The 72,089-nt window shown below is 45.1% G+C and overlaps 1 protein-coding gene across 1 annotated transcript; it reads right to left on the reverse strand.

The window, feature by feature from the left end:
* Positions 1–5,848: 5,848 nt before the first annotated feature.
* On the reverse strand, positions 5,849–50,746 carry LOC122553835 (BCL2/adenovirus E1B 19 kDa protein-interacting protein 3-like). Its single transcript, XM_043698271.2, has 6 exons — positions 50,489–50,746; positions 24,352–24,514; positions 15,156–15,240; positions 13,781–13,887; positions 11,375–11,524; positions 5,849–9,042 (listed from the first exon to the last, which is right to left on the reverse strand). Exons 1-6 carry the CDS (start codon positions 50,523–50,525, stop codon positions 8,994–8,996), a joined length of 591 nt encoding a protein of 196 aa, XP_043554206.1. The 5' UTR covers positions 50,526–50,746; the 3' UTR covers positions 5,849–8,993.
* Positions 50,747–72,089: the final 21,343 nt, after the last annotated feature.

A 72,089-nucleotide genomic window follows, 5' to 3' on the forward strand; every position in this document is an offset into this window, starting at 1 on the left:
TTGTCAACCTTCGGCAGGGAATGTTCTCTCTAGGACTCCCTGGCCAACTTTGCCTTCACTCCCAACATGAACCCACAGCCTCACGGCAGTTGTTATATTCATTCATAGGAATAAGGGCAACATTAGCTAAGCCAGCATTTATTACCATCCCTAAATACCCAGAGGGTAGTGAGAGTCAACCACATTGCTGTGGATCTGGAGTCACATGTAGGTCAGACCGGGTAAGGATGCCAGTGCTGCTGATATGGAGTTAAGACTAGGATAACATCAGCCACAGTCATGTTAAATGGTGGAGTGGGCACAATGCGATGAATCGCCTACTGTCACTCCCAATTCCCATGTAAAAGAAGCTGCTCACTGTGTCTTGGTTTTAAAAGTCCACCTGATAATGTTCTGGTTAGGCTGCTTACTTTCAGAACATAACCTGTGGTGTTCCAGAATCTTCACTCAACAACCATGAAGGAACAGTGATGAGTAGAGAGATAAATCAGGATAATGAGTGATGTGAAGACAAATCTTTGGACCGTGCAAGGAACATAGAACATACAACAATACAGCACAGAACAGACCCTTCGGCCCTCGATGTTGCACTGAACTGGAACTAATCTAAGCCCATCCCCCTACAATATCCCATCATCATCCATGTGCTTATCCAAGGATTGTTTAAATCTCCCTAATGTGGCTGAGTTAACTACATTGGCAGGCAGGGCAGTCCACGCCCTTACCACTCTCTGCGTAAAGAGCCTGCCTCTGATGTCTGTCTTAAATCTATCACCCCTCAATTTGCAGCTATGCCCCCTTGTACAGACCGACGTCATCATCCTAAGAAAAAGACTCTCGCTGTCCACCCTATCTAATCCTCTGATCATCTTGTATACCTCTATTAAATCCCATCTTAGCCTTCTTCTCTCCAATGAGAACAGACCCAATTCCCTCAGCCTTTCCTCATATGACTGTCCCTCCAGACCAGGCAACATCCTGGTTAATCTCCTCTGCACCTTTTCCAATGCTTTTCCACATTCTTCCTGTAATGGGACGACTAGAACTGTATACAATATTCCAAGTGAGACTGCACTAGCATTTTGTACAGTTGTAGCATGACATCACGGCTCCAGAACTCAATCCCTCCACCAATAAAACCTAACACACCGTATGCCTTCTTAACAGCAGTATCAACCTAGGTGGCAACTTTCAGGGATCTATGTACATGGACAACAACATCCCTCTGCACATCCACACTGCTAAGAATCTTTCCATTGACTTAGTATTCTGCCTTCCTGTTATTCTTCCCAAAGTGAATCACCAAACAGTTATCTGCATTGAACTTCATTTGCCACCTCTCAGCCCAATTGTGCAGTTTATCAAAGTCCCCCTGCAACTTATAACATTCTTCCAAACTGTCCGCCATTCCACCGACTTTAGCGTCATCTGCAAACTTACTAACCCATCCACCTACACCTGCATCCAAGTCATTTTTAAAACAGCTGTGGTCCCAAAACAGATCCTTGTGGCACAGCATCCAGGCTGAATATTGTCCATCAAACGCCACTTGCTGGCTTCATACAGAAAGCCAGTTTCTAATCTAAACTACTAACTCACCCTCAATCCCATGCCTCCACATTTTCTCCAAAAGCCTACCATGTGGAACCTTATCAAAGGCTTTACTGAAGTCCATCTACACCATTTCAACTGCCTTACACTCATCCACATGCTTGGTCACCTTCTCAAAAACCTCAATGAGTTTGTGAGACACAACCTACCCTTGACGAAACCATGTTGACCAATCAAATTATTGCTTGCCAGATGATTATAAATCCTATCCCTTATAATCCTTTCCAAAACTTTTCCTAAAACAGACATAAGGCTCACTGTTCTATAATTACCTGGGTCATCTCTCCTGCCCTTCTTGAACAAAGACAATCCTCCAGTCCTCTGCTACTAAACCTGTAGACAATGATGACTCAAATATCAAGGCCAAAGGCTCTGCCATCTCCTCCCTAGCTTCCCAGAGAATCCTTGGATAAATCCCATCTGGCCCAGGGGACTTATCTACTTTCACATCTTCTAGAATTGATAACACCTCCTCCATACTAGCCTCAATTTCAAGTCTCATAGCCAGTATCTCATTCCTTTCCTCTACAATATTCTCCTTTTCCTGAGTGAAATCAGATGAGAAATATTCGTTTATCACCTCTCCGATCTCCACAGGTTCCATACACAACTTCCCACTTCTCTTTGACTTGCCCTATTCCTACCCTAATCATCCTTTTATTCCTCACATACCTATGGAAAGCTTTAGGGTTCTCCTTTATTCTACCTGTTAAAGACTGCTCATGTCCCCTCCTTGCTCTTAACTCTCTCCTTAAATCCTTCCTAGCTAATCTGTATCCCTCCATTGCCTCATCAGAACCATCTCACTTCAACGTTACATAAGCCTCCCTCTTCTGCTTAACAAGAGGTACAATTTCTTTAGTACACTATGTTCCCTTATTTTACGACTTCCTCCTTGCCTGACAGGGACATACCTATCAAGCACACGCAATATCGGTTCCTTAAACCAGCTCCACATTTTGAGTGTCCCCATCCCCTGCATCTTGCTACCCCATTCTATGCCTCCTAGGTCTTGCCTAATTGCATTATGATTAGATTACTTACAGTGTGGAAACAGGCCCTTCGGCCCAACAAGTCCACATGGACCCACCGAAGCGTAACCCAGCCAGACCCATTCCCCTAACACTACGGGCAATTTTAGCATGGCCAATTCACCTAACCTGCACACTTTTGGACTGTGGGAGGAAACCGGAGCACCCGGAGGAAACCCACGCAGACACGGGGAGAATGTGCAAACTCCACACAGTCAGTCGCCTGAGGCGGGAATTAAACCTGGGTCTCTGGCGCTGTGAGGCAGCAGTGCTAACCACTGGGCCACCGTGCTGCCCACCATGCCCTTTCCCCATCTATAACTCTTGCCCTGTGGCATGTACCTATCCTTTTCCACCGCTAAACTAAATGCAACTGAATTGTAGTCACTCTCTCCAAAGTGCTCACCTACCACTAAATCGAACATCTGGCCTGGTTCATTACCAAGTACCAGATCCAGTGTGGCCTCCCCTCCTGTTGGCCCTTCGACATACTGTATCAGGAAATCCTCCTGCACACATTGGACAAAAACTGATCCACCTGATGTACTAGCATTTCCAGTCAATGTTGGGGAAGTTAAAGTCCCCCATAATGACCACTCTGTTCCTTTCAATCCTACCCAGAATCGATTTGCCAATCCTCTCCTGGATCTTTGCGGAGGCCTATAAAACACTCCCAGCAGTGTGACCTTTCATCTCCTGTTTCTAACCTCAGCCCATACCACCTCAGTAGGCGAGTCCTCGTCAAAAGTTCTTTCAGCCACCATTATACTGTCCTTGATGAACAAAGCCACACCTCCTCCTCTTTTACCACCTTCCCTGGTCTTAATGAAAGATCTAAATCCTGGAACCTGCAACATCCATTCCTTACCCTGCTCTATCCATGTCTCCAAAATGGCCACACCATCGAAGTTCCAGGTACCTATCCTTGCTGCAAGTCCACCTACCTTATTCTGGATACTCCTGGCGTTGAGGTAGACACACTTCATCCAGCTTGCTGTCTGCCAGGCACATTCCTGTGACCGTGAAATGCTGTCCATGTCCTCCCTACTCTCATCCTCCTGTGCACTGGAATTACACCTCAGGTTCCCATACCCCTGCTGAGCTAATTTAAACCCACCCAAATAGCACCAGCAAATTTCCCACCCAGGGTATTAGTACCCCTCTGGTTCAAGTGAAGACAGTCCCACCTTCCCTAAAATTCACCCCAATTATCCATATACCTGAAACCATCCCTCTTGCACCATCTTTTCAGCCACGTGTTCAGCTGATATCTCTCCCTCTTGCTCACCTCGCTATCACGTGGCACGGGTAACAAACCAGAGATAACAACTCTTTGTCCTAGCTCTCAGCTTCCACCCTAGCTCCCTGAAATCCTGCCTTACATTCCTATCCCACTTTCTACCTATGTCGTTGGTGCCTACATAGACAACGACTTGAGGCTGATCACCCTCTACCTTCAGGATACCAAGACACGATCCGAGACATCACGGACCCTGGCACCTGGGAGGCAACACACCAAACGTGAGTCTCGTTCGTTCCCAACAAACCTTCCGACCATATAACTTTTAAGTCCCCAATGACTGACACTCTCCTCCTTTCCTTCTGTGCAACAGGGACAGACTCTATGCCAGAGACCTGCACCCCAGTGCATGCCCACAGTAAGTTGTCCCCCCCAACAGTATCCAAAATGGTATACTTGTTTTTCAGGGGAATGACCACAGGGGACCCCTGCACTTTTTTTTCTGTCTTCTAACAGTCACCCAGCTTTCTTTGTGCCTAGGAGTAACTGCTTCCCTGCAACTCTTACTATCATAGACTCTGCCTTCCGAATGATCCAAAGTTCATCCGGCTCCCGCTCCAGTTCCCTTACGCAGTCTTGGAGGAGCCAGAGTTGGGTGCACTTCCTGCAGATGTACTTGGATGGGACAGTAATGGCGTCCCTCACCTCAAACATCATGCAGGAGGAACATTCCTCTCCCTACAATCCATTCCTGCTAGTCCCTTATCAGAAAGGAAATAAGAAGAGATCTTACCTGATGTGTCCCTGATGTTCAATGTTAAAGGAAGTGGATGGGTGGGAGGCTCTACAAGGGTAGGTTCTCGGGTTTAGAAAACATTCCCTTATATAGCTGAGGGGGAGAAAAAGTCTCTCCTTTCCCAGAAACCTCTGCTCTCTGATGTCAGATGTAAAGATTTAGAATTAGTGACTCACCTTTCCCAGCAGGTCCGTGGTCCAAGCTCCTGGTCTTCCTGCTGCTGCAGAAGCCCACAGAGACATAGGGAGAACACGCAAACACGACACAGACGGTCACTTGTGGGTCAAATTTTACCCAGGTCCTGTGAGGCAGCAGTGTTCACCACTGAGCCAACCCAATCTGAAGCAGTTTTTTTTTAGATTTTTTAGATTACATTACAGTGTGGAAACAGGCCCTTCGGCCCAACAGGTCCACACCGACCCGCCGAAGCGTAACCCACCCATACCCCTACATTTACCCTTTACCTAACACTACGGGCAATTTAGCATGGCCAATTGACCTGGCCTGCACATCTTTGGACTGTGGGGAGAAACCGGAGCACCCGGAGGAAACCCACGCAGACACGGGGAGAACGTGCAAACTCCACACAGTCAGTCGCCTGAGGCGGGAATTGAACCCGGGTCTCTGGCGCTGTGAGGCAGCAGTGCTAACCACTGTGCCACCGTGCCGCCAGTGATACATATTGACTGCTTATTCCCTTCCATGCCTTTCCAGAAGGTTGGGAAACAGTAGGAGCAGGCGGGAAAGTGGAGACGATGTGACAATCAGATCCCCAAAGAACTTACTGAATGGCCAACCATGCTTGGGGGAGGGGTGAACTGAATGGCTGTTCTCACTCCTTATTCCTATGGTTTCTCATCTGTTTGCATCCTTGGGCATGGTAAAAATTAAACTACCGGAGATTGCCTGCTGTTCAGTTACCCTTTGTGCTGAGTGAGAATGAGACTCCATGCCACTCGGTAATCCCCATTGTAATGAAATGATTTTGCCCGGTCTTGGACAGGAGTAAGAGTGGCAGGTTCAGGATGGACCTGAAGAAAAGGCAAAACTAAAGGAAGCATATTGCTGTGAGTTTGTTTGATGAAATGGGTGAGGGAGGGGGACTGTTCCAACGCAAGAAATGACAAACATGGGAAGCAATTTAATGACTAAGCAAAGTAATCAACAGAAGTCTTTCATTACTCAGGTTTAATTACTTTTTACACTGGGGGTTATAAGCTGAAGCATATTTACAGATCTTTTAATTGCAAGACTTAATTCCAGTCATTAACTATTAAAAAGGGATCTCTCTCATACACCATCACGGAGCGCCCTCATCCAGTGAGGTTTCTGGTAGGTAATCAGACTGGCAAATGATTGGAGTCTAGATAACGAAGATCCCACTATTTTGCTCAAATATCTTTGATCCTGAAGAGCTTTGGAATTTTTCCAAGTCCAGTCACTGATGCGCTTAAAGTGGATAAAGCTCTTTCTGATTTCATTCCTAAATTAGCAAGGTCCAGGTATTTGTTAAAGAGAGAGATGGTGAAAATCAGATGCAATGTCAAGTGCGGGCATTTCCACTGATCGCTGGTTGTGGGAGAGCTGCGCTATTTGGGAAACAGAGACTGGAGAAACTTGGATCTTTTAACTTCCAAAGGCAGAAGCTGAATGGCAAAGCCACGGAAAAAGGAGCAGGGCATATTGCAAAAGGCAGGAACTTGACAAAAGAGTCAAACTTAGTAAAACGTCAATTTAAGAGCAACATTAAAAAGCCTCAAATAAAAATAAAAAAAAATAAAAACTCCTGGCTACAGTACTGGAGGTAAAAGTCATGCTGGCATTTTAAAAAGGTATTCTTAGGAGAATTCGAAACTAAAATAACCCTCACCTCATCATCATCTAAATACTCACTGCGATGGACATTATCAGTTTCAGATGCCAGGTTCACTAGAATATTATATTTGCTTAACTGGCGCAAAAAAAAATTGGTTTGCACTCAATGTCCATTCAATGACTATAGTTATGGGGGTGTGGAGATTTACAGGCCTGAAAATTCAATGGCTGCTTGCTGCTAAGTTTGACTATCTTTGTCATGGAGTTAAGGAGTCAGCATTACCTGGAAGCCAGTAGGAACACACGAAACACTACCCAGCACCAGCCAGGTATAGTTGCAGTTGCTATAATCTCAAAGGACAATCCGGTTGCTCTCTCGCTGGGCATCTCAGTAAGCACGGGACTCAAATGCACACCATTGGCATTATTGTGCATTGCAAACTAACTGTCCAGTCAACTGTGCCAATCGACTCCTTATATCAGGCGTGCAGGAAGTACGACACAGCTATCATCCTACAAAACCCAGTGAAATCTGTTTGGGCCCTGGGTTGTGGTGACAGAGACAGGGGGCTAAGGTTGCTGATTAGACGCCCTTTTAGCTGCGTTCAGTCAGTGACAGCGCACCTGACTCAGAAGGTGGTGAGTTCAAGACCCACGCCAGAGACTTGAGTGGAAGATCTAGTGCCGTAATGATGGAGTGCCACACTGTCAGAGGTGCTATTTGAGCGGTGTTTGGTTTTGTGGTATCATTTCGAAGAGCAGGGAGTATAGCATCCTGGTCAATATTAATCCCTTAACCAAAATCACTACAAAGCACATCCTGGCTGCTATCTGATCACTGCTTGTGGGATCTTGCTGTGTGCAATCAGTTTCCCACATTAGTACAATGCTTCAAGCGTAGCTTTAAGGTGCCCTACGTTGTGAAAGAGCCTAAATTAGTATTTCTTTTCTATCAGCTGCAGTCTGTTTTCTAAGCTAGAAGCACTGTCACTAAAGCAGCAGACCCTTTGTTGTGAAGGGATAAGGGGAAAATGTAGTCCCCGAGTTCTTCCTTAAACAGGGGAAGGGTGGGCTGAGAGTTGAAAGCTCCACCTGCTCAAATTCATTTACTGAAAGTGCCTTCTGTGGGAGCCGGGAGTTACTTCAGTCCCAAACTGAAAACACAGTGTCTGATCTATCCAGCCACTTGTTACTGTGCCCACGAGGTCCTGCCTTGAGCAGAGTAAGGGAGGGAGGCAGCTGACCTTACTGAGTTCTAAATGGAATGACAGAACGTGACAGATTTCACAGCTGTATCAGAATTAGCACAGTCCTGCATCGGAGCTGCCCAGGAGCTGAGCAAGGTCAACCAAGAATTGACTTCATGGAGACATGCATCTTAAGGTTTAATTCACGTTCGGGTTCAGGTCATTCTGGGTTCACTCACCAATCAGTCAGCAGTGTGTGGATGTATATCATCCGACTTTTGTGCGCCGATCAACTCTCACCTTGGTGCTAAGAGAGTTGCACAGCATCAGCAAATGGTTCTGCAAACCGTTCCATTTTCAGTCAATCCCCCGTTCTACAACAGGGAGATGCAGCGAAAAATCTATCTTCTGCAACAATGGTCTGCAGGAGCACTGTTGATCCCCAACCCTCCACTATTCTCCTCAGCCTGTGTACCATGATCATTTTTCTAGGGTTCACGTCCAAGTGGCTCAACCTGAACTCGCTGATTTATATATCTTGCTTGTACTCACTTACAGGATGCTGACAAGATCAACACTGTTCATGGCTCTTCCCTAACTGCCCTTCTTGAACTGGTTTCCCGCCAATTTTTGGGTTTTTTTTTTAAAAAGAATGCATAATAATTAACTTGCTTTCCTTGCCATTACCATGACAGCATCACAGATTTCCCAACAAGTCTGGATTGATGAGCGCTGGTCAAAGTTTTCTTTTTGGCAACACCATGCAGACAAAATCACTGTCAAGATGCATCGGTGTTAATGTGGAGGGAGGCCAAGTGACATTTTTTTTAACCCTCAGATACAATGACTCAGGATCTGGGGAAACACGTTTTCCAGGACTTGAATACAGGAGGGATGTGCATACGCGTGGCCGTGCGTTGACCCGAGTGCACACACCTACACACTCACGCACATGGGCTACACACACACAGCCTGCGGCAGAGGTTCCGAGTGCAAGATGTGTGTTACTAAGAGAGATTCCACCTGCACCCGCGAGAGCCGAGGAACAGCAGCAGCCAACTACCCGTGCTGCTGGAGATAACGTGTATGCAATGAGGATAATTACAGGGTGGGGTGGGGGAGCAAAGCAAACATTCAAACGAGGAGTCAGGGTGGGTCGAGATGGGGTGTAAAGTAACTGCGAAAACACTTCGAATCACTGTAACTTTTATCGGGGCCTGCTGCAGATGTCCGTCGAACCGAGGGACGACTGAGGAGTTCGGTGTCAAACCTCTGCCATTTGTCAGGTACGGACCGATCTTCTCGGAGAGTACTTACAAGGTGCTCGCTGGTGATGCAGCCAATCGCTTGCCGATATATATTCTACAGTGGGAAATACAGAGCAAAATCAAACAGCATCAGGTGGGTTACCAGTGCCATCGAGCTGCACAAATTGGCTGCTGCGTTTCCTATGCGACAACAGAGGCCATGCATTGAAAGGGCTTTCTCCCCTAAGTAGGCACTTCAAGTATCCCCCGATTGGGGCAGACGTCACAGTCTGGGTCACTCAAACCCCCACCACCCCAAAACATTAAATGGCCTAGACGGCTTTCGCATGGGTGACATCACAGAGTATGGGAATGGAAAATTCCCCTGTTCGTACTGTTCCAGAACATGTTTCCAAATGCAATCAGTGGAAAACCATGGAGACTATACATATCAAACCAATAAATTCAATAGGGATTTCAGGAAAAAACCCTTTACCCACACCGTGGTATGACATGGAGGTGCCAGTGTTGGACTGGGATCGGCATGGTCAGAAGTCACATGACACCAGGTTATAGTCCAACAGGTTTATTGAAATCACAAGGTTTCGGAGCGCTGCCCTTCATCAGATGAAGTCATCTTTACCTGTCGAACGAGCAGCGCTCTGAAAGTTTGTGATTTCAAACAGACCTGTTGGACTATAACCTGGTTTCATGTGACTTCTGACCTTGCCCCAAAGAGGTAGGCATGTGAAAAGGCCACCCAAGAATAGGTGAAGTGAATAGCATAGATATATGGTAGAGGATATAATTTCAGAATAATTTCATGTTCAAGACAGAGGACGGTGGCTCAGTGGTTAGCACCAGATAAGCAGGTGCAATTCCCGCCTCAGGTGACTGTCTGTGTGGAGTTTGCACATTCTCCCCATGTCTGCGTGGGTTTCCTCCGGGTGCTCCAGGTTTCCTCCCACAATCCAAAGATCCAATTAGCTGAACTGGCCATGCTAAACTGCCCATAGTGTTCAGAGATGTGTAGGTTAGGTGCATTAATCAGGGGTAAATGTAGGGGAATGGGTCTGGGTGGGATACTCTTTGGAGGGTTGATGTGGACTTGTTGGGCCAAAGGGCCTGTTTCCACACTGTAGGGATGCTAAGGACAACATCTTCTCAATGGTTAGTGAACCTGTGGAATTTTTTTACCACAGACAGCTGCCAAGGCTGGGCCTTTAAGTATATTCAAGGTTGAGGGAGATTTTTAATCGGTATGAGAATCAAGGATTGTGAAGAAAAGGCAGGAAGGTGGACATGAGGATAATCAGATCCACCATGATCTCATTGAATGGCAGAGCAGACTTGATGGGCTGAATGGCCTACTTCTGTTCTTCTGACTGATGTTCTTATTTGAGGAAAGGTTAGACAAGCACAAGGAGGAGAAAATAATAGAAACATATGCTGAGAGGATGAGATAGAATAGCAGAAGGTTCACGTGGAGAATAAATTCCCGCATTGATCAGTGAGACTGAGTTACCTTTTTCTGTGTTATAGAATCATGGAACAGATAGTCAAAACTAACAATGGTGGCTTCAAATTCCTGACACTATGTAATGAAATGATCAAATGGTAGCATTCTGTAACAATAGGTATGTATGTATATGTGGATCAGTGGTGCTGGAAGAGCACAACAATTCAGGCAGCATCCGAGGACAGGCAAAATCGACGTTTCGGGCAAAAGCCCTTCATCCTTTTATTCCTGATGAAGGGTTTTTGCCCGAAACGTCGATTTTGCCTGTCCTCGGATGCTGCCTGAATTGCTGTGCTCTTCCAGCACCACTAATCCAGAATCTGGTTTCCAGCATCTGCAGTCATTGTTTTTACCATGTATGTATATGTGTTGAGTGTGTGGTGCCATTTAGGAAAAAGTGAGGACTTCAATTCCTGATGAAGGGCTTAAGCCCGAAACGTCAATTCTCCTACTTCTCAGATATTGCCTGACCTGCTGTGCTTTTCCAGCACTACACTCTCGACTGTGTGGCGCATTTGTATGTGTGTGCATATGCATACATGTGAGTATGTACAGGCGTGCTCGAACGTGTGTGCGCGTGTAGGTGTGAGGTAGTATCTTCGAACAAGGGTGACACTTACTCACGACAAGAACCTGTGTAATGAGTCTTTTAACAAGAAATTGCTGCTGTACTGCCACAGTTCTGACTGATGGGGGATTTCTCCTGCTCTTATTACCTGCCCAAGGACTTACTAATTGAGAATCAAATTATTCGGGTTGCATTTAAGATATCCCCACTCGTCCCTCCCTGCAAACCAAGTTCTGAGGTGGAGCTTGAACCCGGAGCTTCTCGTCAAGAGGTTGGGGTGTTACAAACTGCACCAAAAGACCAGGTTTTTAAGGATACACTATGTGCAACACGAATGCAAGACATTAATCATGGACATACCCGACTCCCAGCACTAGCAGGTGAGTGATCAGGAGAGATGGGATGAGGAACACTACAAACTCGGAACTGAAGATCCCTCCTTTCTTCATCACGCCAGTCTTCCGTACACTCAAGCTCGGACAATATTTTGGATGTTTGAACGCAAATTCCCTAAGAGCAACAAAAAAAAACAAGATGCATTTGTCATTTCCATCCAGTCAAAGCACAACTGCATTTACTCTGAGCCTCTACAATGTTATCTTTTGGATGAAGTGCTCATACCTGCATAAGGTAATTTCTGTCAGAGTAGCAGTGAGAGTTGCTTTAGGCTAATGAAAGGGACATGCATTATCTAGGTCTAACCATCCTCCTATGATTCTTACTTGGTCACAACCCAATGATTATCCACTGGGGTCACTGAGGATCTCCTTACATTCTGGGCTCACATTTGAACTGGCCCATTGGTTTCAGAAGAGCCTTGCTTCAGATTCATGTAATTGAATGGCCAACCTGTGATCCGAGATGAGAGTAACAGGAAAGTTGATGAGAGTTTGGTTCCAATGGCTGGACAATGGGGTCACCATCTCACAATAAGAGTTTTGAATTCCCTACCCGAGATTGGTTGATGGATTTCTGAATGACTTAATGACTTCAAGGGATATGGGAACAATTTAGGAAAATGGCTGTGAGGTTAAGAGATCAGCCATGATCTAGGTAAATGATGATGCAGGTCGAATGGGCCAAATAGTCTACTCCTGCTCTGGTTTCCTGATACATAATTCTATGGACACTCAGTCATTGAGCAGATTCAAGATAGAGAAGGGTAAATTTGTGGTCACTAGGAGATTTTTTAAGAAATGTCTTGATGGAATGTGGGATTTGCTGGAAAGGCCAACATTTATTACACATACCTAATTGCTCAGAGGGCAATTAAGCATCAACCACATTGCTGTGGGTCTGGAGTTACATGTAGGTCAGACCAGGCAAGAATGGCAGTTTCCTTTTCTGGAGGACGTTAGTGAACCAGACGAGATTCCACAACAATAAACAGAATCCCTACAGCATGGAAGTAGCCATTCAGCCCATTGAGTCCAGACTAACCTTCCGAAGAGCATCCCACTGAAACCACCTCATCCTTATAACTATGCATTATTCCCATGGACACTATGGGCAATTTAGCATGGCCAATCCACCTAACCTGCACATCTTTGGACTGTGTTAGGAAACCCATGCAGACACAGGGAGAGTGTAAACTCCATAAAGACAGTGTCCCAAAGGTTCTCTTTGATTGAACCAAGGTCCCTGGCATTGTAATGCAGCAGTGCTAAACACTGAGCCACCATGCCATCCCACAAATAATAGCTTTGTAGTTACTACTGGGTGACTGTCTGTGTGGAGTTTCTCCCCGTTGCACCTTCTCCCCGTGTCTGCGTGGGTTTCCTCCAGGTGCTCCGGTTTCCTCCCACTGTCCAAAGATGTGCAGGTTTGATGAATTGGCCGTGCTAAATTGCCCATAGCGTTAGGTGCATTAGTCAGAGGGAGATGGGACTGGGTGGGTTGCTCTTCGGAGGGTCAGTGTGGACTTGTTGGGCCGAAGGGCCTGTTTACACCCTGTTGGGAATCGAATCTAATAAAAAATTATTAAGACTGGCATCTAATTACAGAATGTATTAATTGAATTCAAATCTTACCATCTGCTACGGCAGGATTTGATCCTATGCCCCAGATTTTTAGCCTGAGTTTCTGGATTACTCCTCAGTTAAGGAATATGGGAGTAGTGGGACAAAGTGGAGTTAAATTAGAAGACCAACCATGATCTCACTGATTGGTGGAAATGACCCAAGAGGTGAAATGATCTTTTACAACTCCAATTTCATATTAAGACCCTTGAGACTGGAGTTACAAGAAGATTAGATCAAAGGGCCTGGCAGACTGACATGATTGAAGGACATTTGTGAACCAGTAGGGTTTTTAGGGCAGTTCACCAGCTTCTTCCTCATTTCTATTCGGATGCCAGCCAAGAGGTTCACAGATTCAATTAACTGAACTTCACATTTTACCCGGGTGAGATGTGGACTTCAGACCCTTCCAGTTGCGCCGCAACCGCAGGGATTACCACGTCTAAAAACACCACAGGAAGAGAAATACCTTAGACAGCCCCTTATAAACCCTCAGCCACTGCTAACTAGAAGGACAAGGGCAGCTGATACATGGGAACACCATGACCTGCAAGTTCCCCTCTAAGCCAGTGTCATTGGGTGAGATAATATTGTGGGTCTATCTACAGCACATAGACTGCAGTGGTTCAAGAAAGTAGCTCTCCAACAGCATCTAAAGGGCAAATAGGGCTGGGCAATAAATACGGGCCCTGGCAGTGATGCCCATATCCCACTAGTCAATAAGAACAGTGTACAGAATTCCACTCACTTTGGAGGTACATTTTCAGGTCGACTGGACCAGTACCAGATCCACTCCGCATTGCTCCTCAACAATTGCTCAATCTCTCCACTTCTCTCCTGGTTCTCATCATCAGACTGCGAAAAGATGCAACAATGGGATTAATCACTCTAGGAAGAGGTCAGTTGTAATCTACAGCATTCCCAGTGAAAGTACGATCACAGGAAGGAATACCCTGAGATTTGCCAGATGGTCGGATTTGCAGTTCACATGGAAAATGCAAAACAAAAAGAAAAGATATTCAAACAGCTGTGGAGATACTCTGCAATACTTGGATAAATAAACAACAGATTCCACCCATTCCCAGATGACTCTGGCAGCCATTTTTGGTTCACCAATCTGGGGCAGCAAAGGCGTGGTAAGAGGACACCAAGGTGAGAAAAACAAAGACATGAACAATGGAAGAATGAAGACAAACAGAGGGGAAAAAAATAATTGAAAAAGGACAAATTGAAGAAAAAACACTTCCCATTGAGCCACACCCCTACAGCTAGTACCTGCCATAATTTCGATTCTAAGTGAACAAATTCCTATTTTGGTCAGAATCACAGAGCTGTACAGTGCAGAAATAGAACCTTCAGTCCAACTCATGCGTGCTGACCAGATATCCTAAATTAATCTAGTTCCATTTGGCCCATATCCGTCTAAACCTTTCCTATTCATGTACCCAACTAGATGCCTTTTAAATGTTGCAATTGTACCAGTCTCCACCACTTCCTCTGGTATCTCGTACTATACACACAACACCCTCTGCGTGAAGAAGTTGTCACTTAGGTCCCTTTTATATCTTTCCCCGCTCACCTAGTTTCCAAGTCATCCCAAAGTGATAGCATTTATAATATCCCTGTTGCGTTTTAGACCTTCTTCCCCACATAGCTGGAGTTTCTTTTAGCTCATATGAACTACCAAAGGAAATGGTAGAGAAGGGTACAATGAAAAAGAAATTGAGATAGGTACATGGATAGGGAAGGTTTAGAGGGGCATGGGCCAAATGTAGGCACATGGGACTAGTTCAGTTTAGGAAACCTGGTCGGCATGGATGAATTGGGCTGAAGGGCCTGTTTCCGTGCTGTATGCCTCTATACAATCAGAGAATTTGTTGACAAAACTCTGACAGAGGGGAGGAACACCATCACTGGCATTAAGAATGGTTGTTTCCAGGTTGGGTATTCCTACTTCCCCATCCAGACCAGATCTGACATTTCTCGTTCTCTAGCCAATACAGACCTTCCCTAGGGAGCAATTAAGTTCATTCTCCAAAACAGCAGAAACATTATTACTTCAGAGTCACTCTAATTAGCCACAAAAGGTTCGAAATCCCTCTCCTTGTTGAGTCCTCACATACCTGAGTACTGTTGGTATCTCCCAAGCTTCCAGTCTCAAACTCGGCAGGAACATGAGATGTCTGGGGGCTCATCAGTAAAGGGGGGCTGTAAAACAGGTTAAACAAAACTCTGTAACATGGGATGGATTCAAGGCTTCCTTTTCTTTCTGTCAGGACACCACAATCCGTCAATATGGTCAATCCTTCTCTCCTCACTAGGTCCCTTCTTGCTGGTGAAATGGATACCCAGGTGTACGGGTTACAGTAATAGATAATCACAACCTTCCACTCATCTTTAACCACCCACCCACCCACCCACCCCACAGCCTGGCAGAAAGATATCTTTACTCAAAGACTACAATTAGGGTCTACATGTTAAATATGAAGGGTCTCTCATTTAAACTGGAGTTGAAGGGAATTTTTTCCTCTCTGAGGACCTTAAGTCTTTGGCGCTTTCTTCCCGAGAGAACGGTGGAGGGGAGGACATTGAAATATTTAAGAGGCAGATAGGTTCTTGACTGGCAAGGGAGTCACAGGTTCTCAGGGATAGGCAGGAATGTGTAGTTGAGGCAATGATCAGATCAACCATGAACTTGTTGAATGGTGGACTCAATGTGAAGGGTCAGATCACCGACTCCTGCTCCAAATCCATAATGTTCCTACATAAGTTATTAGAAAGGTAAAGTTCCCATAGTCTGACCAGACCATAGGCTTGCACTCTAATTAGAGAGAGAGGTGGTGGTTAAACATAAGGGTCACCACACCTTGGGCAGGGGGAGAAGGTGAAAAGCAGAGTCCTTCATGGTAACGTCAGACAGTGTGGGAATTGAACCTACAAACCAGCCATCCAGCTAAATGACCCCCCACCCTGTCCTGTTAGTTATTGTATCACAGGCGAGAAGGGTTATGAGGACGGATCTCATTTCCAGCCTACATTCCCCAGAGTATTGAAGATTAAAGGGCTGTTTTCATTGTGATGTATGCATATGCTTTAAGGTGTTGATAGGGTGTACAGGCAAAATCTCATTTTCCTGGTGGTGGCAGAGTTTGGAATGAAGTGATATAATTTCAGCAAGGCTATTCAGCAGCAGATATCAGGAAGCACTTCTTAGAACCAACAGGAATGCATGTTTAGACATTCTCCGTCCCTCCCATTCCTCAATAAAGCTGTGGACGTTGGGACAATAAAAGCTCTTAAACCGTGAGACTAATAAATTGTTCTGAGGAAGTGTAACTGAACCCAAAACGTTAACTTTGTCTCGTCTCCACAGATGCTGGCAGACCTGCTGAGTTTTCCCAACAAGTTCTGATTTACAGCGTCCATAGTTCTTTGCTTTTTTTTACTAATAGATTGTTTAAGGGCGTGAAGGGCTACAGAACACAATAGGTGAACTGATCAATGATGGAGATAAGAATAATTAGATTAGATTACAGTATGGAAACAGGCCCTTCGGCCCAACAAGTCCACACCGACCCGCCGAAGCGAAACCCACCCATACCCCTACATTTACCCCGTACCTAACACTACGGGCAATTTAGTATGGCCAATTCACCTAACCTGCACATCTTTGGACTGTGGGAGGAAACCGGAGCACCCGGAGGAAACCCACGCAGACACGGGGAGAACGTGCAAACTCCACACAGTCAGTCGCCTGAGTCGGGAACTGAACCCGGGTCTCTGGCGCTGCGAGGCAGCAGTGCTAACCACTGTGCCACCGTGCCGCCCACGGTGTTTCCAATCACAAACTAAAAGAGATGAGAGAGGGCTTAAATGGAAAGTGATGTGAAAGTGAAATAAGGGTGATCTGAGAAAAAGTTTTTTCACTCAGCAGGAAAGAGTATGGAATTCACTGCCTGGGAATGTGATGGAGGTAGGTTCAGTTGAGGCATTGGATGGTTACTTGGATAGAAATGGTGTTCAGGGATGTGGGGTAATGTGGGAGATTGGCACTTGATAATAGATTGGTGCAGATACGATGGGCTGAATGGCCTCCCTCTGTGCTGTAACAATTCTATGAAACCACAATTGAATTGAAGAATGAGGGTTGAGTAGCTGACTCCTACTCCCATATTCCAGTGACTGCACAGTTGGAGGACATTAATGACCTGTTAGTCGCGAGTAATGTGCTGAAGAAAGCAGGCAAAGTTAAAGATCTCTTTTTGTAACAATCAGACATTCACAGATACTCACTTATTTCAATTAGAGCTTAATTAAACTTGAAAATCCATCTCAGAATATGCCATTCAACTACCAATGTCTTTCAAAGTTGACGCGTGACAAGATAGAGTTCTTTAAGAATTTGAAAATGTTTGATCGGACAGGTGCTAATGAGATATTTCCACTTGCTGCAAGACCAGAACTAACGGCCGTAAGTATAAAGTAGTTACTTTAAGTAAATCCAATTTGGAATTTCAGAGCAACTGCATTACCAAGAGAGTGGTGAGCAACTGGAACTCCTAGTGCATGAAGTGAATAGGCATTTAAGAGAAAATTAGATCAAGATATAAAGAAGGAGGAATGAAGGATATGCTGATTGGGTGAGATGAAGAACAAGATCATGTGAAGCATAAGCAGTAACTTGAGCCAAATTGATTGAATAGCCTGGTTTGTGCTGTCAGTTCTTGCAACCCACACTGGCTAAGGTGGCCATGAAAGTCCGATCTTCTCCACCTCTCCCCTTGCCGAAGGCATAGTGACTCTTCAGTTAACTCACCACCAGTTGACTCTCTCTCTCTCTCTCTCTCTCTCTCTCTCTAATGAGAGAGCTGTCCTTTGGTCTGGTGGAACTACGGCATCTTTACCTCATTTGTGTTACTTTTAGAGAGGGCCGTAACATCATTGGAGTGTCTGCACGGGTCTATTCCACAAGACAATTAATCCCACTTCTCCTCACTCTTTGCCTATAGCTCTTCAAGACTAGGGTGGCATGGTGGCTCAGTGATTAGCACTACTGCCTCACAGTGCCAGAGACCTGGGTTCAATTCCAGCCTTGGGCAGTTGCCTGTGTGGTGTTTGCATGTTCTCCCTGTGTCTACATGAGTTGCCTCTGGGCACTCTGGTTTCCTCCCTCTGTGCAGGTTAGGTGGACTGGCCATGCTAAATTGCCCTGTAGTGTGCAGGTTAGGTGGATTAGCTGTGGGAAATGCAAGGTTATAGGATAAGGGGTGATGGTGGAATACTCTTCGGAGACTTGATGGACTGAATGGCCTGCTTCCACACTGTAAGATTTTTTTTAAATTGTCCTTTCAAGAAGTGAACATGCTGCTGTTAATGGCTAAGGTGGGTATTAGGGTGTTAAAATCAGGGTCCTGATTTTGGTCAATTCCCCAACACGGTTTTCCTTAAATATCTCAAGTCACAGTGGGACTGTGCCTTTAATAGTTCTGAAAGACATCACCGCACCAGCCATGTGCACTGCAGCCACTAGCGAATTCCATGGAATCAGCTAGGCAGAATTTCCTGAAACTAATCCTCTTTTGAGAGAGTTAGGCCACAGGACAAGCTGGGACTTGATGTGAAAAGGGAGGATGCTGTCAAATGGTGTAGCAATCACTTGACTGGTTTTATTGAGACTTTGTAGGCATTTATTGAGCCAGCAATCCGACACATTGTCTGCTTAATTCACTCGTACAGGATCAGTTTGGGAAGTGCTGACTCAGATAGTAATTAGTTTCCTCCTCCACCCCAGCCCCCAAACTCACCATTTTGGATCTTTCTGTCCCATTCCCTGCATCTCAGGATGGACTCACTGGGGCTTAAAAGATTAAATTAAGAAGGAAGGATGCACAGTAGGCTGGTACGCATTCCCTAGCGTTCAGAAGAGTAGGAGTTGATATATAATTTTAAATCACCCTAATTAAAAGATTTCAATAAAGTAGATTAGAAGAAACATTCAGAGCCAGTTCTGGTGAAGAGTCACCAGTTAACCCTGCTTCCTCTCCTAACTCTGCTGAGTTTCTCCAGCAATTTCTGTTTTTTTGTTTTAGAAAACGGAGTGAGTTCAAAATGAGGATTTAAATGCTAGAGCTAGATGCTGTTCGAGCAGGCAACTTTGATATTTTGTGTGTTTTTCTCATGCTAAAGCCTTTCCCTATGTTTTTTTTAAAATATGTATTGCATTTATACTTTGTGTTAAAATGTAACCAGCCAAGCTCAAGGAAGGAACCTCCTTACTTCTTTTCATTGATTCTCAGAATATGGGTTGGAAAAAACTCCACAGAGGTCGGGATCCCCTCACCGAGTCACCCTTTATTTAGACATGGAGAGTCCTTGACCCTGATCCAGCTCCCCCAGAGCCAGCTCTCAGAGTGAACAGAACCTCTGACACAACTGGTTATATCTGTCAGCCAAGGCTCCCTGATTGGACCAGGTTAACAGCCCCAGTCAGGGGCTGTGGCAGGATTCTGAGGAAGGGTCACTCAACCTGAAACGTTAACTCTGATTGCTCTCCACAGACCTGCAGAGCTTTTCCAGCAATTTCTGTTTTGCTAACTCATATTTTTGATGTCCGCTTGGCTGACCACTTTATAATGGGCGAGCCTGGCTAAACCCACATTTATTACCCATCCCAAACTACCTACAGGGCATTTATTTTCAAGCACGTTGCTGTGGATCAGGAGTCACATCTAGGCCAGACCAGGTAAGGATGGCAGATTTCCTTCCCTTAAGGACATTAGTGAACCAGATAGGAATTCTTTTGAACAATTGACAACAGCTGCAAGATCACCATTATGCCAACATTTTATTCCAGATATTTTATCTAAAATTTCACCATCTCACACCCAGGACATTAGTTCATTCACATTACCGCACATGCATATACTTTCTGCCTTCCCAAGATACAGGTATCATACCCATTTCTGGCATACACTTACAGAAATGCCTCAGCAGAGAGCAGGCTCGGAAAGTGGTATAAAACCACCATCCTCAATACACTGCTGCTGCAGACAAGAAGAGTGAAGTGGTCAATCATGGGAACATAGGAACTGTGGAGATATCATTGGCAGAGTGAGCACTGAGAACTTGTGAATGATGGACCTTATGGAGTAACCACTGTAATGAGTATATGCCATTTCTGAGGGAGTTAATAAAGGTTTTACCCTTAAAGTGGACATTGGATCCACAGTTTGCTTTGTGCCGTTGGTCTATGGGGTCTTAGAGAGCTGTGAGACCTCCCTCCCCATTGAAGAGTCTCACAATATTTAGGAGTAACATTTGGAAGCAGTTTTTCACACAAAAATAAGTGAAAAATTTGGAACTTCTCCCTCAAAAAGTAGGTCAATGCTGAAATCAAAAGCTTGTTTCCATGGAGAATAGGTTCCAAGGGATATACATTTTAATTACAAATTTATTATAAAGTTGGGTCTCTTAATTACTAGCTGAGGGACAATATTTACCCACTACCTCAGCAGAAGTGGCAGCACAGTAATATTATACTAGAAACTGAACTGGACTAGCCACAAGTGCAGATCAGAGGCTAGGAATCCTGTAGACATCCTGACTCCCCAAAGCCTATCGACCACCTACAAGGTACAAGTCAGGAATGTGATGGAATGCTCCCTACGTGCCTGGATGGTTGCAGCTCTAACCACCCTCAAAAAGCTTGACACCATCTAGGACAAAGCAGTCCACTTGTTTGGCACCACATCCACAAGCATCCACTCACTCCACCAACAACACTCAGTAGCAGCAGTGTGGGCTATCTACAAGATTCAGTGCAGAAATCTACCAAATATCTGAGACATAATCATGACCACTTCCATCTAGAAAGGCAAGAGCACCACCACCTGTACGTTCCTCTCCAAACCACTCACCATCCTGACTTGGAAATATGTTGGTGTTCCTTCACAGTCACCGGGTCAAAATCCTAGAATTTCTGTCTTAATCTCATTTGGGTCAACCGACAGCACTTGGATTGCAATATTCAAGAAGGCAGTTCACCATCACTGAGACAACGTAAACTTTAATAACTGTTCATGGACTGAACAAAATAGTTCCTTGAAAGTGGAGTCACTGGGAGATGAAGAGAAGAAATTGTTTGATGTGCTTGTCTGTATTGGTCAGTGCACTGAGTATAGTAGTTGGGATGTCATTTGCAGTTATACAGGACATTGGTTTGGCCACTTTTGGAATACTGCGTTCAATTCTGGTCTCCACGCTGTAGGAAAAATGTTGTTAAATTGGAAAGGATTTACAAGGACGTTGTAGAGTTATAGAGATGTACATCATGGAAACAGACCAACTTATCCATGCTGACCGGATATCCTAAATTAATCTCGTCCCATTTGCCAGCACTTGGCCCATATTTCTCTAAACCCTTCCTATTCATATACCCATCCAGATGCCTTTTAAATGGTGTAATTTTACCAGCCTCCACCACTTCCTCTGGCACCTCATTCTTACACGTGCCACCCTCTGTGTGAAAAAGCTGCCCCATGAATGCCCCATTTCCTTCCTGAAAGAGCCAGATGGATATTAATAACAATGGTCCCCATTCAAGTCAGTTTTAGTTTCCAGATTTAATAATTTAATTTAAACTTTAGTATCTATTGTGATCGGATTCAAATCCCTATCTCTTGAGTTTTTGCCTGGGTTTCTGGTTTAATAGAGCATGACAACACCACTATGCTGCCATTTCCCCCACGCAGGCTACAGTCGGGCAAAAAAATAAATGGTACCACAAGCTATCAGACCAGAAATTGGCCATTCAGCCCATTGAGTCTGCTTTGCTATTCAATGACAACGCGGCTGATCTGATCATTATCTCCGGCCTTTTACTGCTTGTTCCCCAGAATTCTCGATTCCCTTACTGGTTAAAAATCTGTCTACCTCAGCCTTGAATATATTTAACAACCTAGTCTCGACAGCCCTGTGCAGTAGAGAACTCCAGGAATCGTCAGACTCAGAGAAGTAATTCCTTGTCATCTCTATCTTAAATATGTGGCCCCTTATTCTGAGATGATACCCTCTGATCCTAGACTCTCCCACAAAGGGAATCAACCTTTCTACCTCTTCTCTCTTAAGTCTCCTTTGTATGTTTCAATAAGGACACCTCTCATCCTTTTAAATTCCAATGGGTACAGACTAACTTACTCAACCTTTCTTCATTAGGCAATCTCTCCATACCTGTAAGACAAACTCACCATCAATCTAATGAACCTTCTCTCTAGTGTCACCAATGCCTATCTTGCATTACTTAAGAGACCCAAGACTGTTCATAGTATTTCAGCTGTGTTCTGACTAGTGCAGAGTCATTGTCACAAAGCCTCCTTATACAGGTAGACAATCCTTTATCCGAAATCCCAAAATCTGAAAAGCGCCAAAGTCCAAAGGTTGTTTTGTGAAGCTTTTTTTCTCATTAACAAGGTTGTTTGGCGTGCAAACAGTTAACCCAAGTTGACACCCACTTGATGCGTGCCACTCAGATGTGATGTGTGGGCGTGTGGCCCAGCACCGACAGACCTCAATTTTGTTTCAGGCCCCGTATTACTCAGTGTGTCTGCTTCTCCGGTAAGATTTTTAAACGTTTCGCCATCAGACTAACACTTATTCAGAAAACCAGCTGGACCTGAGCATTTGGGTAAAGGATTGTGCACCTGTACTCTTTGAAATACAGACCAACGTTCTGTTTACCCGGTGAAATTAGATCCTAGCTTTTTGTGAACTGTGAATGAGGACTCCCAAATCCCTCCGTATAGTAGCTCTCTGCAGTCTTTCTCCAGTTAAATAATATTCACCTCCTCTATTAATCCCACCAAAATGGAAAACTTCATATTTCACCACATTATATTCCATCTGCCAACTAACTTACCCACTGCAGACTCAGCGTCATCCTCATTCGCTTGCATTCCCAGCTATTTTTGTGTCAGCTGCCTACAGTACATTCGTTTTCCACGTCCAAGTCACTGATATACATTGTAAGTAATTGTGGCCCTGGCCATCTGTGGCACTCAACTAGTTAGAGATTCCCATCTTGCAAATGTCGTCCTTACCCCAACTCTCAGTCTCCGATTAGTTATCCAATCCTCTATTCATGCCAAAAACTCACTTCCAACATGATAGCCTGTTATTCTATTATCAGCCAAGTAGAGGCTTACCTGGCACACTCCAACCTCGAGCAAGCCCCACAGTTCAAGGGCATTTAGGCACAGGATGGAAAATGCTGGCAATGACACCCATGCCCCATGAAAAGATAAAGAAGAAACTGCCGGGCTAATTTACTTTGCCTCTGCCTTCCCCTGCCCATGTGAAATATTGTCAGAGGCTGAATGAGTGGCTGTTAAAGAACAGCACAGGAACAGATCCTTCGGCCCACCAAACCTGCACCAATACATGATGCCTTTCTAAACTAAAAACTTTTAGCCTCTCCGCAGTCTGTATCCCTTTATTCCCTGTCTGTTCATGCATCTGTCAAGGTGCCTCTTAAATCTTGCTATTGCAGCTGCCTTCACCACCTCTCCTGTTAGCACATTCCAGGCACTTACCACCTTTTGTGTCAAAAACCTGCCTCTCACATCTCCTTTAAACTTTCCCCCTTTTACCTTAAACCTTTGTCCCCTGGTAATTGGCATTTTTACACTGAGAGAAATGCTGTGACCATCTGTTCTACAGCGTGCCTCTCATAATTTTATATCCTTCTATCAGGTCATCCCCACCGACGTTAAAGTGAAAACCATCCAAGTTTGTCCAATCTCTCCTCATAGCTAACACCCTCCAAATCCTGGCAAAACTTTTCTGTACTCTTCTCAAAACCTCCACATCCCTCGGGGAGTGTGGCGACCAGAACTGTTTGCGTTATTCCAAATGTGGTCTTACTGAAGTTAATTTGGTCATCTCCTGGCATGAACAGGCCTAAAGACCCACAAGTTGCCCTCCTCCTCCACTGTAATATGGGAGACAGGTCAGAGGTGAGGCAGAAGGCCATGGGAAGACCACCCTGTCTATTTGACAAGCCTCCCACTTTCAAATAGGGAACATAATACATATCCCATGGAGGTTGCTGAACAATGATCTCAGTGAAGGGTGGAGCAGGGATTCTGTGGACCTATTCGTGTTCCTAGAAAATTGTTTTAGTTTTATGTCGACTTCTAATTTATTTGTTGGATCTGATAACTGCAAGCTTCCTGAAGAAACGTGACAAGGTCAGGTTAAGACTGATACATCACCACTTCCTGCCAGCAAAAAAAGAACCAAGGGGGTGGAATGGGTCAGGATCACCTGTCACAGTGGGAGCTGCCCCGCAAACTGTTCTTTTCCGATTCATTCTGTGCATCCAGCAGGATCTTCTCCATGTCGCCATTGTGGATGGAGCTCGACGAGGGGATATGTTCCAAGACCCTGGGACTGCTGTGTTGGCTGTAGTCCAGCTCTACCCATGAACCTGAGAGAAAGAAAAAACACAAATGAAGGCAGTCAGTCACCTTGGACAAAATCACCATTTAATCTCTGAACCAGGGGAAAGGATTGCTGAAGGGACAGGGAGGGGAAAGGGGCAACAAAATGACTATTTTACAACAGTTCCTTTCCAAATTCCCCAAATCTTCTTCCTCCATTATATCCAAATTTCATCCCAAGGTGATGAGGAATTTCCAGGCTGGGGTATTGAAGTGGTTAATAAGATTCGGAATTAAATTTTAGGATGTACCTATAAATGCAGACTTTGAAATACAATTAGTTTGATGTCAAGCGCTCCAGGATGCTACAAAAATTGTTAAAGGTGCAATCATCCTGACAGTCAGTAACACAACGTGCTGGGTGGAGAGGAGTCACTGAGTGTGAGGGAGCTGGATTAATATCAATTGAGAGACAGTCACTAAAAAAAGGGGACTGGGGAGAGACGGATTACTGATTGAGAGTGTGAGGGAGCTTGAGGGGTCACTGAGTTAGACTGAGGGAACTAAATTAACACCAGTAGAGATACAGTCAGCAACACAGGGAGCTGGGGACAGGGATTACTGACTAACCGTGTGAGGGAGCTGGATTAACATCAGGACAGACACAGTTAGGAACACAGGGTGCTGGGGAGAAAGGTAACTGAATGATTATCTCGGGGAGTTGGAAAATATCAGTTAATGCAGCACCACACAGTGCTGGAAAAGGGGGTTAATGAGTGACAGACTGAGGGAACTGGCTCAACAGAGATACAGTCAGTAATGCAGGGTGCTTGGGTGCAAGAGGACACTGAGAGACAGTGTGAGGGAGCAGAATGAAGAGAAGTAGAAATGTAATCAGTAACGCAGGCTGTTCATGCAAGGTTACTGAGTGGCAGTGTGTGTGGGATGCCATTCCATCTTAATCATGTCCCTCAGTAATGTCACTCCCTCAGCATACTGGTAGACCTTTGTTGCATTCTTTCCATTCCAAAGCATCCTTCCTCAGATTATATTTAGACAGTGCTTTTCACAACTGCTGGACATCCCAAAGTGTGTTGCAGCCACTGATGTATTTGTGAAATGTTGCAGAATAGTGGCAGCCAATATGCAAATCGCTCGTTCCCACATTGTGATAACAGGGCAATTAAGGTTTTGACGACGTTAGGTGTTCAGAGAGGAAGGAATAAAGATTAAAGGAATTTAAAATCTGAAAGAAACATACAGGATGCTGGAGAAACTCAGTACATCTTCAGTTCTGAAGATGAGTCATACCAGACTTGAAATGTTAATTCTGTTTCTATAAGACTATGGAACCCTAAAAAATAGGCCATTCAATGTGCTGGTTGATCTGATAGTCTTCATGTCCACTTATCTGCCCTTTCCCCATAAGTCTTGATTGTCCTAATGATCAAAGCACTCTCTCATCTATATATACACGACAATACTGCCCATGAGCCAAATCTCTATCTATGCAAATGTATTACCTCCAACACTGTGGGCTTTAATCTTATGCCTTGAGCTTTTGTAAGTTATCTTATCGAACGCCTTCTCCAAGTCCAAATACAACACATCAACTGATTCTATGCCAAGCACTGTAGTTGAGACTTTCTCGAAACATTCATCATCCTTCAACAGCACCTTCCAAGCACCTCCCACATACAGTCATAGAAATGTACAGCACGGAAACACACCCTTCGGTCCAACACGTCCATGCCAACCAGATATCCTAATCTAATCTCATTTGTCAGCACTTGCCCCATATCCCTCTAAACCCTTCTTATTCATATACCCATCCAGATGCCTTTTCAATGCTGTAATTGTAACAGCCTCCACCACTTCCTCCGGCAGCTCATTCCAAACGCGCACACAACTCTCTGCGTGAAAAAGTTGCTGCTTAGGTCCTTTTTATATCTTTCCCCTCTCACTCTGAACCTACGCCCTCTAGTTCTGGACTCCCCTACCCCAGGGAAAAGACCTCTATCACTCAGAAGGTCATGAGCAACACCATCACTTGCAAGTGGCCCGTCTGGCCACACAGCATCCTGAATTTGAAATGTATCACCGTTTCTCAGTATTGTGGGATTGGAATTCTCAAACTCCCACCCTAACTGCATTGTGGGTCTATCTACAGCACATGGACTGCTGTGTTTCAAGAAGATAACTCACTAGCGCCTTCTCATTGGCATCTAGGAATGTGCAAGAAATGCTGGCCCAAACAGCGATGCTCACGTTCAGAGACTGGATTTTTAAAAAGTTAGATGTGTTTAAGGGCAGTTTAAATAAATATGTCAGGGAGAAAGGTACAGCAAGGAGTGTCGATGGGCTGAGATTAAACCGAGGAAGAACGTGAGAACACAGCCATCAACACAGACCAAATGAGATGATATTCTCTGCTAATTATATCTAATGACAGGAACATCAGATGCAATGGGAAGTTTAAGAGAGGTATTCAAAATGATGATGGGTTTAGACTCATGAATAAGCTGTTTCCATTGACAAGAGGGTCAGTTACTAGATCGCATTAGACGACATAAGATAATTGACAAGTGAACCACAGGAGAAATGTATCAAGCAACACGAGTTATTAAAGTCTGGAATGTACCTCTTAGAAGTTGAATCAACAGCAAGATTCAAAAGAAATTAGATAAACTCTTGAAAAGAAAATTGCTCAGGAAAGCTTGGAAATGAGATTCCATTATTCACTAGCTGAACGTCATTCTTTGAAGTCTGTGATACAATTAAACTGTCAATGGTCTTGTAGATTTTTAAAAGAAACTTCTGAAACTTGCTCTGCAAGATCACCTTGTCACCGAAGATTCCAATTGTTAAATCATGGAATTGTTATAGTGTAGGAAAAGGCCATTCAGCCCATTGTGCCTGCATTCTCTCTTTAGAAGACAGCTCAGCATCGTCTTCAAAAGGGCAACTTGGGATGGCAATAGATGCTGGTAAGCCAGCAATGCCCACATCCCGCAAGTGAATAAAACAAATATTAATATCTTCTGGCAATCTACTGCTGCCCCCCCACATCCCCACCACACCCTTGCTCACTATTCCTCTCAACTAATCATGTAATGTTCTTTTAAATGCTTCACTTGAACCTGCCTCCACCACTTTTTCACGCAAAGCATACCCTAACTCCTCGCTGAGTGAAAAGGTTATTTTTCTCACATCGCTCTTGTTTCACACACGCACCACTTTAAATCTATGCCCTCTCGTTCTTTTCTCTTTTATGAGCAGGAACAGTTTCTGCCCATCTGCTCTGTCCAGCCCATTCGTGATTTCAAAAGTCTCTTCCAAAGCTCCTCACAACCTTCTTCTTCTCTGCAAGGAAAACAGTTCCGCTTTTTTCAATCCATCCTCCTAATTGAAGTTTCTGATTCTTGGGGCCATTGTTGTAAACTAGCTAACAGCAACATTTTCTTCCATGGGGCACTGATCTGGGATGCTCTCTCCGCCATTTCAGAGGGCAATTAAGTGTCAACCACATTGCGACGTGTTTGGACAATGGGTCAACAAGAAAAGATGGCAAATTTACTTCCCCTAATGAAGAACACCAGATAGGCTTTTACAACAATCAGTAATGCCATGGAAGTACTTCAGAAAAAGGTTTTCCAGAGTTTACCTGGGATGGATGGGTTGACTATTGAGGAAAGGTTGGTCAGTCTGGGCTTGTATGTGTTGGAGTTTAGAAGAGTAAGAGGGCGCTTGACAGGGTGAATAGAAATAGAGGCCACCGTTCAAAAATAATGGGTTGAATATTTAAGACAGAGATGAGGAGAATTCGAGACATAGAGTCATTGAGTTATACCGGCCCTTCTGGTCAGCATGGAGGAGTTGGACCAAAAGCTCTGTTTCCATGCTACATAACTCTATGCCTCTACGTTTTCTCACACAGTGTCAGGAGTCTTTGAAACTCTCTTGAAAAATACCGCAAGCAGAATTTTTGAATATTTTTAAAATATTTTGACAAGCTAGAGAGTGAAGGGTTACAGAACAGATGGGAATAATGTAGAATAATCAGGTCAACCATGACGTTACTGAAGAGAGAGTCAGCTCAAGGGCTGAATAGCTGACTCCTTCTTCTCACTCCTGTGTATGTACACAAGTATTATCATAAGGGTCTCAGGATTATTTTTTATTATTCATTCCCTGGGATGTGAGCATTTGTTGTCCAGTATTAATTTTCTCAAAAAGATGGGGGTAGTACTTAGGATGGACTCAGTTTGAGTTATAAGGAGAGGCTGGAAAGACTGGGACATTTTTCACTGGAGCTCAGGAGGTTGATAAACCTTATAGGAAGGTGAATGGAAGGTGTCTCCTCCCTAGGATGGGGGATTTCAAGACCAGGGGGCATATTTTTAAGGTGAGTGGAGGAAGATTTAAAGAAGGCATAAGGTGTAATTTGAAACTTTCAGAAGAAGTGGTGGAAACGGGTACAGTTACAAGATTTTAAAGACATTAGATAAATACAAGAGTGAGACAATTTTGGAGGGATATGTGGCAAGCGTAGGCGGGAGGGACTAGTTTGGGATTATGACTGGTTGGTCCAAAGGGTCTGTCTCTGTGTTGTATGACCTGATGACTCCTATTATGGGCAAGAATGCTTGCTCCTCAGTGAGGTATGGGTGACACTGTTGGGGTCAGCACACTTGATGAAGATGGATAAGGGGAAGGACAATTGTGGAGATTTTGCAACAATCCAGCAGTTTCTCGAAGGTTTGGTCAATGCCTACTCTTTCAGTTCTCAATGTTTCACCCTCCTCCTCCCTTAACATCACTGACTAAAGATTGGGGAAGGGTTTCAGGTCGACAGGTGCCATCTGACCTCTGGAGTAGAATCTACCCAGCGTCTGATTGAGGTCGACAATGAAGAGCAAGTCCAGGTAATCGAAAATAAACATCAATCTCACACTAATCATGAACAACTGATCTATCATCCAATGTGTTTTCACTGGGTCTTTTATACATTGTAACTGCATCCATTTCCACCACTGCCTCTAGAGGTTCATTCCACACTCGAACTACTCTCTGTGTAAAAAAAACTGCCCCGCTTGGCTTTTTTATCTTTTTCTCCCCTCACCTTAAAAATACACCCCCAGACTTGAAGTCCCCCACCCTAGGGAAAAAACATCAGTCATTCACCTTATCTATACACCTCATAATTTTATAAACCTCTATAAAGTCACCCCTCAAAATCTTCACTTTGCGCTATCTAAGCTCATTCCTGAAGTATCGTTGATCAATTTTCAGTCTGTTCCCTGAACCTAGACTCCATAACAAAGAGAAGACCATTCACTACCACATTCTGAATAGCAATTATTGCCAGCTTTAGTTTTAAACCCAAATTCAAATTCAGTTCTTTGAAGTATTTTGCCCTCTGGATCACTACTGCAGTATTAGAAAGCATAGACGTGTTAACAAAACAATGGTAAACACTCTTCACATTTTACATACTTCTCGTCACTATACTGTCTTCTCATCCCCCACAAATCTCTCCTATCATTTATGTTCTCCTTCTCCTATTTCGCTTCAAGCCTCTCACCCCTCCACTCAGCATGCCCTCTGAACTCCCCTCATTCCCCTCACTCCACTGCCAGCCATATCTTAATTGACAGCCTTTCTCAGGAAGGCTGTGGGTTAATCCCAGGCGAAAGTGAGGACTGCAGAAGCTGGAGATTAGAGTCGAGAGTGTGGTGCTGGAAAAGCACAGTTCAGGCGGCATCCCAGGTGCGGGAGAATCGATGTTTCGGGCAGAAGACCTTCATCAGGAATAAGGCTGTGAGCCTCAGGGGTGGAGAAATAAATGGGAGGGAGGTGGGGCTGGGGAGAAGGTAGCTGAGAGTGCAATAGGTGGATGGAGATGGGGGTAAAGGTGATTACTTACAGTGTGGAAACAGGCCCTTCGGCCCAACAAGTCCACACCGATCCGCCAAAGTGCAACCCACCCATACATTTACCCCTTCACCTAGCACTATGGGCAATTTAGCATGGCCAATTCACCTGACTTGCACATTTTTGGACTGTGGGAGGAAACCAGAACACCCGGAGGAAACCCACGCAGACACTGGGAGAATGTGCAAAATCCACACAGATAGTCACCTGAGGCAGGAAGTGAACCCGGGTCTCTGGTGCTGTGAGGCAGCAATGCTAACCACTGTGCCACCGTGCCACCCGCTAACATCGGAGGGGAGGGTGGAGTGGATAGGTTGGAAGGATGATGGACAAGTAGGACAGGTCATGAGGGCGGTGCTGAGCTGGAAGGTTGGAACTGGGGTAAGGTGGGGGGAGGGGAAATGAGGAAACTGGAGAAATCCATATTGATGCCCTGGAGTTGGAGGGTCTCGAGGCAGATGATGAGGTGTTCTTCTTCCAGGTGTCGGGTGGTAAAGGAATGGAAATGGAGGAGGCCCAGGATCTGCACGTCCTCAGCAGAGTGGGAGGGGAAATTAAAGTGTTCAGCCATTGTGCGGTGGGGTTGGTTGCTGCGGGTGTCCCTGAGATGTTCTCTGAAGTGCCCTGTGAGTAGGCGTCCAGTCTCCCCAATGTAGAGGAGACGGCATCGGGAGCAATGACACATGTGGAAGTGCAGGTGAAATTTTGACGGTTATGGAAGGGTCTTTTGGGACCTTGGACGGAGGTGAGGGGGGAGGTGTGGGCGCAGGTTTTGCAATTCCTGCGGTGGAAGGGGAAGGTGCCGGGAGGGGAGGATGGGTTGTTGGAGGGGCATGGACCTGACGAGGTAGTCACAGAGAGAATGGTCTTTACGGAAAGCGGATAGGGATCGGGAGGGAAATATATCCCTGGTGATGGTGGTTATTCCCAACCCAGCGCTTTAAGCAGAAAATGTAGGTTGTTGATCTCAGTGCAGTACTGAGGGAGTTCTGCACTGTCAGGGATCGTGCCTTTCAGATCAGAGACAAAACAATCGCCCCATGTGCTGTCTTGGGAGGCTATAAATATCCCACAGCAATATTTTGAAAAGCAGTGGAGTTCTCCTGTGTTCTGGTCAATATTTATCCCCTCTTGCAACATTACTAAAATAGGTGATGTAGTCATTCTCACATTGCTGTTTTCACATTGATATGTGTTGACTGCTGCATTGCACATATTAATAAGCAACTGCATTTTAAACAGTACTTCATTGGCTTTGAATCACTTTGGGACATCCTGTGGACATAAAAGAACACTATATAAATACAAGTCCTTCTTTTGAAGTCTTTCAAAAGGGATGTGATACCTCACTGATCAAATAAATACACATGACAACATGCCACAAAAGCCAGTAAACAACTCATTTCCTGATATTTCCAAAGGGGAGACAAGCAGTCCACAAATTTTCACTCACGCCCACAAACACTCCTTTCACAGAGTCATGGTGATGTACAGCACGGAAACAGGACCTTCGGTCCAACTCGTTCATGCTGACCAGCTATGCAGAAACATTATGTTTTCCCATGTTCTAATTGCCTCCTAAGGTCATAAAACCAATTTCTGGTTCTCAGTGTTCAGCCCTTCTCCATGAACACCACTGACTGAAGGCAGGAGAAGGGTTTCAGATCAACAGCTGCCATCTGACTTCGGTGACAGAATCTTCCCAGCGTCGAACTGAGGAGGGCAATGGTGCTGGAAGAGCACAGCAATTCAGGCAGCATCCGAGGACAGGCAAAATCGACGTTTCGGGCAAAAGCCCTTCATCAGGAATAAAGGCAGATAGCCTGAAGCGTGCAGAGATAAGCTAGAGGAGGGTGGGGGTGGGGATAGAGTAGCATAGAGTACAATAGGTCAGTGGGGGAGGAGATGAAGGTGATAGGTCAGGGAGGAGAGGGTGGAGTGGATAGGTGGCCGGAGTCCGTGTGGGATGAGTTGGTTACGGAGGCAGGCACTGAGGAAGCAAATGTGGCTGTAGTAGCGGGTTTGCTTCAGGACATGGTTGAAGAGCTTCAGGGCAGAGGAAATGACCTGGGAGTTGCAATGGGAGAGAGACTCCCTGAGATTCTTGTAGAGAGAGGAGGAAAACTTCTTCAAGGCAGGCATCCTTGCAAGAGGATTCGCAGTAGGGTTAAAATCAACAAGGTAAAAACAATGACTGCAGATGCTGGAAACCTTGCTTCCTCAGTGCCTGCCTCCGTAACCAACTCATCCCACACGGACTCCGGCCACCTATCCACTCCACCCTCTCCTCCCTGACCTATCTCCTTCATCTCCTCCCCCACTGACCTATTGTACTCTATGCTACTGTATCCCCACCTCCACCCTCCTCTAGCTTATCTCTCCACGCTTCAGGCTATCTGCCTTTATTCCTGATGAAGGGCTTTTGCCCGAAACGTCGATTTTGCCTGTCCTCGGATGCTGCCTGAATTGCTGTGCTCTTCCAGCACCACTGATCCAGAATCTGGTTTAAACTAACTCTGCAGGGGCATGGGAACCCAGACTGTAGCTTTAGGGTGCAGGACCTGGAGTGTAGGGAGGTTAGGAACATGGCATCAATTTCAAAGGAGGATGCCTGTAAACAGGAAAGTGGCTTGAAGTGTGTATACTTCAATGCAAGAAGTATACGAAATAAGGTAGGTGAACTTGCAGCGTGGGTTGGTACCTGGGACTTCGATGTTGTGGCGATGACGGAGACATGGGTAGAACAGGGACAGGATTGGCTGTTGCAGGTCCCAGGGTTTAAATGTTTTAGTAGGGTCAGAGGTGGGGGTAAAAGAGGGGGAGGTGTGGCATTGCTTGTCAAAGATAGTATTACAGCTGTGGAAAGGACGATGGATGAAGACTCGCCATCTGAGGTAGTTTGGGCTGAGGTTAGGAATAGGAAAGGTGAGCTCAGCCTGTTAGGAGCTTTTTACAGGCCTCCTAATAGTCCTAGAAACGTAGAAGAAAGGATTGCGAGGATGATTCAAGAGAAGAGTGAAAGTAATAGGGTGGTTGTTATGGGGGACTTTAACTTTCCTGATATTGATTGGGAAAGCTATAGCTCAAGTTCGTTAGATGGGTCAGTGTTTGTCCAATGTGTGCAGGAGGGTTTCCTGACACAATATGTAGATAGGCCAACAAGAGGTGAGGCCATACTGGATTTGATTCTGGGTAACGAACCAGGCCAGGTGTTAGAATTAGAGGTAGGTGAGCACTTTGGACACAGTGACCACAATTCGGTGACTTTTACTCTAGTGATGGAGAGGGATAAGCGTGCACTACAGGGCAACAGTTATAGCTGGGGGCAGGGAAATTATGATGCGGTGAGGCATGACTTAGGATGTGTGGCTTGGAAAAGTAAGCTTCAAGGCAAGGGCGTAATTGATATGTGAGGAGCAAATATTGAGTGTCCTTGATAAGTATGTACCCGTCAGGCAGGGAGGAAAGGGTCGTGTGAGGGAGCCTTGGTTTAATAAGGAATTGGAATCCCTTGTTAAATGGAAGAGGGCGGCCTATGTAAAGATGAGGCGTGAAGGTTCAATTGGGGTGATTGAGAGTTATAAGGTAGCCAGGAAGGACCTGAAGAGAGAGCTAAGAGCAGCAAGGAGGGGACATGAAAGGTCCTTAGTTGGTAGGATTAGGGAAAACCCTAAGGCTTTCTATAGGTATGTCAGGAATAAAAGAATGACTAGGGTAGGAATAGGTCCAGTCAAGGATAGTAGTGGGAAGTTGCGTGTGGAGGCTGAAGAGATTGGGGAGACACTGAATGAATACTTTTCGTCAGTATTCAATCAGGAACAGGACATTGTTGTCAATGTGAATACTGAGTCACAATTAAGTAGAATGGATGGCTTTGAGGTATGTAGAGAAGAGGTGTTGGAAATTCTGGAAAGGGTGAAAATAGATAAGTCCCCTGGGCCTGATGGCATTTATCCTAGGATTCTCTGGGAAGCAAGGGAGGAGATTGCAGAGCCATTGGCCTTGATTTTTATGTCCTCATTGTCTACAGGAGTAGTGCCAGAAGATTAGAGGCTAGCAAATGTGGTTCCCTTGTTCAAGAAGGGGAGTAGGGATAACCCTAGTAACTATAGGCCGGTGAGTCTCACTTCTGTTGTGGGCAAAATCTTAGAGAGAATTGTAAGGGATAGGATTTATGAACATCTGGATAGGAATAATGTGATCAAGGATAGTCAGCATGGTTTTGTGAAGGGCAGGTCGTGCCTCACAAACCTTATTGAATTCTTTGAGAAGGTGAATAAGGAGGTGGACGAGGGGAAAGCGGTAGATGTGGTGTACATGGATTTTAGTAAGGGATTTGATAAGGTTCCCCATGGTAGACTACTGCAAAAAATACGGAGGTATGGCATTGAGGGTGAGTTGGAGGTTTGGATTAGGAGTTGGCTGGCCGGAAGAAGACAGAGGGTAGTAGTTGATGGCAAAGGTTCATCTTGGAGTGCCGTCACTAGCGGTGTTCCACAAGGATCTGTTTTGGGACCATTGCTGTTTGTCATTTTTATAAATGACCTGGAGAAGGGGTTAGAAGGTTGGGTGAGCAAGTTTGCAGATGATACGAAAGTCGGAGGAGTTGTAGACAGTGAGGAAGGACGTGGCAGGTTACAGCGGGATATAGATAAGCTGCAGAACTGGGCAGAAAGGTGGCAAATGGAGTTCAATGTAGCTAAGTGTGAGGTGATTCACTTTGGTAAGAGTAACAAAAAGATGGGGTACTGGGCTAATGGTCGGATACTTGGTAGTGTGGATGAGCAGAGGGATCTTGGTGTCCATGTACACAGATCTTTGAAAGTTGCCACCCAGGTAAATAGTGCGGTGAAGAAGGCATATGGCGTACTGGCTTTTATTGGTGGAGGAATTGAGTTCCGGAGCCCTGAGGTCATGTTGCAGTTGTATAAGACTCTGGTGCGGCCACATCTGGAGTATTGTGTGCAGTTTTGGTTGCCATACTATAGGAAGGATGTGGAGGCACTGGAACGGGTGCAGAGGAGGTTTACCAGGATGTTGCCTGGTATGGTAGAAAGATCGTATGAGGAAAGGCTGAGGCACTTGGGGTTGTTTTCATTGGAGAAAAGAAGGTTTGGGGTGACTTGATAGAGGTGTACAAGATGATTAGGGGTTTAGATAGGGTCGACAGTGAGAATCTTTTTCCACGTATAGAGTCAGCTATTACAAGGGGGCACAGCTTTAAATTAAGGGGGGGTAGGTATAGGACAGATGTTAGGGGTAGGTTCTTTACTCAGCGAGTCGTGAGTTTGTGGAATGCCCTGCCAGTAGCAGTGGTGGACTCTCCCTCATTATGGGCATTTAAGCGGGCATTGGATAGGCATATGGAGGATAGTGGACTTGTGTAGGTTAGGTGGGCTTGGATCGGGGCAACATCGAGGGCCGAAGGGCCTGTACTGCGCTGTATTCTTCTATGTTCTATGTTCTATGAGTCTCTCTCCCACTGCAACTCCCAGGTCATTTCCTCTGCCCTGAAGCTCTTCAACCATGTCCTGAAGCAAACCCGCTACTACAGCCACATTTGCTTCCTCAGTGCCTGCCTCCGTAACCAACTCATCCCACACGGACTCCGGCCATCTATCCACTCCACCCTCTCCTCCCTGACCTATCACCTTCATCTCCTCCCCCACTGACCTATTGTACTCTATGCTACTCTATCCCCACTCCCACCCTCCTCTAGCTTATCTCTCCTCGCTTCAGGCTCTCAGCCTTTATTCCTGATGAAGGGCTTTTGCCCGAAACGTCGATTTTGCCTGTCCTCGGATGCTGCCTGAATTGCTGTGCTCTTCCAGCACCATTGATCCAGAATCTGGTTTCCAGCATCTGCAGTCATTGTTTTTACCTGAGGTGAGCAATGCAGAGCGAGTTTGATTTAACTTTTGGTTAACATAGAACAAGTGTCCGTCTCACGTCATTGTGTTTTTGGAAAAGAAATTCCAAACTTCCACTATTCTTTGTGCTCCCTAAGTTCACTCCTGAAGGGTCTGGCTCTATTCCCTGATCCTGCATCACCAGGAGAAGGCAGCTCACCCCCACCTTCTAAAGGGCAATTAGGGAGGAGTGATAAATGCTAACCTGCAATCTTCTTCCTGACCTCTCCGCCCCCATCCCAGTCTGACCTATCACCCTTACCTTGACCTCTTTCCACCTACCGCATTTCCAACGCCCCTCCCCCAAGTCCCTCCTCCCTACCTTTTATCTTAGCCTGCTGGACACACTTTCCTCATTCCTGAAGAAGGGCTTATGCCCGAAACATCGATTCTCCTGTTCCCTGGATGCTGCCTGACCTGCTGCGCTGTTCCAGCAACACATTTTCAGCTCTGATAAATGCTGGGCCCAGCCAGCGATGACATGCATGGCCCAGAATCAATAAACAAAAACTTAATCAAATCCGCTGCCAAAAGTTTGGATGAAGAACTTGCACAGACATTTTCGCGTCCACAGCTTTAATCACCTCCTCAATGACGTGGAGAAGTGTCACAAGATCTGTAACATTTTCACAAATGGTCTCATTGGTTCCAGCAGTGTTGGAATAGTCATGCCTAAACGTGAACACAGAATCCCTATAGTGCAGATAGAGTCCATTTGGCCCATTGAGTCTGCTCTGACCCTCCAAAGAGCAACCCATCCAAACACATTATCCCACATGACCAATTCAAGTAGCCTACACATCCTTGGATACTATTTGGCAGTTTAGCATGGCCAATTTACCTAACCTGCACATCTTTGGACTGTGAGAGGAAACCAAAATACACGGATGAAACCCACGCAGATACGGACACAGACTGTCGCCCGAGGCTGGGATCGAATCCGGGTCCCTGGCGTTGTGAGGCAGCAGTGCTAACCACTGAGCCACCAGGCAATGAGGAGGAAGCATCAGGCCTGATGTCACCATCCTGCTCACGCCCCCCTTTTCAATATCACTTTTTTTTTCTCAGTTCGAGCAAAGCTGACATACTTGCCAATGTACCTTGGAACATCTTTTTTTAAAGACTGCCATTCCTGTGGGAAGATGAGACAACATGTTTTGACAGAGTGTCTTGTTATGATCTGGGAGGGAATATCTGTCAGAGCTGGAGATCTGATAGTCACTGTCAGAAGGAAAACAGATGGATACATGAGAGACAGAGAGAGAGAGAATAGCAACAAGTTTATGGTGAAAAGAAGAAGTGAAATCTGTGGTTCTCTCAAATAAACTCTTACAGTGCAGAACAGTCCCTGTTGCTGGAACCTTGCCATGCCTAAATGCATTAGCTTACACAGCAACAATAGGTAATGCCCTCAAAGCCACTGTCACTGTGCATGAAGCCACTTGAGACTTCTCTCTGAGGTATAATTTGATCCAATAGAAGTCTATTTGTTTTATTTCTTTTCAGTCACTGCCAAGGTGGCAATGGAGTGTAATGAGTCTTAGATAAATCAACAGGCTTTAGAGAAATGGTAAAAATTGGGAGTAAGCCAGTATTCTCAGCCCTTGTTGTTAAATTTATTTATACTGTTGGGCGGATAGCCAATTGCATCAATGATGTAATTCACACACACAAAAAAAAACTTCCCAATAAATACGTATTAAAAATAGCCAAAGGGAGAGACATTGGTGTCAATACTGTTGGTAAATCTTTCCCTTTGAAAAGAAGGGGAAAAGCCACACCATGCCAAGCTGCATTTACACTGTGCCTTTCATTTGTAAAGGTGCTTCACCAGAACTTGGCCCAGGAAGTGGAAATGGGGCTAAATATTCACAGCACAGAAACAGGCCATTTGGCCCACTACCTCTTTGCCAGGTGAAAAAGACAGCAATCCTATTTTCCCATGGACAGGAAGAGAAAGTCAGCGGATCTGGCAGTGTCTGTGCAAACAGCAACAGAGTTAAGGTGTGAAGTCCAATGTGACCCGTTGGCAATCCAGAGTGGGTGCCAGTGAGAGATGTTAATGGCAGTTTTACTGAAAGCTGGGGAAAGTTCATGGCCTGAGTTGCTGAGCTCCTAAAGTCTGTGAAGATGCTTAATGGGAAGATGTGGAGCTGTTCCTCCAGCTGGTATTAGGCTTCACTAAAGCAGGCAAGGACAGAATCGTTAGCATAAGAACAAGATCCTAGAATCATAGAATGGAATCATAGAATCCCTTCAATGTGGAAGCAGGCCATTCTGCCTATCAAGTCTACACTGACCATCTGAGAAGCATCTCACCTTGACTCAATGCTCCACCATATCCTTGTAACCCTGCAATTCCCATGGCTAATCCATCTATCCTGCACATCCCCAGACAGCATGGGCAATTTAGCATGACCAACTCAACTAATGGGGAATTGAAGTGGCTATGCTTGTAGACAGAGCGAAAGCATTCTGCAAAGTGGTCACTCAGTCTGCGTTTGGTCTCATCAGTACAAAGGACACCACGTTGCAGACAGTAAACGAAGGAGACTAGATTGAAAGAAGTAAAACGCTGCTTTGACTGTAAGGGGCCTTGGACAGTGAAGAGTCAAAAGGTGAATAGGCAAGCATTACACCTCGCTACTGCAGGGCAAGGTGGGAAGGGATGGGAGGGAACTAAGAAAAGTGTTAAGAGTGATGGAGGAGTGGGCCAGGGTTTCCAGGAAGGAATGGGCCCTGCGGAATGCCAACAGTGGGGGGGACAGGAGGGTGTGATCGTTGGTTGCATCCTCCTGGAGGTGGTGGAAATGACAAAGAATGTTCCTTTGAATGCGGCGTCTTGTGGGATCGTGAATGAGGACAAGGAAAGCCTTATTGACAAGGGGACAGGGGTAAACAGTAAGGGCAGAAGTGTGGGAAATGGGCCAGACACAGTTAACGGCCTTGTTTAGCACAGCAGAAGTGGGGACTGGAAGGGGAGTGGGTGCTGGAAATCAGCTGTTGTGGACAAAGGAAGTCATGTTAGAAACACCTTCATGAAATATGTGGCAGATATGGAGAAGCTGGGAGAATAGAATGAAGTCCTTATAGGAAGCATGGGAGTCAGTGGACTTGTAATAGATATTGGTAGACAGTCTATCCTCAAAAATGGAAACCGTGAAGTCGAGAAAAGAAAGGGAAGAATCAGACATGGACCAGGTGATGGTGAGAGAAGCTGGCAACAGCACTGACAATATCACAGACATGCTGAAGAAAGAGTTTACAGGAGGGTCTCCCCATGTGTAGGACCAGAACAAGGAATGTTCTGCACGCCCCTCACAAAAGACAGGCATAACTGCAATCACAGGTTAAAAACAATGACTGCAGATGCTGGAAACCAGATTCTGGATTAGTGGTGCTGGAAAAGCACAGCAGTTCAGGCTGCATCCGAGGAGCAGTAAATTGCCAGACAATGGAAAAAGTGTGACAAATTAAGGGTGAAAGTGTTCACTGAGAAATTCATCTCAGCCAGGCAGAGGAGGGGGATGGTGATGATGGATGGCAGGTGCTTTATCCTCTGTTCACGAAGAAGTGGACTGCTCTCAACTCATACTGGCGGGAGATGAAGGTTTTGAGGGATTGGATACTCATACTGAAGAGGAGGTAGCTAAGGCCAGGAAACTCGACATTGGTGCAAAAGCGGAGGACAACAGAAGGCCCACAAACGGAGTTGGGAAGGATTGGACAAGGTGTCGATAATGAAGAGTAATGATAGGAAAAAAAAAACAAGCTCAGTGGGGAAGGAACAGGCTGAAACAATGGGTCTTTCAAGGCAGTAGTGCTTAGAGGTTTGGGGAAGATGACAGAAGCTGGCTTTGTGGGTTTGGATGACTACAATGTGGGAGAAGACAGGAGCTGAGGACAGTGACAATCCAGGGAACAATGGTGGATGTTCAGTGGTGGGGTCATGATGCAAAAGGTGACAGGAAGAAGAGTAAGAGACACTATCCTGTAGGTTATGAAAACTCACGTGCAGGTCTTGAAAGATGTGTTGACTGCCTCTACCACTCTTTTATAGAAATAGAATCCCTCCAGTGTGGAAACAGGCTCTTCGTCCCAAAAGTCCACACCAACCCTCCGAAGAGTAACCCACACAGGCCCATTCCCCTCCCCTATTATCCTATATTTATCCCTGATTATTACACCTAACATACACATCCCTAAACACTATGGACAATTTAGCATGGCCAATTCCATGACAATTCCAACACCTCTATGGAGTACCCCTTCGGTGGGATTAGGCATAAGGGTTACAGTGGAGGTAGGACATCAAGGCCTAGATCTGCACCCCCTATGTAGCAATCTTTCTCTTCTTCTGAGGCTGACATCCACACTGACCATCACCACTCTGATAGCAGCCTCTTCCCTCACAGAGTCATACAGCATGGAAACAGACCCTTCGGTCCAACTCGTCCATGCCAACCAGGTATCCAAATCTTAACTAGTCCCATTTACCTGCATTTGGCCCATATCCCTCTAAACTTTTTCTATTCATGTATCTGTTCAAATGTCTTTTAAATATTGTAATTGTACCAGAAGCCACCACTTCCTCTGACAGCTCATTCCATACACACACCACCCTCTGCATGAAAAAGTTGCCCCTTAGGTCCCTTTTAAATCTTTCCCCTCTCACCTTAAACCCATGCCCTCCAGTTTTGGACTTTCCCATCTAGACCTCTCCAGGATCAGGATGATGTGACGCTGTGCTTGAAAGAAAGACAAAATGGACGTTTGTTACCATTGTTCCTCCTCTCGTGCCTCACTGCTTCCAAAGGCAAGTGTTCAGTCTCAATCAGAAAGAGGGATCCAGAAGGACAGTGTGACTAAACACCTTTGACAGCTAATAGGGACATGGAGACCAGCTCCTCCCCATCAGCTTGCTTGCATTCATCAAATCTCTGTTGTAGCCATATCAGACTCTGCCTGCCCCCTTGTCACTACTTCAAAAATCGGCTGAGGACTTCAACCTCTTCCCAATACTTCAGCAAGGGCTTTTCTGTATAGATATTCCATCACTCACACTGAGGTCGCCACTGCATACCCGCAATTCAATTTTTCGTCACTGGATCATTGGATGTTTCTGGTCTGCCCTCGAATCTGTCGAGCCTCCTAGACTTGGCGAAAGGAGTATCCAACCAGGAGCGGTGCTTCATTGCTCTGTAGCATCAAGGGAAAGCATATGGAGAAACCCTGCCTGCATTTGGCAAATAGCAAAGCTTCTAATGATCCTAAACAAAAACAGAAATTGCTGGGAAAACTCAGCAGACATGCCCAGCTTCTCCAGCTACTATGATTCTGATTTCCAGCATCCACTGTTCTTTGCTTTTTCTCTCCCTCTATTGATCCCAGTTCAGTCTCCCTCAGACATCCGGTGAGTTTCAGCTCTTCCACCATCTTGGCCAAGCGACGTTCAAGCTCTTCCACCATGACTTGATGCTATGGAATTCTACTGCTTATGCCAGAAATCTAACAAGAACTACGAACACAGGGAAGACCCAGAAATCATGAAACAGTGATTCTCCTTGTTGTGACGGCATCAGGAAATTACAATAAAATGAAAACTTAAGTCGAAAAGTATTTCCAGTGTATGTGTGGAATGAAACTAGGTTGAAAAATCCTGAATCTCTCTGCTCTTCCTTCCCACTTACCCTGCTCCCGACAAACACAGCTTATTTTCTAGACAGGCTTCGGGGACTTCTGTGCCTGGGCCTGTCCTCCTCACCTGCTTTTTTCCACTCTTTTTCCTTTTCCCCGTCTTCCTCTCTCAGTTTAATTAAGCTTTTGCTCAAACTTACCGGATAAAGAGAGCTCTTTGGTTGGAAGGTGGCTTTGACGGGGTTCTGGAACAGCAGCGGCAGCCAGGTGGACTGTGAAGCCCGGAGCAGGAATCTCGAACCTGCATGGAGTGGGCCCCTGGAGATGGCATGGCATGGCATGGACTGGTTTAGCCTGGAGTGGGACACTAGCGGCAGTACAGTGTGGGCTGGTGTAGCCCAGAGTGGGACACTAGCGGCAGTACAGTGTGGGTTGGTCTAGCCCAGAGTGGGGCCTCTAGCGGCAGTACAGTGTGGGCTGGTGTAGCACAGAGTGGGGACTCTAGCGGCAGTACAATGTGGGCTGGTGTAGCGCAGAGTGGGAACTGTAGTGGCAATACAGTGTGGGCTGGTGTAGCCCAGTGTGGGGACTCTAGCAGCAGTACAGTGTGGGCTGGTGTCGCCCAGAGTAGGGTCACTAGCAGCAGCACTGTGTGGGCTGGTGTAGCCTGGAGTGGGACTCTAGTGACAGTACAGTGTCGACTGGTGTAGCCCAGAGTGGGGACTGTAGCAGCAGTATAGTGTGGGCTGGTTAGCACAGAGTGGGGACTCTAGCGGCAGTACAGTGTGGGCTGGTGTAGCACAGAGTGGGGATTCTAGCGGCAGTATAGTGCGGGCTGGTGTAGCACAGAGTGGGGATTCTAGCGGCAGTATAGTGTGGGCTGGTGTAGCCCAGAGTCGGGACTCTAGCGGCAGTACAGCGTGGGCTGGTGTAGCCTGGAGTGGGACTCTAGCGGCAGTACAGTGTGGGCTGGTGTAGCACAGAGTGGGGATTCTAGCGGCAGTATAGTGCGGGCTGGTGTAGCACAGAGTGGGGATTCTAGCGGCAGTATAGTGCGGGCTGGTGTAGCACAGAGTGGGGATTCTAGCGGCAGTACAGTGTGGGCTGGTGTAGCCCAGAGTCGGGACTCTAGCGGCAGTACAGCGTGGGCTGGTGTAGCCTGGAGTGGGACTCTAGCGGCAGTACAGTGTGGGCTGATGTAGCACAGAGTAGGACTCTAGCGGCAGTACAGTGTGGGTTAGTGTAGCACAGAGTGGGGACTTTAGCGGCAGTACAGTGTGGGCTGGTGTAGCCCAGAGTGGGGACTCTAGCGGCAGTACAGTGTGGGCTGGTGTAGCCCAGAGTGGGGACTCTAGCGGCAGTACAGTGTGGGCTGGTGTAGCCCAGAGTGGGGACTCTAGCGGCAGTACAGTGTGGGCTGGTGTCGCCCAGAGTGGGGTCATTGGCAGCAGCACTGTGTGGGCTGGTGTAGCCCAGAGTGGGGACTCTAGCGGCAGTACAGTGTGGGCTGGTGTAGCACAGAATGGGGAGTTTAGCGGCGGAGAAGGAGAAATGGAACTCTCTTTAAGTTATCTTTCTTTATGTTTTATTGTTTTTTAAATGATGTGAATGGTGTCTATGCATGGTGATGCTACATACTTTTCACTATACATTCAGTTCTGCTATAACATGCGTTTCTTAAACATGAATTGACTAAAATGCAATTGATGAATTTTGACCGCTATTTGTAGAACACAAACTTTCCTTACCTGCATTGGATATAATGTGATTCCAGTACTATTGGTCTAAATTGTGCTACTCCACGCAATTTTCTTATAACGCTGGATCGCATGGAAACAGAACTATCACATTATATCAGAACACACTGCATTTTTTTTTCTTTTTTACAGTTCCCTAAACTGAGGAGATTCTAAATCTCCTGGTTATATTTTCTTTCCCGCACTACCGCCTAACAGCGGTAGCACGCTGCATTTGTTTTTGCAGGTGTGAGACACAGTGAAAGACAGCAGGTGTGCAAACCTTTATTCAATTCCCACCACCAGGAAGAAAGGAAACATCCCAGTGGCCAGTGACAAGCAATGCCGTTCTCATCAAAGGGCAATGTCGCGCAATCAAAAAGTGAAGGGGAGGGCAGACAATAGACAATAGGTGCAGGAGTAGGCCATTCTGCCCTTCGAGCCTGCACCACCATTCAATATGATCATGGCTGATCATCCTTAATCAGTATCCTGTTCCTGCCTTATCTCCATGACCCTTGATTCCACTATCCTTGAGAGCTCTATCCAACTCTTTCTTAAATGAATCCAGAGACTGGGCCTCCACTGCCCTCTGGGGCAGAGCATTCCACACAGCCACCACTCTCTGGGTGAAGAAGTTTCTCCTCATCTCTGTCCTAAATGGTCTACCCCGTATTTTTAAGCTGTGTCCTCTGGTTCAGCACTCACCCATCAGCGGAAACATGATTCCTGCCTCCAGAGTATCCAATTCTTTAATAATCTTATATGTCTCAATCAGATCCCCTCTCAGTCTTCTAAACTCAAGGGTATACAAGCCCAGTCGCTCCAATCTTTCAACATAAGATAGTCCCGCCATTCCAGGAATTGACCTCGTGAACCTACGCTGCACTCCCTCAATAGCTAGAATGTCTTTCCTCAAATTTGGAGACCAGAACTGCACACAGTACTCGAGGTGTGGTCTCACCAGGGCCCTGTACAGCTGCAGAAGAACCTCTTTGCTTCTATACTCAATCCCTCTTGTTATGAAGGCCAGCATACTATTAGCCTTCTTCACTACCTGCTGTACCTGCATGCATACCTTCATTGACTGGTGTACAAGAACACCCATATCTCTTTGTACTGCCCCTTTACCTAAATTGATTCCATTTAGGTAGTAATCTGCCTTCCTGTTCTTGCCACCAAAGTGGATAACCATATATTTATACACATTAAACTGCATCTGCCATGCATCTGACCACTCACCTAACCTGTCCAGGTCACCCTGTAATCTCCTAACATCCTCCTCACATTTCACCCTGCCACCCAGCTTAGTATCATCAGCAAATTTGCTAATGTTATTACTAATACCATCTTCTATATCATTAACATATATTGTAAAAAGCTGCGGTCCCAGCACTGATCCCTGTGGTACCCCACTGGTCACTGCCTGCCATTCCGAAATGGAGCAGTTTATCAGTACTCTTTGTTTCCCATCAGCCAACCAACTTTCAATCCAAGTTAGTACTTTGCCCCCAATACCATGCGTCCTGATTTTGCTCACTAACCTCCTATATGGGACTTTATCAAAAGCTTTCTGAAAGTCCAGGTACACCACATCTACTGGATCTCCCTCATCAATATAGAGTTGGACGGGGAAATAAGACACTCCACTACGCTGCATTTTGTATTGGATACAAATGATAATAAATGATTGAATTCAATTCATTGAAATCCTCAGCTGCCCTCCTTCACCATGACCCCCTGCTAACTGTGGCTCTGCCACAACTGCTCGAGCTCCCCTGCTCGGCACCCTCCCTCACTGTTGCTGTCTGCTACTGGAGGTTCCATTACACCAGGTTTCTCTTTAAAATGCAACCATCTTATTTACTGCAACTGAATGCCTTTATGCTATTGATGTGCCCATTCTTACTACTCCTTAAGTAAAGGGAGTTCCTCTTGAATTCCCTATTCAAATTATTTCCTCCTGTCTTATATTCATGACTGGTTGTTTCAGCCTTCCCAGATGTGGGAGCATATTCCCTATGTTAACCTTATTAAACGTTTGCACGATCTTATACATGAGGACAACCCCCCCCCCCCCCCCCCCCCCCCCCCCGCCCCACCCCCATCCCAGTCTTCATTTCTCTGCAGCAAAGAGACATAGCCTTTTCACTTTATTGCTGACAGGTATAAAATGTCTCTACTTACGTGGAACATTCAGAGGAATGGATAGATAAATATCCCACAGAACTCTGTTACTGAACAATAAACTGTTGTTCATTTCAGATATTTGCTTGATGAACCTTGAAGAACTGGTCAACACCAAACAACAGACAGTAAATGGCAAGCTCGCTATGCAAAGGGTTGTAAAAGGTTATAGCACTGGGGAATTCAGAGATCATAAACCATACGAGCAATCACTGAGGAAAAATATTAGCGCAGCTTCAACTTTACAGTCTCCAGATAAGCTAGGTAAAGGTGATCTCATCGAAGTAAATAAAGTTACATGAGCCCGATAAGGCAATCTCATGTTATTACTCCAAAGAGAAGCCAATAGAACCAGGGGAAATTAGTGCAAGAGTATTTTTAGATGATGTTGACAGGGAGAACTTAGTAGAAACCTCCATGGCAACAGACAGCACAGAGGGAGACCATTCAGCCTCTCATGCCTATGCCAGCGCTTTGTAAAAACATCAAGTCCCACTCCACATTCTCTCTCCCATTAGCCCTGCAAACTTACTTTTCACATCAAATTGTTCCTTTGGGAAAAGATATTCAAAAATACTAACATGACATATCAACATACATCCCCTGTTATATTTCCTCATCACATTCAAACAAGCAATCAGTTATAATTTACAAATAGAGGTTCCCAAAAAAAAAAGAATTGGCAAAGGAGGCAAAAAATATGTATGACCACAGATTGGGTTTATCAGACAGACTTGAAAAATGACACAAAACCCTCTCTATCTGACCTGTAGCCTAAAGAAGCAGTGAACTGTGATCTCAGCCACACTTTGCTTAACAGCTAATAGACTGTGTTATCACGGAGAGACACAACTTCATATCATTCAACAGATTAACAGGTTTTCTGATCTGCTGCACGCAGTTGCATGGAATATGTGCTAACGTGTACAGAATATCATGCAACACTGTACATCTACAGCTCGGCAGCTACCAATGTAAACCTGATATCACTATATTATAGACAGGATAAGAAATAGAGGCAAGACGGAGTCATTCAGCACAGAAAACCTGCTCTGCTATTTAATATGGTTATGGCTGATCTAAGTGTAGCCTTGATGTCCGTTTCTTGTTTCCTTGTCCCCACAGCTCTTGACTCTGTTTAAAATGAAAACTCTATTTAACACAGCCTTGAATACAATCAATGACTGGGGAAGAGATCATCAACCCTCTGACAGAAGAATTTCCTCTTTATCCCTAATGGAAATGGGATATCCGTCACTTTTCAACCATGCCCCTTTGCTCTCATAACCTGACATATTTCAACAAAATTGCCTTGCGTTCTACAAACCACTGACATTTTTTACAACCGACTTGACACTGACATTTTTTACAAACCCACCGACTCCCACAACTACCTGGATTACACCTCTTCCCACCCTATCTCTTGCAAAAATGCCATCCCATATTCCCAATTCCTCCGCCTCCGCCGTATCTGCTCCCAGGAGGACCAGTCCCACCACAGAACACACCAGATGGCCTCCTTCTTTAGAGACCGCAATTTCCCTTCCCACGTGGTTAAAGATGCCCTCCAATGCATCTCGTCCACATCCCGCACCTCCGCCCTCAGACCCCACCCCTCCAACCGTAACAAGGACAGAACGCCCCTGGTGCTCACCTTCCACCCTACAAACCTCCGCATAAACCAAATCATCTGCCGACATTTCCGCCACATCCAAACAGACACCACCACCAGGGATATATTTCTCTCCCCACCCCTTTCCGCCTTCCGCAAAGACCGTTCCCTCCGTGACTACCTGGTCAGGTCCACGCCCCCCTATGACCCACCCTCCCATCCTGGCACTTTCCCCTGCCACCGCAGGAACTGTAAAACCTGTGCCCACACCTCCTCCCTCACCTCTATCCAAGGCCCTAAAGGAGCCTTCCATATCCATCAACATTTTACCTGCACATCCACTAATATCATTTATTGTATCCGTTGCTCCCGATGCGGTCTCCTCTACACTGGGGAGACTGGGCGCCTCCTAGCAGAGCGCTTTAGGGAACATCTCCGAGACACCCGCCAATCAACCAAACCGATCCGTGGCCCAACATTTCAACTCCTCCTCCCACTCTGTCGAGGACATGGAGGTCCTGGGCCTCCTTCACCGCCGCTCCCTCACCACCAGACGCCTGGAGGAAGAATGCCTCATTTTCCGCCTCGGAACACTTCAACCCCAGGGCATCAATGTGGACTTCAACAGCTTCCTCATTTCCTCTTCCCCCACCTCATCCTAGTTTCAAACTTCCAATCCCCTTGACTTGTCCGGACTTGTCCGACTTGCCTAGCTCCTTTTCCACCTATCCACTCCACCCGCTCCTCCCTGACCTATCACCTTCATCTCCTCCTCCACTCACCCATTGTACTCTATGCTACTCTCTCCCCACCCCCACCCTCCCCTAGCTTATCTCTCCACGCTTCAGGCTCTCTGCCTTTATTCCTGATGAAGGGCTTTTGCCCGAAACGTCGATTTTGCTGAAGCTCCTCGATGCTGCCTGAACTGCTGTGCTCTTCCAGCACCATTGATCCAGAATCTGGTTTCCAGCATCTGCAGTCATTGTTTTTACCTTAAAAAAACTGTTCAACTTTTCATTGAACAAGCATATCTGACCATTTAGGATGGACAATTAGCCAGTGGAGCCCTTATCATAGAGTCTCAGAGTTACAGCATGGAAACAGACCCTTTGGTTCAACCAGTCCATGCTGACCATAATCCCGAATTAAACAAATCCCACCTGCCTGCACTTGCCCCATATCCCTCCAAACTTTTCTTATTTGGATATTTATTTAAGTATCTTATAAATTCAGTTATAAATAAATATATCCACATCCACTACTTCCTCTGGAAGTTCATTGCACACATGAACCACTCTGTGTAAAAAAAAACTCTCTATGACTTTTTTAAATCTTTCTCCTCTCACCATAAAAACATGCCCCCTACTCTTGAAATCTTGAAAAGACACCTACTGTTCACCTTATATATACTCCTCATTATTTTATAAACCTCTGTAAAGTTCAGCCTTATGTCCCGTGAACAAAGTTCTACTCTGCGAAGAGGGATATGCTCCTTGTTGTATCCTTGTATACGTACAGAGCAGTACCAGCTTATTTTGGTAAACCCGGATCAAAATTTTCCATCCAATCATCAATTGAGTAGCATGTATCTCCAGGCCACGAGGTCTCACCCCAACGGACTTGAGCACCAACTCTTTAAAGGCACCTCATGCCAATCTGGCTATTGTTTACTCCTCGATCAACATATTACAAGGCAAAATGTTTCTCATTCCATGAGCTCATTTGGTGGAATTGTAGAATCCCTACAGTGCGGAAACAGGCCATTCAGCCCAACAGGTCCACACCGACCCTCCGAACAGTAACCCACCCAGGCCCATTCCCCTACCCTAATACTCTACATTTACCCCTGATTAATGCACCAGATTTACACATCCCTGAATACTATGGGCAATTTTAGCATGACCAACTCACCGAAACTGGACCTTACATGTGCGCTAAAATGTAACATATTTTCTATACTACAACTGCTTTGGCTATGCTAAATTGCATTGTAGTATCCAGTGATGTGCAGGCTAGGCAGATTAGCCCTGTGGGAAATACAGGGTTACAGGTATAGGTTAGTTCTGGGAGGGACACTCTTCAGACGGTCAGTTAGGAGTCGATGGGCCGAATGGCCTGCTTCCAAACTGTGGAGATTCTATGATTCGAGTGCTTAGTAAGGAAAGGTAAAGACATCATTGGCGTACCAGGCCATAAGGTCGTGTGTGTGTGATTGAGAGAGAGGGCTAATAAAATTTTAACCTGAGAGTCCCCACATTGCGAGAGAAAGGGGAGAGAGATTGAAAATCAATTCATATGGAAAACAGCATGAATGCAAAACATACTTGAAGGGAAACATGGTAACCTCAGTTGGTAGCACGGAGTGAACCCACGCTGCTGGTAGCTCACTTGTGTTGCAAACCGAGTTAGCCATCCCCAACTTTAAAAGTAGAGTGTTTTTGGCATGTCTGGAGATTGTGCAAGAGTTTCGGGGTGAGAGGGTGGAATAGTGCGAGACGAACAAAACATCAGCTGTTTCAGTCGAGGAACACTGTTGCTTTAAGTTACCGAGAAGCCCAGCCCCTTAGAGGTCTGCTGTCAGCCTCTCGCCCATTCATAAAGACGCCAGCAACTTGACGGAAGCGACAGTAGCACAGACCCTGTCATTTCAACCCTGTCAGATTCAATTTACCAGAGCAATCCGCACGCTCAATTCAGAGAAAAATCAATTCATATGGAAAACAGCATGAATGCAAAACATACTTGAAGGGAAACATCTCTGTCAATTCAAATCTCCATTACAACTGAACACCTTGAAGCTAAATATCAACTGCAAAACAAAAGGATGATTTAGTTTAAATGAGGCACAGAATGTTCAAATAAGCCTCTTGTCACCGCTGCAACAAAGGTGTCAATTGTCTACCCTCACAAGGATGCTCAGAAATAAATAACACTGAACACTATTAAATACAAAACCACATCTTTAGGTCTAACAACGAGTCCCTCTGGAGTAGTTGTAATACTTACTGTGTAAGCTTTCGTCTTCGACATTGGAAACGGACATTTTCAGTCTTTTTTCTTCTTTCCCCCCCAAACACACAATATATTTCAGCTCTTATTTTCTAAATATTTCCTCGCTGCGGTCGGTCGATCAAAAATCTGATCAGGAATCTGATGTTGTTCTCTAATAATGTCTCTTTTCTTCCCCCGCACCCCCCTGCTTTACCCTTCTGTTCCCCCACAGTCGGTCCAGCTCTCTCCTCTCCCTCTCTCTGTTTCCCTGTCTTTCTGCCCGTGGTCTACCGAAGCATATACCCGAAAAAAAAACAGAACGTGCAAAGATGCACGTCAAAAGCTGCTCTGCTCAGCTCCATTGATCATGTGAGCTATGGGAGGGAGCAGCTATGTAAACAAAGAGCGAAGGGAACGTCTTATAAAAGACCTTCCTCTCCAACAGGGAAAAAAAAAGAAGCATTGAACCCACACAGCTTCAGCCTGGAAGGAACAGCAGGCACCACAAGTTAGTACAGGGAACTTTTTTTTTCAAACATCAAGTCTCAGCTCCAGCAGTGTAGCCAGTGAGATGGTGCACAATACATTAATGCTGCTTGCATTGCAGTGTACCAAATGGAAGGAGAGGTTGGAAAAAATTAGATTGTTTTCTCTAGGGCGTAGGAGGCTGAGGGGGCAACCTGACAGAGTCGTCGAGACGTACAGCATGGAAACAGACCCTTCGGTCCAAGCCAACGAGATATCCCAACCCAATCCAGTCCCACCAGCCAGCACCCGAGCCATATCCCTCCAAACCCTTCCTATTCATATACCCATCCAACTGCCTCTTAAATGTTGCAATTGTACCAGCCTCCACCACTTCCTCTGGCAACTCATTCCATACTCGTACCACCCTCTGTGTGAAAAAGTTGCCCCTTAGGTCTCTTTTATATCTTTCCCCTCTCACCCTAAATCTATGCCCTCTAGTTCTGGACTCCCCGATCCAGGGAAAGGACTTTGTCTACTTATCCTATCCATGCCCCTCATGATTTTGTAAACCTCTATAAGGTCACCCCTCAGCCTCTGACGCTATGGGGAAAACAACCCTAACCTGTTCAGCCTCTCCCTATAGCTCAAACCCTCCAACCCTGGCAACATCCTTGTAAATCTTTTCTGAACTCTTTCAAGTTTCACAACATCTTTCTGATAGGAAGGAGACCAGAATTGCACGCAATATTCCAACAGTGGCCTAACTAATGTCCCTACAGCTGCAAAATGACCTTCCCACTCCTGTATTCAATACTCTGACCAATAAATAGTCACAGGTGAGGTACAGTTAGTAAGTTTGCAGATGACACCAAAATTGGAGGTGTAGTGGACAGCGAAGAGGGTTACCTCAGATTACAACAGGATCTGGACCAAATGGGCCAAGTGGCTGAGAAATGGCAGATGGAGTTTAATTCAGATAAATGCGAGGTGCTGCATTTTGGGAAAGCAAATCTTAGCAGGACCTATACACTTAATGGTAAGGTCCTAGGGAGTGTTGTTGAACAAAGAGACCTTGGAGTGCAGATTCATAGCTCCTTGAAAGTGGAGTCGCAGGTAGATAGGATAGTGAAGAAGGCATTTGGTATGCTTTCCTTAATTGGTCAGAGAATTGAGTACAGGAGTTGGGAGGTCATGTTGCAGCTGGACAGGACATTGGTTAGGCCACTGTTGGAATATTGCATGCAATTCTAATCTTCCTATTGGAAAGATGTTGTGAAACTTGAAAGGGTTCAGAAAAGATTTACAAAGATCTTGCCAGGGCTGGAGGATTTGAGCTATAGGGAGAGGCTGAACAGGCTGCGCCTGTTTTCCCTGGAGTGTCGGAGGCTGAGGGGTGACCTTATAGAGGTTTACAAAATGATGAGGGGCATGGAAAAGATAAATAGACAAAGTCTTTTCCCTTGGGCCGGAGAGTCCAGAACTAGAGGGCATAGGTTTAGGGTAAGAGGGGAAAGATATAAAAGAGACTTTAGGGGCAGCTTTTTCACGCAAAGGGTGGTACGTGTATGGAATGAGCTGCCAGAGGACATGGTGGAGACTGGTACAATTGCAACATTTAAGAGGCATTTGCATGGGTAAATGAATAGGAAGGGTTTGGAGGGATATGGGCCGGGTGCTGGTAGGTGGGACTAGATTGGGTTGGGATATCTGATTGCATGGACGGGTTGGACCGAAGGGTCTGTTTCCATGCTGTACATTTCTATGACTCTATGACTCTAAATGAAAGCATACCAAGCACTTTCTTCACTATCCTATCTACCTGCGACTCCACTTTCAAGGAGCTATGAACCTGCACTCCAAGGTCTCTGTTCAGCAACACTCTCTAGGACCTTACCATTAAGTATATAAGTCCTGCTAAGATTTGCTTTCCCTCGCATTTATCTGAATTAAATTCCATCTACCACTTCTCAGCCCATTGGCCCATCTGATCAAGATCCCTTTGTAATCTGAGGTAACCTTCTTCGCTGTCCATATTACCTCCAATTTTGGTGTCACCTGGAAACTTACTAACTGTACCTCTTATGCTCGCATCCAAATTATTTATGTAAATAACAAAAAGCAGAGGACCCAGCACCGATCTTTGTGGCACTCCACTGGTCACTGGCCTCCAGTCTGAAAAACAATCCTCCACCACCATCCTCTGTCTTCCATCTTTGAGCCAGTTCTGTATCCAAATGGCTAGTTCTCCCTGTATTCCATGAGATCTAACCTTGCTAATCAGTCTCCCATGGGGAACCTTGTCGAACGCCTTACTGAGGTCCATATAGATCACATCTACTGCTTTGCCCTCATCAATCCTCTTTGTTACTTCCTCAAAAAATGCAGTCAAGTTTGTGAGACATGATTTCCCACACACAAAGACATGTTGACTATCCCTAATCAATCCTTGCCTTTCCAAATACATGTACATTCTATCCCTCAGGATTCCCTCCAACAATCTGCCCACCACCGACGTCAGGCTCACTGGTCTATAGTTCCCTGGCTTGTCCTTACCACCCTTCTTAAACAGTGGCACCACGGTAGCCAACCTCCAGTCTTCTGGCACCTCACCTGTGACTATTGATGATACAAATATCTCAGCAAAACTTCTTAACCAAATATCTTAACCAAACCCTCAATTTCGCTAGTCATCCAGCATTCCCAATACCTACCATCCTTTCCTTTCACCCTAACAGGAATATACTTTCTCTGGATTCTTGTTATTCCTGAAGGCTTCCCATTTTCCAGCTGTCCCTTTACCTGCGAACATCTGCCCCCAATCAGCTTTCGAAAGTTCTTGCCTAATTAGCCTTTCTCCAATTTAGAACTTCAATTTTTAGATCTGGTCTATCCTTTTCCACCACTATTTTAAATCTAATAGAATTATGGTTGATGGCCCCAAAGTGCTCCCCCACTGACACCTCAGTCATCTGCCCTGCCTTATTTCCCAATAATAGGTCAAGTTTTGCACCTTCTCTAGTAGGTACATCCACATACTGAATCAGAAAATTGTCTTGTACACACTTAACAAATTCCTCTCCATCTAAATCCTAAACACTATGGCAGTCCCAGTCTATGTTTGGAAAATTAAAATCCATGACCATAACCACCCTATTATTTTTACAGATATCTGAGATCACCTTACAAGTTTGTTTGAAAATGTGTTGCTGGAAAAGCGCAGCAAGTCAGGCAGCATCCAAGGAACAGGAGAATTGACGTTTCGGGCATAAGGAATCCTGAAGAAGGGCTTATGCCCGAAACGTCGATTCTCCTGTTCCTTGGATGCTGCCTGACCTGCTGAGCTTTTCCAGCAACACATTTTCAGCTCTGATCTCCAGCATCTGCAGCCCTCACTTTTTCTTACAAGTTTGTTTCTCAATTTCCCTCTGACAGTTAGGGGGTCTATAATACAAACCCAATAAGGTGATATCCCTTTCTTATTTCTCAGTTCCACCCAAATAACGTCCCGGATGTATTTCCAGGAATATCCTCCCTCAGTAAAGCTATAATGCTAGCCCTTATCAAAAACACCACTCCCCCTCCTATTCTATCCTTCCTGCAGCATTTGTATCCTGGAACATTAAGCTGCCAGTCCTGCCTGTCCCTGAGCCATGCTTCTGTATGAAACAGAGTCAATGGGCTGAATGTCCTAATTCCCCTCCAATGTTTTATGGTCTCTCCACATGGACCCAAATATAATCAGGTGACTCAGCACAGAATGTTATCAGTTTAAATTGACCTACATGACTAAGTGCCATATCAGATTAGATCATCAGTTTAAAGAGATAGTTACTGCCCAGCATTATCCAAACAGAACATTCCTAATATAATTTAGTGACAACAGTGCACCTGAAGGTCTAAGATGGACCGTATCCACAGGGACACCATGTACAAGTTTAGGATAAAGGAGGGAGGAATGTACCCAATACTGCCTTCATCCTGATGGCCACCTTTGTGTGTAGCTGCACCAAGCTGTGTGTAGACCCTCGGTACGCAGACACCAAGTGTCACTGCATACAGAGGTTCTACCTGTCCCCGGTATTGTGAAGGATGGGACTGGTCACGTTACCACAGAACCCTCCAGTTAGTTGGACCGTTCTGTATCACCAATCCTTCGTGGAGAAATTTACAAAGAAAAGCTACATTGACCAGCTGTCCATCAGGAAGTGGTCAGCATATAGCATCTTTGAGACCCTAGGAGAAAAGGAGAGGGTGAATCCTGTTGAACGGTTCCCTGAGCAGACTGTCCAAATCATTTGGTAGGATGCCTCATCACCAAAACTTTCCAACAAGCACCAAGAAATTACTTGGCCGGTGGTGAGAAGGGCACTACCTGTGAGATCCTTGACGTATGCCCAGTTTCTCTGCGCACGACATGCTGTCCTCAAAGCACCTGTGGGGGGTAAGAAAATGTCACACATCTTCTGCTGGAGTGTGCTTTTGCAAAGGAAGTCTAGAGAGAGATGCAGTGGAGTTTTTTGTTGAGATTCGTCCAGAGTAGCTCCGTGACTCACATCCAAGACAAAATTAACTATCCCTGGAGGAACATCAACATGGTGAAAGATGCTCTTGGGTCTGCCCGAAATTTATTCGTTTTCCAGAAAATGGAGTTTGATTAGATTCTCTACAGTGTGGAAACAGGTCCTTCAGCCTAACAACTCCACACCGACCCTTCAAAGAGTAACCCACCCAGACCTATTTCCCTCTGACTAACACTATGGACAATTTAGCATGGCCAATTCACTTGACCTGTACATCTTTGGACTGTGGGAGGAAATTGGCGTATCTGAAGGAAACCGACACAGACACAGAGAATATGCAAACTCCACACAGATAGTCACCTGAAGCTGGAATTGAACCTGGGACCCTGGCGCTGTGAGGCAGGAGTGCTCACCACTGAGCCACTGTGCTGCCCTGACCTTGACTGCGTGTTGAAGACTGTCAAATTCCAAGGTCCAGGACTACATGCAGAGAGACATACAAAAGCTTGGAGCAGCTGTCGGCAAAGGGAAAGACCACAGTCTAAGGTCTTTCTGCTGAAGTTAAATGGGGGTCCATTCAATTATCAGACTCTCCTAGCGCCTCAAATATATGTAAATATAATCAGTCTGACATAGGACTGGGACACAGACAGGTTTCACACCTATTGTTAGAAAAGCTGAGCTATCTTGAGAATGTAATTTAAAAGAAGTTCTGGGGCTGACATATCAAAGAACAGAAACCAGCGTATCCCATTATAAAAGATAAAAGTTTTAATCTAAGATTGTATTACATCTCCATGACACTGTGAGCATGATCTTAACCTCCACAACCACCTGATAAAGGAGCAGCACTCTGAAAGCTAGTGCTTCCTAATCAACCTGTTGGACTATAACCTGGTGTTGAGTGATTATTAATCTTGTACAAGTAAGAGATGTCTTTTGTTTGTTCGTTGGATAGAATCCACTATTTGTTGGATTCTTCATATACTACTGTAGAGAACCGAACTACTTTAGTGACTATGTATGTATGTAAAGATATTTTATGAATAAAATATATTTTTAAAATAGAAAAAAGGTCTAGACAATTCAGACTGGAGATGGATGGGGCTATTGGGCTTGCTATCTGTTTCATGATTTGCCTTCTGAAGTGGCCTAGCAAGTAACTCAATTGTATTGAGGGGCAACTAGGGATGGGTGGTAAATCTGGCCTTGCCACTGGCAGGCACATCCCATTAGTGAATAAAAACATCTTCCACACTTCAGTCAAGTCACTCATCACTCTTCTAAACTCCAATGGAAACAAGCTCAGCTTGGCCAGCATTTTCTCATTAAATTTGCTTGATTGGCAACACATCCACTCCCTCCACCCTTAACACTCAGCAGTATGTACTAGCTACAAGATGCACTGCAGAAATTCACCAAAGATCCTCAGACAGCACCTTCCAAACCCATGATCACTTCCATCTAGAAAGAGAAGGGCAGCAGATATCTGGGAACTCCATCACCTACACGTTCCTCTCCAAGCCACTCACCACCTGACTTGGAAATATATCGCTGTTCCTTCGTTGTTGCTGGGTCAAATTCCTGGTATTGCCTCCCCAGTGGCATTGTGAGTCAAACTTCAATGGGTGGTCTGCAGTGGTTCAAGAAGGCAGCTCGCCACCACCTTCTCAAGGGCAAGTAGGGACAGGCAATAAATGCTGGCCCAACCAGCGACTCCCACATCCTACAGAATGAATAAATACTAAAAGATACACCCTGCTCATTGCAGGTGTCAATCTAATAAACCTCCACTGAACTAACTCCAACACAACTATATTGTTTTTGAAATAAGGAGAGCAAAATTGTACACAGTGCCCCAGACATGTTCTCATCAATACCCTGTAGAGCTGAAGTATAACATCCTTACTTTTACAGAGACCATAGAACATAGAACAGTACAGCACCGGAACAGGCCCTTTGGCCCATGATGTTGTGCCAAACATGACGCCAAATGAAACTAATTCCTTCTGCCTGCCCTTAGTCCATATCTCTCCATTCTTTGCTTATTTATATGCTTATCCTAAAGTGTCTTAAACGCCCCTATTATATCTTCCTCCAGCACCACCTCTGGCAGCGTGTTCCAGACTCCTACCACTTTCAATTCCTCTCATAATAAAGAAGAGCATTCCATTAAACTTCCTCATTGCATGCTGTACATGAATACTAGTCATGCACTAGAACACCCAAATCTCTCCAGTGCCTTGCATTTGTGTAGTTGTCCATTTAAATAACAATCTGCATATATATTCTTCCTGCCAAAGTGAAAACCGTTCCACATTTTCTTAAATTGCACCCTGCCAGATTTTTGCCCACACATTCAATCTGTCTTGATCCATCAGCATCTATCTTATGTCCTCTTTGCAATATATTTTCCTATCTATCTTGATATCATCAGCAAATTTAGACAGGCAGGAGGCTAGAAGAACAAAGCAAGCCAGGCAGCATCAAGAGGTGGGGAAGTCAATGTTTCAGGTGTAACCCTTCTTCAGGACACGATATTATTAAGCTGGAGAGGGTTCAGAAAGATTTAGCAGGATGTAGCTGGGTGTGGAAGGTTTGAGTTATAAAGAAAGGCTGGATAGGCTGGGACATTTTTCACTGGAATGTAGGAGGTTGAGAGGTGACCTTATAGAAGTTTGGGCTGGCACGGTGGCTCAGTGGTTAGCACTGCTGCCTCAGGGTCCCAGGTTCGATTCCAGCCTTGAGCAACTGTCTGTGTGGAGTTTGCACATTATCCCTGTGTCTGTGTAGGTTTCCTCCTACAGTCCAAAGATGTCTAGGCCAGGTGAATTGGCCATGCTAAATTGCCCATAGGCTAGGTACATTAGTCAGAGGGAAATGGATCTGGGTGGGTTACTTTTCGGAGGGGTCGGTGTGGACTTGTTGGGCTGAAGGGCCTGTTTCCACACTGTAGGGGTTTCTAGTCTAATCTAATAAAATCATGAGGGGTAATTTCCCTCATATGGGGTATTTCAAGATTAGAGGGCACATTTTGTAAGGTGAGAGGAAAAGATTTAAAAAGGACATGAGAGGCTTTTTTTTACACAGAGGTTGGTTCGCATTTGGGAAGAACGTCCTGAGGAATTGGCACAGTTACAACATTTAAAAGGCATTTGGATAAGTACATGAGTAAGAAAGGTTTTGAGGGATATGGGCCAGGAGCAGGCAGGGGGGGACTAGTTTAGGATTATGTTTGGCATGGTCTGGTTGGACTAAAGGGTTTATTTCCATGCTGTGTGACTCTATAACTCTAAGTCATTGATGTAAATTGAGACCCCAGCACAGACCCCTGTAAGATTCCACACATCACAGTCCACTAATTGGACATAAAAAAACCCTTTTCTTTAATCTTGGTTCTCTGCCAGTCAACCAATCTCCTGTCTATTAATTAAAATAAAAATGCTCCTGACATTGAAAATCTGAAACAAATACAGAAAATTATGAAGACATTCAACAGGTCTGACAGCATCTGTGGAGAGAAGAGCAGAGTTAACATTTCAAGTCCAATGTGCCTCGTCTTCAAAACTCAGAACTGTGTTCAGAAGTCAAATCAGACTCGAAATGTTAGCTCTGTTTCTCTTTCTATAGATGCTGCTAATCTCCTATCCATGCTGATATGTTGCCATGACAATCATAAGCTCTTATATTCTGCCTTTGATATAGCATTTTATCAAATGCCTTCTAGAAATCCAGGCACACTACCTCTACCAGCTCCCCTATACCCACAGGATATGATGCTCTTCAAAAGTGTTTACTGAGTATTGTTGACATAAGAACAATTTGTGGAAACTTTTCATCTTGCACGCATCAGTACAATGCACAAGAATACTAGTTCAAGGGAAAAAAAACATTTAGGCTTCTTGAAAAGAGAGTGCTGAATGGTTGGCCCGTAGACTCTGACTAGTCAAGGTGATGACATGGAGAATGCATCCATTAGTGCTGACAGTTAACTGCCAAACTTTGATTAAATTATCTGACTGGCAGAGTCAGGGTGACAGCCCATGACTAGTGAAGTTCTGCAGGGGCCTTTATTGGGACCACAACTATTCACATTATATATTAATGATCTGGATGAAGGAACTGAGGGTGTTGTTCCTACGTTTGCAGATGACACAAAGATACATGGAGATATAGACAGTATTGAGAAAGAAGGAAGGCTGCAGAAGGACTTGAACAGGCTAGGAAAGTGGACAAAGAAGTGGCAGATGGAGTACAATGTAGCAAAGTGTGAGGTTAAGCATTTTGGTCGAAAGTATAGAGGCATGGACAATTTTCTAAATGGGGAAAGGCTTTGGATATCTCAAATAAAAAGGAACTTAGGAGTCCTAGTTCAGGATTCTGTTAGGTTAACATGCAGGTTCAGTAGGCAGATAGGAAGGCAAATGCAATGTTTGCATTTATTTCAAGATGGCTAGAATTCAAGACAACAGATGTACTGCTGAAGATATATAAGGCTCTGGTCAGACCACACTGGGAACATTGAGAGCAGTTTTGGGTGTCGTACCTAAGGGAGGACATGTTGGCTTGGGGTGGGGCATCCAAAGGAGGTTTACAAGAATGACTCCAGGAATGAATGTTTTGTTATATCAGGAGCAGTTGTGCGCTGCACATAATGGTGTTAGAAGGATGAGGGGGGGATCTGATTGAAACTTACAGAATCCTGAGAAGCCTGAATTGAATGGGTGAAAAGAAGATGTTTCCATTAATACGGAACTAGGACCCAAGGGCAAAGCCTTAGAGTGAACGGATAACCCTTTAGAACTGAGATATGTGGGAATTTCTTCAGCCAGAGGGTGAGATCTGTGGAATTCATTGCTATAGAGAGCTGTAGAGGCCAAGTCAGTTAAGACAGAGATGGCTTGGTTATTGATTAGTAAGAGGATTAAGGGTTACAGGGAGAAGGCAGGAGAATGGAGTTGAGAAACATATTAAGCATAATCGAATGGAGGAGGAGACCCATGATCGGAATGGCATATTTCTGCTCTTATATTGTTCGGCTTATGGTCTTATGGGTAAAAAAGGCAGGTTCACTTTGATTCATCAGGGGCCGGAAAAATGGACCGATGAATTGCTGTGACCTATTTTGTTGAGTTGAAAGAGACAAAGTCCATGTACAGGTGCTTTCTGTTCATGAAGAAAACAATCCTACATGTTAACAAATACAGCTTCAAGTACGCTGAAGTGTACCATTGTGAGAGTCTGACTGACAATCCTAATTTTTCAAAAAGCTGTGGCTAAACATTTCTTTTTTTCCGAACTTGTCAATTTCTGTACTATCAACTAACTACTTCATTCGAAAAATTGGTTCAACATAATTTTCCCTTTATTGCATCCCGATTGCCTTGCATCTTTCTAAATGCTCGTTGTAACCTCTTTAATGATCCAATCTAACAATTTCCCCATGACGAGAATGAAGTTCACTGAATGAGAATTCCTCTTTTCCTGCATGCCTCTCATTATATTTGCTACTTTCCAGTCTGATTGAACCTTGCCTGAATCCAGAGAATTTTGGAAAATTCCCACATTTCACTGACTACCTTGTTATTCGCATATTTTTTAAGACCTGAGAATGAGGCCCATCAAATTCTGGAGTGATGTCAGCCCAGTTTGTCCAGTACCACTTCCCTTGTTGCTATTTCAAATGTCTCTCCTACCACTTCTCCATTTATAACAATGACTTGAATATTTTTGCATCCTTTCGTGAAAACTGAAGGAAATTATTTGATCACTTCTTCAGGCATTTCCTTACCATTAACTTCTTATTTGCACTATCACCAGCAGTCACTCTACTTCTCTTTTTTTTATCGTAGAATCATTTCCTATCACATTTCTAGCTAGCTCCCTCTCCTCTAAGAATTTCTTTCCTCTATTCTAATTTCTTTCTCCTGTTCAATCTTTTAGTCATCCTCTGTATTTTTTTACCAATCATTTTGTGAGATGTGGTTGTCGCTGGCTGGACCAGAATTCATTGTGGGTCCCTAGTTGCCTCTTGAGAAGGTGGTGATGAGCTGCCTTCTTGAACCACTGCAATCCATCTGTTGTAGATTGACCCACAATGCCATTAGGGAGGGAATTCCAGGATTTTGACCCAGCAACAGTGAAGGAATGACAAAATATTTCCAAGTTAGGACTGTGGAAGGGAACTTGAGGGTGGTGGTGTTCCCATGTATCTGCTGCCCTTGTCCTTCTAAATGGACATGGGTTGGAAGAAGGTGCTGTCAACGTGAATTAGTCAATTTTTGCTCTGTGTCCTGTAGATAGTACACACTGGCGCTACTGAGCGTCATGATGGAGGGAGTAGATATTTGTGTATCTGATGCCACTCAGTGGGCTGCTTTGTTCTGGATGGTGTCAAGTATCTTGAATGTTGTTAGAGTTGCACCCATCCAGGCAAGTGGGGAGTATTCCATCACAGTTCTGATTTGTGGCTTGAAGATAGTGGACAGGCTTTGGGGAGTCAGGGGGTGTGTTACTCGCCTCAGAATTCCTAGCTTCTGACCTGCTGTTGTAGTCACTGTGTTTATGTGGTGAGTCCATTTGAGTTCCTGATCAATGGTAAGCCCAAGGATGCTAACAGTGTGAAATTCAGTGATTGTAACACTGTTTGCTGTGAAGGGATGGTAGTGTCTCTTATTGGTGATAATCATAGCCTAGTATTTGTGTAGCATGAATGTTACTTGCCACTTGTCAGCCCAAGTCTGGGTATTGTCTAGAGCTTATTGCATTTAAACATGAACTATTTTAACATCTGAGGAGTCAGGAATGGTGCTTAACGTTGCACAAAGGTCGGCAAACCATGACTCCGACCAGCAGATTGTTTGCCCTGATACCCATTGATTCCAGTTTTGCCAGGGCTCCTCGATGCCATAATCAGTTGAATGCGGCCTTGATGTTAAGGGCTGTCACACTCACCTCACCTCTGGAATTCAGCTTTTTTTAATCTATATTTGAACCAAGGCTGTAATGAGGTCCGGAGCTGAGTGCCCTGATGGAACCCAAACTGGACATCACTCAAGCAGGTGCTGCTTGACAGCAATGTTGATGGCACCATTCATCACTCTACTGATGATTGAGAGTAGACGGATGAGGCAGTAATTGGCTGGGCTGGATTTGTCCTGATTTTTGTGTAGATTAGATTCCCTACAGTCTGGGAACAGGACCATTTGCCTAACAAGTCCAAGAGTATCTGACCCAGGCCCTATATTTACTCCTGACTAATGCGCCTAACACTATGGGCAATTTAGTGTGGCTAATTCACCTGACCTGCAACCAAAAGAGAAAATGCTGGAAAATCTCAGCAGGTCTGGCAGCATCTGTAAGGAGAGAAAAGAGCTGACGTTTCAAGTCTAACTGATCTTTTGTCAAAGTGCCTGACCTGCACATCTTTGGATTGTGGGAGGAAACCGGTGCACCCGAAGGAAACCCATGCAGACACGGGGAGAATGTGCAAATGCCACATGTCCAAGGCAGGAATCAAATATTGAGGCAGCAGTGCTAACCATTGAGTCACTGTGCCGCCCAACCATCCCACATGCTGGGCATACCTGGGTTATTTTCCACATTGTCGGTTAGATACTAGTGTTGTAACTGTACTGGAACAGCTTAGCTAGAGGAGTGGCAAGTTCTGAAGCACAGGTCTTCAGGACTATTATCAGAATGTTATCAGAGCCCATAACCTTTGCAGTGTCCAGCACTTCCAACAGCTTTTGATATTACATGAAGTGAATTGAATCGATTGAAGACTGGGATCTGGAATGCTGGGGACCACTGGAGGAGGCTGCAATGGGTCATCCACTCGGCATTTCTGGTTGAAGATTGCTGCGAAAGCTTCAGCCTTGCTTTGCGCTGGTGTGCTGGGATCTTCTTCCAGCATTGAGGATGGGAATATTTGTGGTGCCACCTCCTCCTGTGAGCTGTTTAATTGCCACCATCATTCAAAACTGGATGTGGCACAACTGCAGAGTTTAGATCTGATGCGTTAGTTGTGGGATTGCTTAGCTCTGTTTGTCCCATGCTATTTATGCTGTTTGTCACACAGGTAGTCCTGTTTGATAACTTTACCAGTTTGACACCTTGTTTTTGGCATGCCTAGAGCTGATCCTGGCACGTCCAGTTTGATTTATGATAAATCTATTTTAAATGTATAAATCTACACATTCTAACCTCTTACCATTTTAAAAATATTCTTTATGTATTTTCTTCCTGCAATTGTGAACAACTTCATATTTTTCATGCCATGTTCTTTCCCATTCACTAAACTAGTCAAAATCCTTCTGAAGTCACTTTACAGCTTCCTCACTCTCTTGGTCCTGTATCATCAGAAATTTGGAAATATTAATTTTGGCCTCTACATCCAAATCATTGATGTATGTTGTGAACATCTGGAGCCTTGGCATTGATTCTTGTGGTACCCCCCCCTAGTCAAAGCTTGCCAATGTGAGTATGGCTGGTTTATTCCTAATCTTTGTTTTCTTTCTCTTAGCCAACACTTAGTTTATGTCAGTACATTCCCTCCTATTTCATGTGATTTCCTTTTTCTAAGCAACCTTGTGGGTGGCACGGTGGTTAGCACTGCTGCCTCACAGCGCCGGAGACCCGGGTTCAATTCCCGCCTCAGGCGACTGACTGTGTGGAGTTTGCACATTCTCCCCGTGTCTGTGTGGGTTTCCTCCGGGTGCTCCGGTTTCCTCCCACAGTCCAAAGATGTGCAGGTCAGGTGAATTGGCCATGGGAAATTGGCCCTAGTGTTAGGTGAAGGGGTATGGGTAGGTTGCGCTTCAGCGGGTCGGTGTGGACTTGTTGGGCCGAAGGGCCTGTTTCCACACTGTAGGTAATCTAAAAAAAACCTTCTCTGGGGACCCTATTAAAGGCCTTCTGAAAATCCAAATCTATCACATCCATCCACTCCCCTTTATCAACCTTATTAGTGACAAAAGACAGAAGTGATTGTGGAGTTGTCAGAGTGAGTTACAATTTAATGGTTCATTCTTTATTTAGGAAGGGCTTTAGCCAGTCTCTTCTTTCCATTCTTTCACAGCATGGGTGGCTTTGCTGGCTTGCCCAGGGTTTATTGCCCATCCCCAGTTGCCCTTGAGAAAGTGACTGAAAGCTGCCTTCTTCAATCGCCGCTGTCCATTTGATGTAGGCAGACCTGCCAGCCAGGCAGTTAGGGAGGAAGTTCTAGAAGTTTGACTCAGCCACACTGAAGGAATATTTCCAAACAATATGTTTCCAAGTTGAAATTGGATTATTTATTTATATTGTCGGATGTTGGCTGTCGCTGGCTGGGCCAACATTTCTTGCCCGTCCCTAGTTGCCCTTGAGAAGATGGTGGTGAGTTGCCTTCTTGAACCATTGAAGTCTACCTGTACCCTTTCTTTCTCTATGCTTGCCTTTCTGGGTGGCAGAAGCTTTGGAAGGTGTGTCAAAGATGCATTGGTGAGTTACTGCGGTACACATAGTAGATGGTGTGTTAGTGGTGAAGTGGATGAATGTTTCATGAGTTAGATGAGGTGCCAGTCAAACAGCTGCTTTGTCCCCAATGACATCGAGCTTCTTCTGTGTTGCTGCAGCTGCGCCTATCCAGGCAAGTACACAATATTCTATCAGACTCCAGGGCTGACGTTTTGTAAATGGTGGATAGGACATTATGGGGAGCTCAAGTGTGTTTCTCTGTACAGAATCCATAGCCTCTTTTAGCCACTGATTTTCTGACGCTGGTTAATTTCTGTGTCTAGAGCTGACTCAAGCCTCACCTCTTGTTTGCCCTTGAAAGTGGTCCAGCAAGTCACTTAGTTGCATCAAGCTGCTACATAGAATCTACATCAAATCAGGAGGGCAGCAGGGGTAAACATGAAATAACAGCAATGCCCACATCAAGAGACACAAGGCTATCATCATTTGGTAATATGGAACTTGAGAATGGCTGATAAAAAGACACATTTTGTGAAAGTATTTCATCTTGTACACATCAGGACTGTTCACAAGAAACACCAACTCAAAGGACAAAACAACATGAATGCTCTATGAGAGAAGAGTGCAAATGGATTCAGCTTGTTACTAACAGGATGCTGCTGTAAAGCAAGTAAAATGTTCTGCCTATCTCACAAGTGAATAAGGTGGTAAATAATTTGGGTATACAAGTTTGGAACAAGCAAGGTACTGAATGTACCTACACAGCTTGTGCTCACAAACCTCACAGCACAGTATTGAACATTAGAGATGGTTCTGTAATTGGACAATGTTTGCTGGATAATCATCAGTGCACGAAGACAACTAATTTGGGATTACCAGTCAGACTGTCAATGCTGCACCTTTTGGTCTCCTGGAAGCAATGGACATGAATACACTTGGTCCTGTCCTTTGCAGTGAAAAGATACATATACAAACGCTGCATCTGTTTCAATTCAACAAAGTAAGTGGCAGCCATTCGTTGGTTCATTTTTCAGAGCAATGCATTGATGAATCAGAGTCTTACAACACAGAAACAGACCCTTTGATCCAAGCCGACTGGAATCCCAAGTTATACTAGTCTCACCTCCCTGCGATTGGCCCGTAACCCTCCAAATAGAACATAGAACAGAGAAGAATACAGCGCAGTACAGGCCCTTTGGCCCTCGATGTTGCGCCGATCCAAGCCCACCTAACCTATACTAACCCACTATCCTCCATATACCTATCCAATGCCCGCTTAAATGCCCATAAAGAGGGAGAGTCCACCACTGCTACTGGCAGGGCATTCCATGAACTTACGACTCGCTGAGTGAAGAACCTACCCCTAACTTCAGTCCTATATCTACCCCCCCTTAATTTAAAGCTATGCCCCCTTGTAATACCCGACTCCATACGCGGGAAAAGGTTCACACTGTCAACCCTATCTAACCCCCTAATCATCTTGTACACCTCAATCAAGTCACCCCTAAACCTTCTTTTCTCTAATGAAAACAGCCCCAAGTGTCTCAGTCTTTCCTCATACGATCTTCCTTCCATACCAGGCAACATCCTGGTAAACCTCCTCTGCACCCGTTCCAGTGCCTCCACATCCTTCCTATAGTATGGCGACCAAAACTGCACACAATATTCCAGATGCGGCCGCACCAGAGTCTTATACAACTGCATCATGACCTCAGGACTCCGGAACTCAATTCCTCTACCAATAAAAGCCAGTACGCCATATGCCTTCCTCACCGCACTATTTACCTGGGTGGCAACTTTCAGAGATCTGTGTACATGGACACCAAGATCCCTCTGCTCATCCACACTACCAAGTATCCGACCATTAGCCCAGTACCCCATCTTTTTGTTATTCTTCCCAAAGTGAATCACCTCACACTTAGCTACATTGAATTCCATTTGCCACCTTTCTGCCCAGCTCTGCAGCTTCTCTATATCCTGCTGTAACCTGCCACATCCTTCCTCACTGTCAACAACTCCTCCGACTTTCGTATCATCCGCAAACTTGCTCACCCAACCTTCTAACCCCTCTTCCAGGTCATTTATAAAAATGACAAACAGCAATGGTCCCAAAACAGATCCTTGCGGAACACCGCTAGTGACGCCACTCCATGAAGAAACTTTGCCATCAACTACTACCCTCTGTCTTCTTCCATCCAGCCAATTCCTAATCCAAACCTCCAACTCACCCTCAATGCCATATCTCCGTATTTTCTGCAGTAGCCTACCATGGGGAACCTTATCAAACGCCTTACTAAAATCCATATATACCACATCTACCGCTTTCCCCTCATCAACCTCCTTCGTCACCTTTTCAAAGAATTCAATAAGGTTTGTGAGGCACGACCTGCCCTTCACAAAACCATGCTGACTATCCTTGATCACATTATTCCTATCCAGATGTGCATAAATCCTATCCCTTACAATTCTCTCTAAGACTTTGCCCACAACAGAAGTGAGACTCACCAGCCTATAGTTACTAGGGTTATCCCTACTCCCCTTTTTGAACAAGGGAACCACATTTGCTATCCTCCAGTCTTCTGGCACTACTCCAGTAGACAAAGAGGACATAAAAATCAAGGCCAATGGCTCTGCAATCTCCTCCCTTGCTTCCCAGAGAATCCTAGGATAAATGCCATCAGGCCCAGGGGACTTATCTATTTTCACCTTTTCCAGGATTTCCAACACCGCTTCTCTACATACCTCAAAGCCATCCATTCTACTTATTTGTGACTCAGTATTCACATCGACAACAATGCCCTGTTCCTGAGTAAATACTGAAGAAAAGTATTCATTCAGTGTCTCCCCAATCTCTTCCGCCTCCACACGCAACTTCCCACTACTATCCTTGACTGGACCTATTCCTACCCTAGTCATTCTTTTATTCCTAACATACCTATAGAAAGCCTTAGGGTTTTCCCTAATCCTACCGACTAAGGACCTTTCATGTCCCCTCCTTGCTGCTCTTAGCTCTCTCTTCAGCTCCTTCCTGGCTACCCTATAACTCTCAATCGCCCCAATTGAACCTTCACGTCTCATCTTGAGATAGGCCGCCCTCTTCCATTTAACAAGGGATTCCAATTCCTTATTAAACCACGGCTCCCTCGCACGACCCTTTCCTCCCTGCCTGACGGGTACATAATTATCAAGGACACTCAATAGTTGCTCCTTGAACAAGCTCCACATATCATTTACACTCTTGCCTTGGAGTCTACTTTTCCAAGCCACACATCCTAAGTCATGCCTCACCGCATCATAATTTCCCTGACCCCAGCTATAACTCTTGCCCTGTAGTACACACTTATCCCTCTCCATCACGAGAGTAAAAATCACCGAATTATGGTCACTATCCCCAAAGTGCTCACCTACCTCTAATTCTAACACCTGGCCTGGTTCGTTACCCAGAACCAAATCCAGTATGGCCTCACCTCTTGTTGGCCTGTCTACATATTGTGTCAGGAAACTCTCCTGCACACATTGAACAAACACTGACCCATCTAACGAACTTGAGCTATAGCTTTCCCAATCAATATCAGGAAAGTTAAAGTCCCCCATAACAACCACCCTATTACTGTCACTCATCTCCTGAATCACCTTCCCTATCCTTTCTTCAATGATTCTAGGACTATTAGGAGGCCTGTAAAAGACTCCTAACAGGGTGACCTCACCTCTCCTATTCCTAACCTCAGCCCAAACTACCTCAGATGGCAAGTCCTCATCCATTGTCCTTTCCACCACTGTAATACTATCTTTGACAAGCAATGCCACACCTCCCCCTCTTTTACCCCCACCTCTGACCCTACTAAAACATTTAAATCCTGGAACCTGCAACAGCCAATCCTGTCCCTGTTCTAGCCATGTCTCCGTAATAGCCACAACATCGAAGTCCCAGGTACCAACCCACGCTGCAAGTTCACCTACCTTATTTCGTATACTTCTTGCATTGAAGTATACACACTTCTTTCTTATTCATTATAGCTTTCAATATTTCTTATTCATTTACTTATCCAAATGTATTTTAAATGTTGTAACTGTCTCTGTATCCGTCACTTCCTCTGGAAGTTCATTTCACACACTACCTATGTCTAAAAAAATTTGCTCCCAGATCCTTTTTAAATCTTACTCCTCTCAGCTTAAAAATGTGTCATAGAGATGTACAGCATGGAAATAGACCCTTCAGTTCAACCTGTCCGTGCTGACCAGATATCCCAACCCAATTAGTCCCACCTGCCAGCACCCGGCCCATATCCCTCCAAACCCTTCTTATTCATATACCCATCCAGATGCCTTTTAAATGTTGTCATTGTACCAGCCTCCACCACTTCCTCTGGCAGCTCATTCCATACACGTACCACCCTCTGCATGAAAAAATTGTCCCTTAGGTCTCTTGAAATGCCTCATGATTCTGGAGGTTGACTGTCAATCATGATTAACTAGTACATTCTCACAGTCAGCACTTCTCCAAACTCAGGGTCCCCTTGCTAGCTAGTTCTCGCTTCTTATAAAGTGCATATTTTCGGTATTCCCCTGAAGTAATCACAAGAGAAGCTGGGATCCCTTCACCAAGCCACCCCTTATTTACCCATGAACAGTATGTGGACTCTGACCAGCCAGCTCAAAGCCTGTCCCTAGACTGAGGACACTCTCTGAATCTCGTTTACATCTGACATTCCTGATGAAGATCTTATGCTCAAAACGTTGACTCTCCTGCTCCTCGGATGCTGCCTGACCGGCTGTGCTTTTCCAGCACCATACTTTTTGACTCTGATCTCCAGCATCTGCAGTCCTCAATTTCTTCTTGTTTATATCTGTCAGCTAGGGCTCCCTGATTGGCCAGGTTAACAATCCCAATCAGACATAGTCAATGAGAACCATGTGGCCCACATTCCAGTCATTGCAGCCCCTTAAATAGATATTCTTGAAAAAAATCCTGCTGAGTCTAAGAAATAAAGCTGTGACTAAATGTCTCTATTTGGCAATAATTAAGACTTCATTATCAATGTTATGTGAGTATCCACTGAGCATTATAATTAGTTGCTGATACAAAACAGAATCAACACCTGTTTTTGTTGCAAAACCGAAGCCTCCACGTCAGGGAAAATTTCAGTCATTGAGAACAAAGCTGGATGGAAAGTGGAACATTTTCTTCCAAGACGTAAAGGAATGTGTGAAATAACTTGGAAATTGTTGGTAAAACTCAGTACGCCTGACAGCATCTGTGGAGAGAAAGCAGGGTTAATGTTTTGGGGTCCAGTACACAGATCCCTGAAAGTTGCCACCCAGATTGACAGGGTTGTTAAGAAGGCATACAGTGTTTTGGCCTTTATTAATAGAGGGATTGAGTTCCGGAACCAGGAGGTTATGCTGCAGCTGTACAAAGCTCTGGTACGGCCACACTTGGAGTATTGTGTACAGTTCTGGTCACCGCATTATAAGAAGGATGTGGAAGCTTTGGAAAGGGTGCAGAGGAGATTGCCTGGTATGGAAGGAATGTCTTATGAGGAAAGGCTGAGGCTGTTCTCGTTAGGGAGAAGAACGTTGAGAGATGACTTAATAGAGATATACAAGATAATCAGAGGGTTAGATATTGTGGACAGGGAGAGCCTTTTTCCAAGTATGGGGATGGCAAACACAAGGGAACACACTTTTAAGGTGAGGGGAGATAGGTATAAGACAGATGTCAGAGGTATCTCAGAGAGTAGTAAGGGATGGAATTCTTTGCCTGCAATGGTAGTAGATTTGCCAAGTTTAAGTGCATTTAAGTCGTCATTGGACAGGCATATGGACGTACATGGAATAGTGTAGGTGGGTGGGCTTCAGATTAGTATGACAGGGCGACGCAACATTGAGGGCCAAAGGGCTTGTACTGCGCTGTAATGTTCTATGTTCTGTTCTAACGTACTTCACTCTGAGTCGTAATTTCAAGATAGTTCCTCTTTGTTCTGATTAAGCCACTCGACAAAGCAATCTCTGTGTCTACCTTATGAAATCAGTTTATCTTTTTAAAAACCTCAGTTAGATTAATTAGCATTTGTAAAACTCAAAGTACAGCTCAGTACTGTGTCCAAGTGTTTTACACATTTTAATTCTAGTATCGTGCATGTTGCTGGATCTGTTTGAAATCTGCACAGTGGTAGCACCCACAACACAATGCAAAGACAAAACTTCATCTCTGTGAAGATAGTGTGGTGGTCAGTACTACCAGTACTGTCAAGGGCAGATTATTGAGGAGACCGGCAGGCATGGTTTTAATTCTTGTTGGTTTCAGACCCAATCAGTAGAATCCCAACAATGTGGAAGCAGCTCATTCAGCCCATTGAGTCCAAACCACTCCTTCCAAAAAGCCACCCAGACCCATCCTACCCCTGTAACCCTGCTAATGTCTAATCTATCTAACCTGCGCATCTTTGGACTGTGGGAGGAAATCACAGCTCCAGGAGGAAACCCACGCAGACAAGGGGAGAATGTGCAAACTCCACACACACAGTTGCCCAAAGGTGGAATCAAACCCAGGTCCCTGGTGCTGTGAGGCAGCTGTGCTAATCACAGAGCCACCATGCCACCCAGGATGTCCTTTGAGATTTGACCAAAAGTTATGATGGTGATGCTGCTGAGTCACTCTCAGTGACAGATGTTGAAATCCACCCAGAATACTCTCTTGCCACACTCAGTGTTTCTTCAACACGGAGAGGTTCTGAGGAAGCAGAGTGAGATGCATTGTAATCAGCAGGACCTTTTCTTTCCCAGGACAGACTTGAAGCCACAAGACTTCATGGGGTCATCTGGAGTCAACATTGCAGACTCATAGGGCAAATCCTTCCCATTGATGTTACAGCATACCAATATATCCAGGGATGGTGATGGGGGCTTCCTGGGAATTAAGGAAATGTGATGTGAGAAAAAGCTTTCTCGCATGGCTATGAAAAGAATGCATTACCTGGAACTTTAATGCAGGCAGATTCAATTGAGTCGTTCAAGACAGCATTGGATAATTATCTGGATGGTTTGCGTGTGCAGTAGGTGCAGAACCAGTGCAGGTACGATGGATTGAATGGCCTCCAACTGCATCATAACAGTTCTGTAATTCCACCTGAGTTTTATTTTATTCATTCATGGAATGTGGGCTAGTCCAG

This window comes from Chiloscyllium plagiosum, unplaced genomic scaffold (genome assembly GCF_037043375.1).
Source record: "Chiloscyllium plagiosum isolate Xiang-an unplaced genomic scaffold, Cpla_swu_hap1 HiC_scaffold_1, whole genome shotgun sequence".
Classification (NCBI taxonomy): Eukaryota; Metazoa; Chordata; class Chondrichthyes; order Orectolobiformes; family Hemiscylliidae; genus Chiloscyllium; species Chiloscyllium plagiosum.

Excerpts from the sequence above, each read along its gene's own strand:
- LOC122553835 (XM_043698271.2), bottom strand. The coding sequence starts at position 50,525 with ATGTCCGTTTCCAATGTCGAAGACGAAAGCTTACACA. Across the intron at positions 24,515-50,488 it reads CGAAGACGAAAGCTTACACA|GTTCATGGGTAGAGCTGGAC; the intron begins GTAAGTATTACA and ends TCTTTCTCTCAG. Across the intron at positions 13,888-15,155 it reads GAGATACCAACAGTACTCAG|TCTGATGATGAGAACCAGGA; the intron begins GTATGTGAGGAC and ends ATCTTTTCGCAG.